Genomic DNA, 72,089 nt, shown 5'->3' with positions numbered 1-72,089 from the left:
AAACCATTACCGAAATCATGAATACACGTTTTTATCATTGCGAACCTGCTGCATCCCATATTTTGCATTAATAAAAACATTGCAATAATTTCTGAATTAACTCTTGACTACTATTATTATTTGCAGTCAACATTTATATAGCCCAGTTTGTTTTATGTCAGGTTGCTATGTCATCGGTGTATTACAGTTATCATCTTCTTTATTCATATTACTATTACATATTCTCTACACATAAGTTTATCTACACTTTAGTTTGCCCTATTAGTTTGACCATAATAGTTTGCATGGCTGTGTTGACATGTGGTCCTTTTTAAAAAAAAATATTCGAGCATCACTGGTGAGTATTTTGTAAACAAAACGCGCGTCTGGTTACAATCCTGACATCTATGATGAACTTATTTACATATTTCATATTATTTGAAAAAAAAAAATAGCCATAGTTTATTTAGAGTGCTGCTTCTACTTTTTTTACCGTTATCACTTGACCATATGTTTAGAAATACGATTACTAATGGTATATACGTTTATATGATATATTATGAATTATACAGTAAAGATAAAAGAAATTAGGAAATAGTTATGGTGTCAAATAAATTACTAACATGTGGACGGTAAAAGATTTTATAAATATTACAGGTTGTTGGATTGTGACGACAGATGGTGCATCGTCCTGTACTTGTGGATGTTTTAACTTAAATTATAATTTCGATGACCTTGACCCGGAAACACAAGAAAAAATCCTGGAAATGAAGAAAAATTTGACTGTATCTACAAAAGATACATCAAGTTATAAAAGATCGTTAGTTTCTTCTAGTGATTCAAGGTCTTCAGCTAAAGCTGTCGGTTCGGTTGGGCTGGTTATACTAATAGTTATTGGAGTTTTTATGTTACTTGCTGACTTTACTAGACTTTTCATTAAACCAAATGACTATCAAAACATGGAATAAATTGTTAGTTAAAACCCTTGTAAGATAGTTTTTTTATTGTATCACACATCTTTGTGATTGATTGAATTGTATGTGCATCGTTATTTTTAAATACAGGACCTTTTCATTGAACTACTTCAATAATATTTTTTATATTTGTAACTTTATATTGAAAATAAAATTCGTTCAATACTCTTGAGTATACTAAACTCAAATTTAAAATAAAAAAACGCAAAAGTATACATCTAAGTTTAACCAGAATTTGCTGGTAACCTCTTTGTAAGTCATTTAACGAACAATAGACATACAAGCCCTGGAATATACTATAAAAATGGAGATACATACTCCATGTATACAGACGCTGTCGGAATATTAGTGCATAATAATTGAAATTTCTCAATCTCAAAAATCCGCTCTGTTGTCGTAATGTTTTGTTTACCTAACCCTCATTGTCAATTTCTAAGTGAAAGTCTCAATGTATGAGACAGACATAATTGTTCCTGTGGTATCCTTCAACTCAAGTTTGATATTAGTTCAACATATCCACCTCATTTGAAATATTTAGTGAGAGGGTATAATTTCATTCTTCGCGAGCTGCTTCTGAATATGAATAAAGTTCATGCGAATTGTATGTTTAAAAATATGTTGCAAAACGCAACAAATATATTGTAAAATAAAAGTAGGACATCTTGCTGATGTTAGTTTCAAGGGGATTTTTGTACGAAACAAGATATTTGTATCTACATTGGTCATTTTTGTTCATGCAAAATTTTTATTAATTATTTCTAAATTTATTTTAATTTGTAAGGAACACAAATGTAAATGTTAGATAAGTCATACGTTTGGACTTTTAAAACAGGAAGCATACTTATATTGTGTGTTTGTAATATATCTTTTGAATTTGTTAGTTTTCACCTTTGATTTAAAATGCTCCTGTAGTAAGCAGATTTCTGAAGATCAGTAGGCAAACTTTGAACGCTGGTAATCAAATGTTGTTAACTTGAAAAGAGGTTTCTTGAAGCATTTGGCAATATCAGCAACATGATATTGATTATAATGACACTTATGTTATTGTGGTGGTATCTAGTACATTGAATGATCAAGTTATTCATCGTTGGGTGAAATTCAAAAGGCACAAGGGCAAACCTATGACATTGAAAATGGAGACGGGGAGTATGTTTTAGAGACAACCACCCGAACAGAGCGAAAAAGAGCATACGGCTATCAATGGACCTTCAACACAGCAAGAAAAGCCAGCACCCGGAGACTGGCTTCAGCTGCCCCCTAAACAAAAATGTGTACTAGGTCAGCGAAAATAGACTTCACAATAATAAACCCTGAAGCATATAAATAAACCAAAAATTTAAAAAGCATACAAGACTCACAAATCCCAGAGACTTCTGACTTTGGACAGGCATGATAAAAATGTAATTGATTGTTTTGGTTTTCCCCTTAATCGTAGTGTAGGTTGTGTTTTAACGCGAATTATCAATAAACGATTCCTTTATAAAGCAGATAATGTGATATGGTTCACAGATAAAAATAGATAGTGTTCTGGGCTTTGATTGCCTTAACAACAACACATTTGCCATGCAGGTAGGACTCGTCCTTAGCATTTGGGTGTACTAGTAAAGTATTTACATATAGGTGTAGCATAATTGTTTATAAACGTCAGGAGGCTATAGTTCAGTGGGTGGCGTTTGTTCATGTCTGTCAAATACGTTTTTCGTAAATTGTTTGTTATAAATTAAACCGTTAGTTTTTTCATCTGAATTGATTATGTTTTATGCCTTTTGTAGCCGTTCACATTGTATGCGTTTTTCTCATTGTTAAAAGCCGTACGGTTTCCTATAATTGCTTACATCCAACTCACTTGAACTTCGGCGAATAGTTGTCTCCTTGCCAATCTTACAACATCTCCTCAGTGTTTCTTTCATTTGAAGCGAACTTGTCCCTTTATTTGCTGACATTCTAGATCAAACTGTTTAGCTGTTAAAGTTAAAACGATTTCCAGTTTTATCGGGATCAATTCTACAGGTTTTACACAAATTGTTTGACAGTTGTGTGACCAAAGTAGTTTTATTTGTTCATGTTTTCCTTGGATAAACAAACAGTTTCGCATACGTGAATGTCAACATCAAACAGTCAACAATGGCTTTACAAACTAGAAAAATATATTTATGCATGAAAATGATTATGGGATTTAACAAACACTTTCATCTTTCGAAAATTCTCAGTTGATAAAATCAAGAATTATTATTATCAATTTCCAACTGCCTTCTCTTGGGTTAATGAAATTATAGTTATCGTGGTATATTGGGACTGGGGCCTAATACCGCAGTCCCACTAGGCCACGATCACACTACGATCTGTGAAAAAAATGCAAATTTTGATGATCGTAGTACGATCGTGTAGATCGCGGTAAGGTCGTATCACGGTCGTGGTGAGGTCTTCAAGATCGTGATGGGCGTGGCCAACGTTGAACATGTTCAAAATAATCGTGGTGCGGTCGCGGCGAAATCAAGTCGTAGTAGAAGCATAGTGAGAGTGCACTAAGGTCGTGGTATGATCGCAAAGGTCGCTGTGCAATCGTAGTATGATCGTAGCGAAAGCGTGATTCTTTTCGGAGAGACTGCGCTACGATCTCACAGTGATGTTAAAACTACCATCACGTTCTCAACCCGATACAACTACGCTTCCACTACGACTATACCACGTTTACACCACGCTGTTTAAGACCATTCTACGATTCTATCACGCCCTTGTCGTCCTCATCACGCCCTTCTTATGACCTGACTACGTTCATACTACGACCATCATTCTATGTCATTTTCACATAAAATATATTAAATCTCTCCAGGTTTTCTTTGTCTGTATGTAATTAGGATTTCTTGTCCATTTTCACTTAACGACTCAACCATGCTTCTCGTTTTGATATAAATTAGATAGTTGGTTTTACCGTTTGAATGGTTTAACACTAGTCATTGGCACTTTATAGCTTGCTGTTTGGTGTGAGCCAAGGCTCTGTGTTGAAGGCCGTACCTTGTCCTATAATGGTTTACTTTTATAAGTTGTTACATGGATGGAAAGTTGTCTCATTGGCACTCATACCACATATTCCTATATATATTGACACATCTGTGTCATCTCTGCTATCGTTCACTAAAATATCGTCATTTGAGCTAGATGAACCAGCAATAAGTTGTAGTTGGAGTGGTCGGTCCGACAACTCTGCTTGTTCAGGATTCGTTACTATGAGAGCTCCATCTGCCTCTACATCAACCCCTAATACCACGCCCACGTGTTCTAGTAGATTTTGGTGGCATGACTGGATTGTTTCCGCGAAATTTACGTTAATCAGAAGTACAAGGAATGGTATTGATATGGAACATGATGTTGGCGTTATTGCTGAGAACGTAGTAACATCGCGGTATTAGAGTAGTATAATCATGGTAAGAACGTGCTATAATCGCAGTAGAAGCGTGGTAAGATCGTGTCGCAGTCGGATAACCCGTGGTATGTTCGTAGTGAGAACGTGATGAGCGTAGAAAGATCTTGATAAGCGTAGTGAGGTCGCAGAATAAGCGCGGTGAGAACGTAGCGGGATCTTTGTAGAAGCACGACCTCACCACGATCTGAATTTATTTAAGATGGCGGTGAGCGTGGTGCGATCGTGGCCCAGTGGAACTGGGGCTTAACGTTTCTACTTATTTATACACCCAAACTTTCAAATATTTCTGTTTTAGCGTTTCTGACGATATAACTCCAGATATGTCATAACATAAAAAAAGGTTTGATTTTCATTAACTAGAATTATTTCTAGATGACTGTTAGTTCCAAGATATATCATCAGATAAGAAGTCAGTATTACGGTACTGACATGAGTTATCATACTAGTATATAATTTCTAATTTCCCGTTGATGTATTACAAAATTATAAAGAAACTAATGTAAAGTTGACCTGAGCTGAATTTGGCAAGGCTTTTAGATTTATTTTGTTGCTTACGCTTCAATTGTTTGTATGTATTATTCATTCTTGATTTCAGATTTCAGGTGTGAACGTTCCTGGTGAAGGAAAAACCGCAAAAGGACCTCGGACGCAAGACATTTATTTAGTATTATTTTCATTTCAGAGGTAGTTGTTCTCATATTTACTAAACATGTTAGGCCAAATTGTTTGTTATGTGTGGACGTCAGAAATAAGTATCCGGTGTTATTGGAACTATATTCACAGTTTTCACAGGAAATGTTTGACAGTTGTGTGACCAACAGGAAATGTTTGACAGTTGTGTGACCAATGTAGTTTTATTCTTGAATTAACAAATATTATTGCATACTTGACATATATATATATATAAATAAGTATGTAATAGTTGTTTCGCAAACTTGAAACATACTTATATATAAAAAAAAAACGATAATAGGTATTCTTAAAATTATTGGGCAGTACAACACCACTATCATCCAACTCTTCCGGATAATACGTGCAAACTCGTCTCTATATAGTTTCATTTTCTATAACAGAATATATTTAATTACGACTATAAAAGGCCGTTCTTGATTCTCCGTTTTACGTTTATAAATTAAAGTTAAGAAGCTTAGTCTTCAACTCCACCAGACAAAATTGACCTTGTATGGAGTTTTAATCCTTTTAGCTCTTCACGTATTGGTTCTCGGCAGTATGTTCAGAAAATTCTTGATTATTACGAAAAAATGTCATCAATGCATGTTATCCTCAATTATCAATTGCACGCGTACTTTATTTTGTATCAATTATTAGGCTGACCTCAATATTTAAAACTAGACTGATGAAATCCAATTGAATGAAATGTCATTAGAATTAGTACTTTGATTCTTAGTAGGTTAAACACCTTCAACCAAATAGAATTATTATACACGTTTTGTTTTAATATCAGCTCTTTTTTTCAAATTGTTACGGACAACTGTAATTTATATGATATTCTAATTTAAGTTTAATGAACATTATCATGTTAGTAGTCTATTGGCCTTGTATTGCAGTAAAAGTAGGTCACAGCTGGCTGTTATATGTAACTAGTCATTCAAATAGTAGCTAAATCCTAGGACTGATGAATAATAACAGATGCAAATGATGTATAAGTCCAATGGCCATAATCAAATCAAATATATCATACGAACTAACAAGTAATCTATACTTACTGATGGAAAAATAATCAGATTCATTTTTAGGGTGGTACTGATAACTTTTATCCATATTTGTTTGTTTGTTTGGTTGGTTTTTTGTTGTTGTTTTTTGTTGTTGTTTTTTTTTTTTTGCTTTGCCGTTCATGAACAAAAATTACTAACGTTCAAGTTCAACCTTTCGGGTCTATTTCGCGGCAATTTAGTTTCGCGATTTTCTAATTAACTTGATGTAGTTAAATAAGGAAAGATCCAAGTTTTACATATTCGCGTCGTTTTAAATTCGCGTTATTTTTCTACTCGCGAAAGTCGCGAAAATTAGTTAGTTTACAGCATTCGAGACAAGAGTCAACATTCTGACGAATGGAGAGAAGGAAATAACAGTCAACGGCTGATAATGAGACACTACAATGAGACCTAAAGCCTGTGCAATGTGAACACAATAATAAAATGGGTTAAACATAGGGGGAAAGTAAAATCACACCAATTCCGAACATCAGAGGAAAATTCAAAATGCAAAGTACCTAATCAAATGGTAAAATCAAAAGATCAAACGGATGGATAACAACTGTCATATTCTTGAATTGGTATAGGCAATTTCTGATGTAAAAAATGATGGATTAAACCTGTTTTGAAAGCTAGCTAAACCTCTCAGTAATACGGCAATCTCAAAAAAATTCTTTATATTTACTGTGTGTGAACAAATCAAACAGACATATTAGGTAAAAATATCAAAATAGGGGTACAACGGTCAACATTGTGTTATATGTGTATGATTTGCAGAAGTGAAAAAATTAAAACTATAAAAATGTGTTGTAAAAAATAATTAAAAAATCAGTATTTCACATGAAAGGAATGTATCTCCGTCATGCAAAGCTCTAATTTTTCGCAGCGTATGTCTATTCTTTTTATTCTATTTGATTTTTCAGCTTTTGAACGTTCATATTGGGTTTTTATATTCAAATATGTCGGTCGCGAGCGTCGCTGAAGAGACATGAATGTTTGAATGCCCATCTGTAGCAGTGAAGTTGTAACCATTAACATTACAGTGTCACCTGCCGAATCCGAAACCTGAGTATTCCAACATTCTGCTTCAACCGACACATTTTCATGATCCCATAAATATGCCTATCCTTGCAGACAAAAACCTGAGTGTTCTGACACCCTGCTTAATCCGACATTCTTTTTCTGCCCCCCCAGTGTGTCGGAAAACACAGGTTACACTGTATTACTAAATTTGGTGGCTATATGTGCTGGTTGTCTTTTAATCCCCGCGGATATTACCAGCCTTATAGCCAGATTCTGTACCGATTTGAAAATACTAATATTGGTTTTTTTTTAATTTAATTCGCTGTTATTAAAATTTTGGACATCATTTTAGATAAAGGAATAATTCCCCCTAATGCAAAGCTCTGGTTCCTTTCCGGATATGGGTATACTTAAGATCCGTTTTGGGATTGATCATATATTTTGACATTTGGCATCACGGGAGAAACATTTATTATCGGAATGCACATCTTGTGCAGTAAAAGTGGAACCCTTTAAATGTCATTCATTTGTCAAACCAGGTATGACGTAGTACAATTGAGACAAATGTCATTTAATTAGCACAATGATCGTAAGTAGGTTATCCGCCTTTAATCAAACTTATTAATTACACACGTTTTTCTTCAAATGTTAGCTCGTCATTAACAATTTGGATACAAAACTGTTTTAATTGTCATGAAGTTCATATTTAAGTTTAATGATCGTAATTAGGTTAGTAGTCCAACGGTTTTCTTTTGATTAAAAGTATCTCAAACTGTTATATAGGTCAAATGTAATATGTAACTACTCGTGATATCAAATACTGTGGGTTCATTTGTTTTCGTGGGTATCAATTTTGGTGAACAGTTATAAACTTGCATATTCGTGGATATTTTACTTAATTGTTTTGCCAATCACTGTGTACAAAGCCTATTTAAAATATGTTATTTGTCGAACATTTGACTTCGTGGTACACCTGTACCCATGAAACCCACAAAAATTGATATCCAACGAATAATCATGAATCCATAGCACCTGTCTTTTCGATCTCGGCATCACTTATTATATATTTTTTGTCGAAGTGCGTATCTGTTGCAGTAAAATTATAATCATTAATGTTCAACCTCGGTAGTCAGAACCTCGATATTGGTATATTGCTTTATTAATGTGTTGTTTTACAATTCTGGATGTCATTTTGTATAGAGGAATGCAGCTCATCTATGCACATGTCCAATTAGTTGTCTTGATTTGTCTATCTTCCATTTTGGTTTAATCAGCTATTCAACTTTGAAGATTTGATTTGGATTTTCAAATATTTCAGCATCGGATTCATTTAATAGACATTTTTTGTCGAAGTGCGCATCTGGTGCAGTAAATAACATACCATTTATTATAAAACTAGCACTATGTCGTTACCTCTGCGGGTAGACTAGTTAAACCCAGATAGCGCAATTCAAGGATGCGTCAATTGTGTGAGCAACCAGCCTTATTCGATATAAAAGTACCTTGCAACCATTCATATCATACATATATATTTTAAACACAGCGAGAAAAATCCTGCTTTCGGAGGTGGCCTCCAATTGGCCCTAAATAAAAATGTGTAGTAGTTCAGTGAAATTGAAGTCATACTAAACTCGTATACATATACATAAACTGGAATCAAAAATAATAAACAAAATTACCAAAGACCAAAAGCTTCTGACTTTGAACAAATGCAAAAGTCCGGCGGGGTTAAACATGTTTTGTAAGATCTCAACCCTTTCCCTATACATGCTATACATCTAGCCAATGTAGAACAATCAAATACACAGCAAATTTACTTACTATATGTTTGTCGAAGTACGAATATGGTACAGTAAAATTATTATCTTTAATGTTAATACAGTTAACTCTCGTTGTCTCGAACTCGGTTGACTCGAAATTTCGGATGAGTCAAAGTTTTCACGTGGTCTCGAACTTTGTTCCATATAAATGTATGTAATTCGACTCCTGTACTTGGTAAGAAACCTTTTTTGCTTGACTGCTAATCCCCGATAGACAGAAGCTTGATATTAGCTATAGTCTGCAAATACTGATTTTTTTTTATCGGAGTGTTTTTTAAATTCGTTCGTCACTGATGATTTTTTTGTAGACGAAACGCGCGTCTGGCGTATATACAAAATTTAGTCCTTGTATCTATGATGAGTTTATTTGTGGAGTCATTTTAGCTTTATGCATGTATCTCCACCATGCGTTTGCCCAATAAATTGTACAGTTTTGTCAATGCTTATTTTGATTTAATCCGCTGCTGTTTCGGGTTTTGATTTTCAAATATGTCGGTTTCGGAATCCCTTGATAGACATTGTTTGTCGTTGTTTGGATCTGGTCAGTAAATTACATACCATTAATGTTAAAACTAGCACTGGTTTGATACCTCTACTGGTAGACTGATAATCCCCGGTAGTCAAAACCTTGATATTAGTATGAAAATATTTATATTGTGTTATTGGAGTGTCTTGTTATGCCATTTTGGATGCCAATTTGAATCATATTCATGCATATATCTAATTAACTTTCTTGGGTTTGACTATTCGTATCTTCAATTTTGGTTTAATCAAATTAAAAAAAAACTGTTTGACACTTGTATATGGTTTTGGTCTTTCAAATGTTTGGCCTCTAGCATAACTAAATAGACATGCATCAGGTTCAATAAAATGCATACCGTTAATGATGTCATAATAAGGTTTAAGAGCAAATCTCTATAAGAACCAACCAAATTGTGGCACGCATAATTTCAGATCTTTAAATTTAGTATGTTGGAAAATTCTAAGTACGTATAAAGTAAAAACACAAAAAATACTGAACTTGGAGGAAAATTCAAAAATGAAAGTCCCAAATCAAATGGCAAAATCAAAAGTTCAAACACATCAAACGAATGGATAACAACTGTCATATTCCTGACTTGGTACAGGCATTTTCTTATGTAGAAAATGGTGGATTGAACCTGGTTTTATAGCTAGCTAAACCTCTCACTTGTATGACATTTGCGTCATCGTGAATACTGTAATTAACATGAGATTATAAGTTAAGTCTAATGAACGATAGTAGGTAAGTAGTCCATCGGTCTTGTGTTTTGGTCAAAGGAGGTCACACTTTACCTAGCTCATACGTTGTATGTAATTAGTTGTTATGGAATTTTCATCAAATATTAGCTCAATCCTAGGACTGAGGAATAATAAAAAATAAAAAATATATAATGTATAATTGCAATGCCAATAATCAAATCAATTATCTCAAATGAACTTTCAAGTCATCTGTGGAAAAAAAGAAAGTTTGCTGTTATACTATTTTGTAAATGTATCTCCCTAATACAAGGCTCTGATTCCTTCTCAAAGATTGGCTATACTTTTGATCCTATTTGTTTTTATCAGATTTTCAACGTTTTAATTTGGTTTTGTTTTTCAAATATGTCGGCTTCGACCATCACAGAAGAGACATTAATGTCGAACTGTCTATCTGGTCATTGAATTTATAACCTTTTTAAACTGGGTCGAAAAAAAAGTTAAATCACAAAAATACTGAACTTAGAGGAAAATCTAGTATGTGCTGGTGGAACGATAATCCCCGCGGATATCACCAGCCAGATAGCCAGAATCTCGGTACCAATATGTAAATACCAGTATTGCTTTTATTAAAATTCGCTGTTATTAAAATCTTGTACATCATTGTAGACAAAGGAATGTGTTCCCATCATACAAAGCTTTGATTATTTTTCCGGATTTGTCTATACTTTTAGATCCTTTTTAGGTTATGATCAGCTCTTCAATTGTAAAAAAGAATTTGTGAGGGTTTTCAAATATTTTGAAATCGGGCATCACTGAACAGACATTTATTGTCGATTTGCACATCTGGAGCAGTAGAATTGGTACCGATTATTTTATTAATATGTCAAACTAGGAATGACGTCATACAGGCGAATGCCAAATAAGAGCAATGATCGTTAGTAGGTTATCCACCTTCAACCAAACTAATTTATTACACAAGGTCTTCTTTCAAATGTCAACTCACCATTTAAAAAACTGTTGAAATTGTAATTATCATGAAATTCATATTTAAGTCTAATGATCGTTATTAGATTAATAGTCCATTGGTCTTCTTTTTGTCAAAAGTAGGTCAAGTATTATCTAGGTCACATTTAATATTTAACTACTCGTCATATCAAATACCTTTTAGGGTTTATTAGCTTTTTAGTGTGTGTATAGGGTTTTGATTTTCAAATATGTCGGTCATGGATAGACATTTTTTGTCGAAGTTCGCATCTGGTCGGTAAAATACATACCATTAATGTTAAAACTAGCACTGGTTTGATACCTCTACTGGTATGCTGTTGATCTTGTTGACTATGTTGAACGAATATGTCCCATCGAACTTGGGATAAAGGATACAACATATACAGTTAAGTCTGCCTCGCATCTTGACTTTCTTCAAGAAATTGACAATGTGGGTCAGTTGAAAACAAAACTTAACGACAAAAGAGAAAACTTCAGCTTCCAAATGGTGAACTTCACATTTTTATGTAGCAACATTCCAGCAGCGCCTGAAAATTATCTTTTTTTATCACGTGGAGTAGATTTGGCAGTTTTAAATTTTGTATTTCAGACTATAGGGCCCTTATGATATTTGGACGGCAAAGAGAAATAAGGTTTTCAGATCTAGTATATTCAAAAGTGGTTTTAAGGGAATATCTTCTTAACTTCGAACAGCGGTATTCTACTGTTGCCTTTATTTATGGAAGGTTTGTGAACGCTTAAGGCAAAAAATATTATCTCTAGACTTCTAACATTGACACCCCTTTTCTCATAAAAAAATATGAAAAAAAGGATTTTATAGCATTTTCAAATATTTCTTTTTAAACTATATGTAATAGAATTATGAAGAGAAAAGTAGAAGTTAGCGGAGGAAAATGTTTAGTGACACTACATGGATAAAACCAGACGATTCCGAATATCGAGCAAAAAAAAGTAAGAGAAGCGAACATCCTTAATTGGATGAACTGTTCTGAAGTTAGTTGCATTCGTGGAATAAAATGTATGATGGCCTGTTAAAAATTGTACGATGTGAATGATGGACTATGATGGATATATTTATTACTCAGTTGATGAATTTAAAGTTAAAATTCGATTATTATTTTTTCACACAAACAAAAATCAAAGTCCTGATGTACGACAATGACTGACTGTGTTGTCATATAAATCTGATTTGGACACCAAATTCTGAAAGATGGATGCAATATAGTGTCTTCGCCTTATTGTTGAATATTGCTTTTCTATGTTGGTAAAAATGTATTAAGTACAGATAATAATGTGGGGTAAATGTTTGAGATAATATGATATGCAAATGAGTATATCTCATAAACATGTTTAACCCCGCCGCTTTTTTTTGCGTCTGTCCCAAGTTAGGAGCCTTTGACCTTTGTTAGTCTTGTATTATTTTTAATTTTAGTTTCTTGTGTACAATTTCGAGTGTAGTATGGCGTTCATTATCACAAAACTAGTATATATTTGTTTACGGGTCAGCTGAAGGACGCCTCCGGCTGCGGGAATTTCTCGCTACATTGAAGACCTGTTGGTGACCTTCAGCTGTTGTCTTTTATATGGTCGGGTTGTTGTCTCTTTGACACATTTCCCATTTCCATTCTCAATTTTATATTCGATATGATGATATTTAATGTAAGTAAAAAAGATAGTTTTTTTTGGTATAAAATGAGTGTTGGTTAGACGAAGTCTGTAAACTGAGGTTATCAATAAATTTGGAATAAGTTCTGATTTATATTTGTTATTCTCGTGGGATTTTGTTTGATGATTGGTCCGTTTCTGTGTGTGTTACATTTTAGTGTTGTTTCGTTGTTCTCCTCTTATATTTAATGCGTTTCCCTCGGTTTTAGTTTGTTACCCCGATTTTGATTTTTGTCCATGGATTTATGAGTTTTGAACAGCGGTATACTACTGTTGCCTCTATTTGATATAGAATAATAGTTCGTCACTGAACTTAACTTTGTGAGTGTTCTCTTTGAGTTGTATTTTCAGGAAATTATTGAGGGTGGGGCACATTTTGTTGTAAATATCTAGTGACAAGGAAGTTGAAATGTCATTGTGATGAATCTTGGTGAAATCTTGTGTGACAAATCGGGGTTAATATACGGGATGACAACATAGGGTGTGAATTGTGCCAATAGTGTGAGTGTAACAGTTATAAAAGAGGGACTATAAAAAATAAACTGACAACGCCATGGCTAAAAATGAAAACGACAAACAGACAAACAATAGTACACATGACACAACATAGAAAACTAAAGGATAAACAACACAAACCCAACCATAAATTGTTAAGTGACAGTTGGGGGTGTAAATTATTGGGGGTACATTTTGTTGTACTTTCTCTACGTAACCTTGATCTTTCAGATGGCCAAATATAACACAAAGGAGGCAACGCTATAATAGTTTGCTATGCAGGGACAATTTTCACCTATTATTATAGATAATATTTATATAAAATACACTATATTTATTCTGTATTACGGCCTCAAGTTGGTAAATATTTAAAAAAAAAAAAAAAAAATTAGCGGGTGCCAAATATAAGTGTACATTGTTAAGTGATAGTTGGAGGTGTAAATTATTGGGGGCACATTTTGTTCTAAATATCTGGTGAAAAGTAATTTGAACTTTCGTTGTGATGAATCTTGGTGAAATCTTGTGTGACAAATCGGGGTATACATACGGGATGACAACATAGGGTGTGAATTTTGCCAATAGTGTAAGTGTAACAGTTATAAAAGAGGGACGAAAGATACCAGAGGGACATGCAGTTAAACTCATAAATATAAAAATAAACTGACAACGCCATGGCTAAACATGAAAAAGAGAAACAGACAAACAATAGTACACATGACACAACATAGAAAACTAAAGAATAAGCAACACAAACCCAACCAAAAACTAGGGGTGATCTCAGGTGCTCCGGAAAGGTAAGCAGATCCTGCTCCACATGTGGAACCCTTCGTGTTGCTTATGTGATAACAAATTCGGTAAATAGTCTAATTCGGTAGGTCACATTCATGAAAGGGAAGGGGATTGTAGTTACGACGTAAGGGACATATCAGATATCAATTGTGAAACGGTTATTCCATAACGGTCAACCAACTCGTGATGGCGTCCGTTAGATTTACGAAGGGATGATTTCGACTTCACCATTTGGAACTCTTGGTTGTCTTTTATGGACAATATTAGCAAATAACTGAATGTTGATATAGTTATTGGTAATAAATACTGATAGTCATTAAAAATAAATGTCGATAGTTGTTCGAAATTAGTTTGATGAAAGTCTGTGTATGACTTTTAGAGGTAGTATTTTAAAGCACGGTTATAAGTTTGTTCTAGGTCTTTGCTACCTGTAGTTTTGAAAATAGTCAATGAAGACAGAGTGGTGAGTTACTATGGACCAGGCCGATCAATAACAAAGCATGTGCTCTCTGTGTATATAATTGTACAAAATCTTATAAAACTATGCCTTTATTTCTTATGCACATGTAAGATATAGAAAACTTTATAAAAATATAATAAACGAATCTGTATAGTTTACTGATTCGATGGTATACTAACTAGACGTCGAGCCGAGGCCCGTAGCCAAACATTTCAATGGGGAGTTGCATGGAGTCGCGATACAATCATACTCAACTTTTACATTCACAATTCTAACTGAATGCCGACTTTAATAATGCTTATTTATTTTTAAGGGGGGTACGTACGAACACCTTGAACCCAAACCCAAAGCCCTGGCTACGGGTGTGGAGCTTTAAAAATATTGACAGTCATACATAATACTAGTTAATGATCTTCTTTCTCTGTGTAACCTTGATCTTTCAGGTGGCCGACTATAACACAAAGGAGGCAACGCTTTAATAGTTTGCTATGCAGGGACAATTTTCACCTATTATAATAATAAATATGTTATATAAAATACAGTATATTTATTCTGTATTACGGCCTCAAGTTGGTCAATATTTAAAAAACAAATTAGGGGTGCCAAATATAGGTGTAAATTGTTAAGTGACAGTTGGAGGTGTAAATTATTGGGGGCACATTTTGTTGTATTTTCTCTATGTAACCTTGATCTTTCAGGTGGCCGACTATAACACAAAGGAGGCAACGCTATAATAGTTTGCTATGCAGGGACAATTTTCACCTATTATAATAATAAATATGTTATATAAAATACAGTATATTTATTCTGTATTACGGCCTCAAGTTGGTCAATTTTTAAAAAACAAATTAGGGGTGCCAAATATAGGTGTAAATTGTTAAGTGACAGTTGGAGGTGTAAATTATTGGGGGCACATTTTGTTGTATTTTCTCTATGTAACCTTGATCTTTCAGGTGGCCAAATATAACACAAAGGAGGCAACGCTATAATAGTTTGCTATGCAGGGACAATTTTCACCTATTATTATAGATAATATTTATATAAAATACACTATATTTATTCTGTATTACGGCCTCAAGTTGGTCAATACATAATACTAGTTAATGATCTTCTTTCTCTGTGTAACCTTGATCTTTCAGGTGGCCAAATATAACACAAAGGTGGCAACTCTATAATAGTTTGCTATGCAAGGACAATTTTCACCTATCATAATAGTAAATATGGTATATTAAATACAGTATATTTATTCTGTATTACGGCCTCAAGTTGGTCAATATTTAAAAAAAACAAATTAGGGGGTGCCAATTATAAGTGTACATTGTTAAGTGATAGTTGGAGGTGTAAATTATTGGGGGCACATATTGTTGTATTTTCTCTATGTAACTTTGATCTTTCATGTGGCTAAATATAACACAAAGGAGGCAACGCTATAATAGTTTGCTATGCAGGTACAATTTTCACCTATTATTATAGATAATATTTATATAAAATACACTATATTTATTCTGTATTACGGCCTCAAGATGGTCAATACATAATACTAGTTAAAGATCTTCTTTCTCTGTGTAACCTTGATCTTTCAGGTGGCCAAATATAACACAAAGGAGGCAACTCTATAATAGTTTGCTATGCAGGGACAATTTTCACCTATTATAATAGTACATATGGTATATTAAATACAGTATATTTATTCTGTATTACGGCCTCAAGTTGATCAATATTTAAAAACAAAAAAATGAGGGGGTGCCAAATATAAGTGTACATTGTTAAGTGATAGTTGGAGGTGTAAATTATTGGGGGCACATTTTGTTGTATTTTCTCTATGTAACTTTGATCTTTCATGTGGCCAAATATAACACAAAGGAGGCAACGCTATAATAGTTTGCTATGCAGGGACAATTTTCACCTATTATTATAGATAATATTTATATAAAATACACTATATTTATTCTGTATTACGGCCTCAAGTTGTTAAATATTTAAAAAAACAAATTAGGGGGTGCCAAATATAAGTGTACATTGTTAAGTGATAGTTGGAGGTGTAAATTATTGGGGGCACATTTTGTTCTAAATATCTGGTGACAAGTAAGTTGAACTTTCATTGTGGTGAATCTTGGGGAAATCTTGTGTGACAAATCGGGGTAAATATACGGGATGACAACATAGGGTGTGAATTTTGCCAATAGTGTAAGTGTAACAGTTATAAAAGAGGGACGAAAGATACCAGAGGGACAGTAAAACTCATAAATATAAAAATAAACTGACAACGCCATGGCTTAAAATGAAAAAGAGAAACAAACAAACAATAGTACACATGACACAACATAGAAAACTAAAGAATAAGCAAAACAAACCCAACCAAAAACTAGGGGTGATCTCAGGTGCTCCGGAGAGGTAAGCAGATCCTGCTCCACATGTGGAACCCTTCGTGTTGCTTATGGGATAACAAATTCGGTAAATAGTCTTATTCGGTAGGTCACATTCATGAAAGGGAAGGGGATTGTAGTTACGACGTAAGGGACATATCAGATATCAGTTGTGAAACGGTTATTCCATAACGGTCAACCAACCCGTGATGGCGTCCGTAAGATTTACGAAGGGATGATTTCAACTTCACCATTTGGAACTCTTGGTTGTCTTTTATGGACAATATTAGCAAATAACTGAATGCTGATATAGTTATTGGTAATAAATACTGATAGTCATTAAAAATAAATGTCGATAGGTATTCGAAATTAGTTTGATGAAAGTCTGTGTATGACTTTTAGAGGTAGTATTTTAAAGCACGGTTATAAGTTTGTGTTCTAGGTCTTTGCTACCTGTAGTTTTGAAAATAGTCAATGAAGACAGAGTGGTGAGTTACTGTGGAGCAGACCGATCAATAACAAAGCATGTGCTCTCTGTGTATATAATTGTACAAAATATTATAAAACTATGTCTTTATTTCTTATGCACATGTACGATATAGAAAACTTTATAAAAATATAATAAACGAATCTGTATAGTTTACTGATTCGATGGTATACTAACTAGACGTCGAGCCGAGGCCCGTAGCCAAAAATTTTAATGGAGAGTTGCTTGGAGTCGCGATACAATCATACTCAACTTTTACATTGACAATTCTAACTGAATGCCGACTTTAGTAATGCTTATTTATTTTTAAGGGGTACGTACGAACACCTTGAACCCAAACCCAAAGCCCTGGCTACGGGTGTGGAGCTTTATAAATATTGACATTCATATATAATACTAGTTAATGATCTTCTTTCTCTGTGTAACCTTGATCTTTCAGGTGGCAGACTATAACACAAAGGAGGCAACGCTTTAATAGTTTGCTATGCAGGGAAAATTTTCACCTATTATAATAGTAAATATGTTATATAAAATACAGTATATTTATTCTGTATTACGGCCTTAAGTTGGTCAATATTTAAAAAACAAATTAGGGGTGCCAAATATAGGTGTAAATTGTTAAGTGACAGATGGAGGTGTAAATTATTGGGGGCACATTCTGTTGTATTTTCTCTATGTAACCTTGATCTTTCAGGTGGCCAAATATAACACAAAGGAGGCAACGCTATAGTAGTTTGCTATGCAGGGAAAATTTTCACCTATTATAATAGTAAATATGTTATATAAAATACAGTATATTTATTCTGTATTACGGCCTTAAGTTGGTCAATATTTAAAAAACAAATTAGGGGTGCCAAATATAGGTGTAAATTGTTAAGTGACAGATGGAGGTGTAAATTATTGGGGGCACATTCTGTTGTATTTTCTCTATGTAACCTTGATCTTTCAGGTGGCCAAATATAACACAAAGGAGGCAACGCTATAATAGTTTGCTATGCAGGGACAATTTTCACCTATTATTATAGATAATATATCTATAAAATACACTATATTTATTCTGTATTACGGCCTCAAGTTGGTCAATATTTAAAAAAACAAATTAAGGGGTGCCAAATATAGGTGTACATTGTTAAGTGATAGTTGTAGGTGTAAATTATTGGGGGCACATTTTGTTCTAAATATCTGGTGACAAGTAAGTTGAACTTTCATTGTGATGAATCTTGGTGAAATCTTGTGTGACAAATCGGGGTTTATATACCGGATGACAACATAGGGTGTGAATTTTGCCAATAGTGTAAGTGTAACAGTTATAAAATGGGGACGAAAAATACCAGAGGGACAGTCAAACTCATAAATATAAAAATAAACTGACAACGCCATGGCTAAAAATGAAAAAGAGAAACAGACAAACAATAGTACACATGACACAACATAGAAAACTAAAGAATAAGCTACACAAACCCAACCAAAAACTAGGGGTGATCTCATGTGCTCTGGAAAGGTAAGCAGATCCTGCTCCACATGTGGCACCCTTCGTGTTGCTTATGTGATAACAAATTCGGTAGGTCACATTCATGAAAGGGAAGGGGATTGTAGTTACGACGTAAGGGACATATCAGATATCAATTGTGAAACGGTTATACCATATCGGTCAACCAACTCGTGATGGCGTCCGTAAGATTTACGAAGGGATGATTTCAACTTCACCATTTGGAACTCTTGGTTGTCTTTTATGGACAATATTAGCAAATAACTGAATGCTGATATAGTTATTGGTAATAAATACTGATAGTTATTAAAAATAAATGTCGATAGTTATTCGAAATTAGTTTGATGAAAGTCTGTGTATGACTTTTAGAGGTAGTATTTTAAAGCACGGTTATAAGTTTGTTCTAGGTCTTTGCTACCTGTAGTTTTAAAAATAGTCAATGAAGACAGAGTGGTGAGTTACTGTGGACCAGCATGTGCTCTCTGTGTATATAATTGTACAAAATATTATAAAACTATGTCTTTATTTCTTATGCACATGTAAGATATAGAAAACTTTATAAAAATATAATAAACGAATCTGTATAGTTTACTGATTCGATGGTATTCTAACTAGACGTCGAGCCGAGGCCCGTAGCCAAAAATTTCAATGGGGAGCTGCATGGAGTCGCGATACAATCATACTCAACTTTCACATTTACAATTGAAACTGAACGTCGACTTTAACAATGCTTATTCATTTTCAAGGGGGAATGGTACGTACGAACACCTTGAACCCCAACCTCAAGTCCTGGCTTCGGGTGTGGAGCTTTATAAATATTTATAGTCATACATAATACTAGTTAATGATCTTCTTTCTCTGTGTAACCTTGATCTTTCAGGTGGCCAAATTTAACACAAAGGAGGCAACGCTATAATAGTTTGCTATGCAGGGACAATTTTCACCTATTATAGTGGTAAATATGTTATATAAAATACAGTATATTTATTCTGTATTACTGCCTCAAGTTGGTCAATATTTAAAAAACAAATTAGGGGGTGCCAAATATAGGTGTAAATTGTTAAGTGACAGTTGGAAGTGTAAATTATTGAGGGCACATTTTGTTGTAAATATCTGGTGATAAGTAATTTGAACTTTCATTGTGATGATTGTTTGTGAAATCTTGTGTGACAAATCGGGGTTTATATACCGGATGACAACATAGGGTGTGAATTTTGCCAATAGTGTAAGTGTAACAGTTATAAAAGAGGGACGAAAGATACCAGAGGGACAGTCAAACTCATAAATATAAAAATAAACTGACAACGCCATGGCTAAAAATGAAAAAGAGAAACAGACAAACAATAGTACACATGACACAACATAGAAAACTAAAGAATAAGCTACACAAACCCAACCAAAAACTAGGGGTGATCTCATGTGCTCCGGAAAGGTAAGCAGATCCTGCTCCACATGTGGCACCCTTCGTGTTGCTTATGTAATAACAAATTCGGTAAATAATCTAATTTGGTAGGTCACATTCATGAAAGGAAAGGGGATTGTAGTTACGACGTAAGGGACATATTCGATATCATTTGTGAAACGGTAATTCCATAACGGTCAACCAACTCGTGATGGCGTCCGTAAGATTTACGAAGGGATGATTTCAACTTCACCATTTTGAACTCTTGGTTGTCTTTTATGGACAATATTAGCAAATAACTGAATGCTGATATAGTTATTGGTAATAAATGATAATAGTTATTAAAAAAATGACGATAGTTATTAAAAAAATGACGATAGTTATTAAAAGTTAAGGTCGATAGTTATCAAAAATAAATGTCGATAGTTATTAAAAATAAATGTCGATAGTTATTAAAAATAAATGTCGATAGTTATTCGAAATTAGTTTGATGAAAGACTGTATATGACTTTTATAAGTATATAGTATTTAAAACCATGGTTATAAGTTTGTTCTAGCTCTATGCTACCTTTAGTTTTGAAAATAGTCAATGTAGACAGAGTGGTGAGTTACTGTGGACCAAACCGATCAATAACAAAGCATGCGCTCTCTGTGTATATAATTGTACAAAATATTATAAAACCATAATAAAATTGAGAATGGAAATGGGGAATGTGCCAAAGAGATAACAACCCGACCATAGAAAAAAACAACAGCAGAAGGTCACCAACAGGTCTTCAATATAGCGAGAAATTCCCGCACCCGGAGGCGTCCTTCAGCTGGCCCCTAAACAAATATATACTAGTTTTTATTTCTTATGCACATGTAAGATATATATAGAAAACTATAATAAAAAAAATATAATAAACGAATCTGTATAGTTTAATGACTCGAAGGTATTCTGACTAGACGTCGAGCCGAGGCCCGTAGCCAAGAATTTCCATGGGGAGTTGCATGGAGTCGCGATACAATCATACTCAACTTTCACATTTACAATTGAAACTGAACGTCAACTTTAACAATGCTTATTCATTTTCAAGGGGGAGGGGTACGTACGAACACCTTGAACCCCAACCTCAAGTCCTGGCTTCGGGTGTGGAGCTTTATAAATATTTACAGTCATATATAATACTAGTTAATGATCTTCTTTCTCTATGTAACCTGTGATCTTTCAGGTGGCCGACTATAACACAAAGGAGGCAACGCTATAATAGTTTGCCATGCAGGGACAGTTTTCACCTATTAAATGTGTCTTGTCTCCACTATAACAAGACATTAAGTTACACAACAGATCGACAAGTACGTCACCATATTAAACCGAAATCGAGTCGACTCGCTTTAGCATGTTTAGAAGCTTTAATTAATCCTTAATTAAAATGAATAGATTTTCCATGTTTTGTGTATTTGGCTATTTTCTAGAAAACTATATTATCTTTAACGAATTCATTAAAGTCGGTAAAAAGTAAAAAAAGATAAATTATAATGGAGCTATTGTCCTGAAAGGATCAAATTTACTGTTATTTTGTTATGACTATTATTTTAAGGGGAATTACCTTGGTTCAGGGAGATAACTCTTCAAACCATTTATAAGTTTGTAAAAGTCAAGTTTCATCGATGTATTTTAAGCTTTTATCTGAAACAGTTTTGAAATAATCTATGTATTAACCTAGAAGCTTAGAATATATCTATGGTTGACACAAAAGTACACTGATGATTTTATAGTTATTTCCTTTAACTTAGGTCTACCTCCTTAAGACCTATACAAGATAGTGAATCTGTTGCTGAAAAACGGGATCAACATTTTAAAGATTTAAAAATTAATTGACATAACTTAAATTGTCAATCAACTGCTTTAATTTTACAGATCTATACAGATCATTTACCCTTTCTGTACTATATAAGCATACAATCAAGAACTTAGATTTTGACGATCCAGTAAATGCAAATTGCCAATGTATGTTCATTATCATTATTATTACAAGGCAATTTTATAGGGCATTATACAACACTACAATTACTCTAAGCGGTTTACATGTTAAAACATATATACACAAGTTCGTACATACACAAAACTAAAAAGTTAGAAAAGTAAAATCCTAATTGAAAGAAAGAAGTGCACGTTTGGTGTCATATTTAAAAGGTTTTTTTTTTAATCTTTCTGAAACTTTCTCCACTTTTTGTGGCTTCTAGATCTATTACCATTTTTGACCAGGGTGAAAGGTTTAATACCTTTGACCTTGTGTCAAATTAATCAACATTAACTGTCGAATAACAAGGTCACATTTTTCGAGAAAAAAAAAGATAAAATTTATGGTTCCCTGAATCAAAAATATTGTGTTGTCAGTTATTACAAGTGTGGACACAGATCAGTGTGGATAGTATGTTTAAATGAATGACAGTATTTTCTGACAAAAAGAGTACTCTGGTTTTTCCCAAAGGGTCCTTTTTTTATTATCGTAACCAAAATTTAAATGGGTACGGATGCAAAAGCGTATATTCTTGGTCCATGTAAAATATGTATTTTATAATAAATATTTTTTACAAAAATATTACCCTCCCTTTCAAAGTGTAAATAATACGATAAATGTGTTTTGGGTACGGTATTGTTGTATTGATGATGAAATGTTTTTATGATATGGAATTGTTTTTTTGAAGATGAAATATGTTTTGATATGGCATTGTTGTTTTGAAGATAAAATGTTTTTATGAGATGGCATTTTTGTTTTGAAGTTGCAGTGTTGCAGTGTTGTTTTGTTCGTTATAGAGCTTCATATTCCTGGGGATAGAAAAAAAATACAAAAAATTAAACCTAAACTGTAGGCTAAGATAAGCTATTATAGGGAATATGTGATCATTTGTTTCTAAACCCTTACAACTCCACCCCCTATATAAACTGTTTGCTATCATAAACATAGAGCATAAATGCTCTTCTTACTGAAACGTATTTTAAATCAGAAAATATATAATCGTGTAAAAGAAAGCGATCCCCAAGGGACAATAAAAACTAGTATGTTGAAAAAACTAATACCGCCATGGCCCAAAAAAAAAAACGAACGACAAAAAGACAAAAACATTACCAAAAACACAACATATAAGACTAAAGATTGACAACTGCTGTTATTTTTATATTTTTCCAGTCAGATATATAACTTTTCGTACATTATATAAACCAACTTTAAAATCTTCAAGCATTTAAATTATTTAATCAAATATTCTAGTCAGGACATTCATTTTAATTTCGAAATGAAATGTATACGTACAACACTTAAAGTTGAATGGGGAAATTGTTAAAGTTCTCAACAAGCTAACAAATCAGTTTAAATCTCCTATGTCAATTTTGTTTGTGTAAAGATCTTTAAAAATTGCATATCTTTACAGATGATTTCCTTTCAATGATTACATGATTTTTAATAAAAGTGCGAGTGATAAATACAAGTGATTTTTTACTTACTTTAAAAATGGCGGAACAAGGTATGTTATTTTGGTAAATTTTAAGAAAATAATTATAGAAACACAATATTCCTATGAAAGTTCATCTATAAACTGTTGTAAACATGTTATTTATTATTTCAAATGTCAACAGTTTTGTGCGTGTATTCATTTTCATAAATTTGAAGAAAACAACCGTAAAACTAAAGAAAGCAGCTGTTGTCTTCACCTGCCTTAATAATGTATTTTCTACTTTTAGAGTTGACCTTTTCCTAGATTTTGACATCGCTCATTCCCGATTGTTTTCTTTGATGTACGTGTTAAATATGTTTTTCTGTCTTTAGTTTTCTATGTAGTGGTCTGTGGACTTGTTTTTCTATACCTATTCGTCTTTCTTTTTTTTTTTGTATTATTCTTGGGGTTTTTAAGGTGGTGCCTTGGCTATAACGCTTTATTTTGACTATGAAGTTTAGACTATCTACTTGGTACCTCCCCTGTCTTTTTATAATCATTAGGAAAGTTTCAAAATATAAAATTGTTATAAATATTTTATGTAATTCTGACAAAAAAATGTGGATGACAAACATCAAATATGTTGTATTATTCATGGCACGAAATTGCAATACGTCATAAAAACTACAAAATAAGAAACAGTGTTTTATTGCAGTTCTCCATCTCAAAGTTACTGTTAGCCTTTTAACTGATATATGAATTATGTTAATATTTCTTCTACTACATGATTCTATCAGATTTGACATTCAGTAAATATTATTGTTCAGTATATATCTTGCCCGATGTTAAAGTAAAAATAGTCGTTATTTTATCCATCAATAAACTAGTAAGTTAATTCAACATTACAATTTAATAAAAATTGTTGTGTAGGCTTGTTAACACTTGTTAATTCTATCATAATACATACACAATTTTATTTATCAACTAGAGTCAAATGAATATTTAGATCTCGGTGCCCGTTTGCAGGTCTTAGTATGTTGACACATAGATTAAGTTCAATGCACGACTTTAAATTCTTAAGTTAGCAAATAAATTTATCTCACATTATGTTTAATTTGTAATTCTTTTGTGAGTTTTCATTGATTCTTCTCAGTTAATTTCGCCAATTATTGAAATGTTAGAAGAATAAAATATGATAATCAATAATAGACTACTGGAACATCGATTTTTAACTGTAGCATTTAATACACTTTATTGGATCTGATAAATAAATATATGTATTCCAGTTTTAATGGCACATTTTCTGTGAATTTACATATTCAAAGGTAAGTGTGTGTTGACAAGGATGCAACACATAAACATTGGCAATATATTTCTCTTTCTTTCTTTTTTGGGTGGATTTGGGGGGGGGGGGGTCAACACAATAGCATTGCCAGTTTAATTTTACCCTTTTACTAGTTAGTAACATTTCTTTATTTCCTATGTGTGATGGGTATTGGATAACAAATATCGTCGAATACCTACCAGTTGCTATAAAGATGAACACTCTTTGTGTGTATTTTTTCTTAAAATCAATCTGTATTTAATGTTCTATACGGAACCTTTGTATTTGTGTTTCAATGTGCAGTATCGCCCATGCTACATAAATATGTCTCTGATTTTATAACTACACTAGTGGCAGTCCGAATGTCCGCCGTCATTTCATTACACCCTATATAACAGTCAATTAATTTGTCATTTGAAGGGGTTAACTCATCGTCCGAACTTTAGTCCGTCACATTTCAAAAACATCCATGATATTTCTCCAAAGTCATTTAGCTATTGGGGATTGCTACGAATAAAAGACGACGTATGGTATATATCAATGAGACATCAACCCAAACGTCACAAACAACCAAAAGATATCTACAGGTGAAATTATATAGGTGCTTTATTGCGTTACAATCTTTTTCTAAAATCCATTATGCTACATAATTTGTTGAAAGTTTAATTAGCAATATCAAAGTCAATTAGTAAATATCGTTTTGATATTAGGGTTGAAGCCGAGTACTTCTGAATAGTCCAAATTAAGACTTAATTAAGATTAAATGTTGTTTTGAAACTAATTAGTGCCATTTTTAATTAGAGCCATTCGAAATTTTGATAAAAAAACGGGCTTTTATGAAGTATAGACATTCAGTTTTCCGAACAACAGAATACAGACTCTATGTGGACCTTTCCATCAGACTGTGCCCGTTTATGTAACTTTAAATAACTTAATTAAGTTTTTTTAAAACAATTTATAGAAGTTTTTTTAAAACAATTTATAGAAGTTTTTTTAAAACAATTTATAGAACATTTGAAGTACTTTCATTTATATGAACATTTGTAAATACATGAGCCAAGGAAAAATATCAATGTGATCATCTCTTTTAAAGTCAGCTTACACGTCAATTTTGTGCTCTAAGAAACTACAATATATTTTAGCATCAATGGAAGGACAAGTAACTTCTAGTAGTGAACAGCCAGAAACAGAAACAGGAAGTGATAATATTGCTATAGGAATACCAACTGGTGGAACTCAAAATGAACAAATAGTAGCTATTCCATCAAGTGATCCTCCAATGGCTACCAAAAAACCAGCAACACCAGAATTATCTTCAAAAGAAAAGATGGTCAGAGAATTAGAAAAAATGAAACGAGCAGACTCACTTAAGGAGGAATGGCGCACTTATGAATATAAGAAGTTATGTAGAAAGAATAAAGATGATTTAGAGAGACAAAGACTTTCAAAGGGAGTAGAATTAAATGCTGGTGTAAATGAAGCTAAACAGGCCATTAAAAAAATAACAGACGATGAAGAATTTTTCGCACTGAAGAAACAGCGAAGACATTTTAGGGAAGAATCAGCATTAATCAGAAGAAAACTTGAAGAGAAAATGGGAATTTTGATTCGGAGAGATAACCCAGAACTTAAGCAAATGGTGGAAACATTCATATTCAAACCAGAAGATAATTCAACAATTCCTGAACATATATTGAAGGTTTTGTCGTGGTCAGAAATTGAAGATCTCAAAAAAGCTTTTGATTTATTTGACATGAAGAGCAAAGGGTATGTCATAATATTTACTTCCATTTTTTAGTACTTGATGACGAATTATAATTTTTAAAATGAGACATACGTATACATTTACATAGATAGGAAATATAAATACGTGTATTATTATCGTAAATACCAGTAATAACCAAATGGTATTAGCATGATATGGCAGAGTCTGAAACTTTAATGACTGCCTTCGATGTAAATTTTTGAACCGTGTGTCTGATTTCGTGTCCCCGGACCCTTTGAGACCCTTTTTAAATCACTGTGGGTTTTGCTCACTGTTGAAGGCTGTACGATGACTTATAGTTGTTTACATACTAGTTTTTCAAGCGACTCTTTTGATCGTTTAACTTATTGGTAGTCATACCATAATTACTTATTTACTTTCATACAGCTAAAGGCTTCAAATGATTCACAAATTTATGTTTTATACCTATCTTTGTCTCCATTTCAAGATAAAAATGAGAAGTACTCACATGTAACTAGTTCAACTCAATTACATGACATATCGATGTGCCTATCATAATACCAAGTCTCATCAAAGTTATATATTTAAGTGTTTGTACTTTAAAAGAGTGTGCTGTCAATGTCAAACACTGTTTCATTCATAAGCACCTTATCTACTAAACATTTGAAGATACAGAGCTTGACAGGGGTACAGAGTCAAATAAGAGATCTACCAAAGGGAGGTTAGGAATGCCCTTTACCGTCAGGCGTCACACGGTCAATTTCTGATACCGTTAGCGTCAAATTGGTTAATATTTTTTCTTGATTCGTCATGATCAGAAGTCTCAAATAATTATCGTTACCGTTATTTTTTGAAAAATTAATATGATTCGTCAAAATCAGTCGATTTTTTTATCTTCTATTTTAGAAAGTGTACATTTGATCGTTATGTTCCAAACATTACCGTTTACGTCATTTGGCAAGACATTTTATCGTTATTCGTCATGAAGGTGTCCCCATTACTATCCCCAAAGCAAAGGGATGTCCAAACTCACAAGTCAAAGAAAAACCCACAACGTCTTGGCAAACAACCAAAAACGATCAAAAACGTACAACAGTCTACAAAACACAACCTGAGACTGTTATGTGTAATTATAGTAATCTCAGACACAACTGAGAAAACTTCGTCTAGATTGGGAACTCGAACCCTCTAAATACAGATATATCCATACATACTAAAAATACAGACCTTTTAAAAATAAACTCATAAGCGTATTATATATTAAAAAAAAATCCATGCGTTATAAACATTTCTGGTAAATAAGATTAACTAAATAACAGGATCAGTACAAAGAGTGTAATAAAAGACAAATAACTTGAATCAAGATGACCAAAATAAATCGAGTTTGATGTAATGCCGGCGTCACACATTGGCGTATAGACCGGCGTGCACCAAACGTACAGAGAAAATTGGCAAAGTCGGTATACGCTAGTTGCACGCCAGAGGAACGCTAGGTAATCGTTAAACGCGCGTTGTATAAGTTTGAAGTACGTCGAAATACAAAGGTAAACGCTTGGTGAACGCTACAACTAGAGGAAATTTTTATGCTGATAAAAATGTTCATCCAGCTCAAGTGTGTGTCTAGCGTATACCTGTACGCTAAACACACGTTATACATACGCTACAAGCGCGTTAAACGCGCTACAGATAAGTTTGAGACACGTTTAGGGCACGTTGTATACGCTTCGAGATCGTTCGACTTTAACTAAAACGTATGCGGGTGTGTTTGTAACAAACACCCCATAATAGAACTTCCAAGATACGACCAGGGCGCGTCTCAAACACGTTCAAGAAACTTTTTCACCTCGTAGCGTACATTTAATCTAAGTTAGACAAACGCCAGGCATACGCAACCATACGTTTTTTGAACGCCCGATAAACGCTTAGGTACGCTTCTCGTACGCCCAATACACACTTAAAGCCCGTTTTGGACACGTTACAGATATGATTGACAGGTTGAATGTATCCAAAATTACTAGCGTATTGGCAGCGTACATCATAGTTTAAAACGCCCGGCATACGTCGGAGCTATACGCTGATGTGTGACGCCGGTATAAGATTACTATTTATTAGTATACAAGAGGCCTAAGTTGTGAGAATAGATTGAAAAGTATGATGCAGAATAGTATAAATTATTATATACATTAATGTAATATTTTAACAGATATATAAATGCAAGAGATGTCAAAAGAATAGCAAAGATGCTTGGATTTAGAGCAACCAAAGTAGTGTTTGATGAAATGATAAGTATGTATTTAATACAGTTACTAAATAGGTCTATAGGAAACAAGGAATATATAATAGATATAGAACATGTGGTTAGAGATTGATGTACAATCTAGCGGACAACTGTCTCTATATATAAATTGTCTTATTAGAATAAACATTTATGCTGCCATCAGAACACTTCCAATCAAACAGTGAAAATTCTTGGCCAGTACAGATCGTCACATGAATCTGTTCACCTACACATTTGGACAAAGGAAGATAACTCTAATTCAATATTGCAAAATACTTGTTTTCTTTCCATATTTTTTTTTTTAATTTAAGCATTTTTTCAGCTTTTAGTGTCCTACTCAGACAATACAGTAATTTCAAAAGAACAAACAACCCCATAATTGTCTGTTCTCTGTAGCATGGTTAATTACAGAAAATTTCAATAAGCATTTTAAAGTTTGATAAATGTTCATTATTGTGTCCAAGAACAGACTTTATGACACATTTTAAAAAAAAACCACTATTTTATTGATGGGATATTAAAAAAATTTATATATATAAATGAATATATTTCATAGGTGAATTAGCAGGTCCACCTAAAGATAGAGTGACATTTATAAACTTCCTAGATTTCATTGTAAAGAGTCAAGGAGAAGGTCCTGATCCGTATGATGAAATACTTCAGGTAAGATTAGGTTTATAGCAATATTGTCCTGAATATGCCGGAAAAATGTGCCTCTAGACGTAAAGCATACAACAATCAATCAGTACCAATACTAACCTATCCATTTAACATATCAAATTACAAAAGACAAAATCCTATTGGAAACAAAATATTACCATAATAATCAGAAATTAATGCGAAGTTTTTATCATTGCGAAAAATGCGACAGAGTTGTAAACGCATTAATTCCAACTCGCATTTTGAAATATTTTATATGAATTAAACATGATTTTTCACAAAATCGTCAAAATTAAAATGGCATTTAAGTTTAAAATGACAAAATCGCAATAATAAATGCACGCATAGTAGCAAGAGATCAATTAAAATAGAAGATCTTTTAGTCCTAGCCATACGTAACACATGCTCATTGACAAAACAACAAGGGAAAATACGATGCAGTATACTAGTACCTGCACATTACACATTTTTTAAATTATATTTAAAGTGCAAATGTATTTTTCTTGCAGGCTTTCAAAATAATGGACACAGAGGAAAATGGTTTTCTGACATTAGCTGATCTTAAACAAATATGTGAGAGTGTAAACTTAAACTTTTCCAATAAAATCATACAAGAAATGATTGAAGAGGCTGACAATACTGGAGATGGAAAGATCTCATTAACAGAATTTACCAGTATCATGTGCCAAACAGGGCGCTTCAAATATTGTGCTCCAAAATAAATATTTAAATTGTTATTTTGTTGAACTTATAACAAATTTGATCATGTCTGTTAACAAAGATGTTTGCCCATTAAAAGATGTCATAATGAAGAACCTAAATGCACAATTAAGTCGTTATTGTAACTTAAGGAAGTTCACTACTCAGTTTCAAAATAAAGAGCTTTTCATAAAACTAGTATATATTGATAGCGGATTTATAATTAAGGAATCAAAAAAGCAAAAAATATATAGAGGTCAATGTGCTTGTTTTCGAGATATTAGCCATTGAAATTTTGGCTGGGAAAATGTTCTCTCTTGATTTTTCATAGCTTTATCATTGACAAGTTTGAGTTCTCAAAAACTATTAAAAAATAAATAAGATTTTTAAAGACTTTTACAAATGGCTTATAATTATACATGCAAAAAATTTATTAAAAGAAAAATGGGGGTCAATGGGCAAAACATTTTAAAGCATTCAAATGGATAAAACCAGAGGATTCCGAAAATCTGACAAAAATTCCGAAACATAACAAGCAAACATCCTTAAAAGCAATGATGAATTCTATTAGACTTTGTGCAAGCATCAATTAGTAATGAACCAAATTATTTTTGACATATATATGATATTCGAGTGCAAAACACAGTTTGTCTAGATTTACCTTGGCTTCATCGGGTATACTTCTGACCAATAGTTCCAAAAGTCAATTATACAAAACAAGTATAAACAAGTTTTTAAAGGGTCTAAACAGGAAGTGCTTAGGTCGACCAGGCGACTTTAGTACACCTTATTGAGTAACTTTTGTAGATATGTTCATTTCTGTTTTGTTGACCTTTATTTGTCAAAAACAACAACATCTATATCATAGAAAAGGATATCCATGATTAATTTTGCCTTATTAATATATTCTAGTCACAAATCAGTTTCAAAATAATTAATACATGTACTTACTTTGAATTACACATCTTTCACTAATCCAGCTATGTATAGATTATTGGGTTTTCTACACATTGATATCGTAAAATATCAGCCACAAGCCACAATGAAAACCTTTTTGGTAAGTGAGTGAAAACTGATTATTTAAGTGAATTTTCTTAAGTCAAAGGACCATAACTCTGCACAAATTCATCAGCCTGGAACAAAATTCAAACTTGATCTGAACTTGTCATGACATAAATATATACCAATTTTCAAAAAAAATGTCTTCAAGCATGACGAAAGAAAATGCAGAAAACTGATCATTTGAGAGATTTTTTAAAGTCTAAGGACCATAACTCTGCACAAAATCATTAGACCAGAACAAAATTTGACGTTGATCTGTAACTTGTCATGATAAAACAATACACTAAATATCAAATCAATATCTACAAGCATAAAGAAATGTGTGGAAAACTGATTTGCTGAAATGACAGATGGACAGACAGACAGACAGACAGACAGACAGACAGACAGACAGACAGAGTGCAAACCTAAAGTCCTGTTTGATCTCCTCAGAAGGGGACTAAAAACTAGTGGCCTCATTTCATTTGATGTAATACACTATATGTAAAACAGATCCAGTTGCTCATGGTCAAGTACATTACATAACATGCAAGGCAAAAGGTCCAAATCTAGAATAAAAGCTTCTAACAGAAATATTATTACATTCATAGCAGGAAAATGTATTGATACTTTTTTTTTATTTATTTCTCATAAATACAGAATGCTGGAATAAATAAAACTATGATGTCTTTATCATCAGCTGTTGGGAGAGTGTTGTGCAGCCTTTTTATAGTCCTCTGCTAGCTTTGGATTTTCTTGGACCCATCTCTCAGCAGTATTCTCTTTCAACCAATCACCAGATTTAATGTTTTTATTTAAAGTCTTTAACATATCTTCAATGGTATCTGCAATAAGATTTAACAAAATAAACTCTTTTTCATTTAAAAACTTCAGTTTATTCAAGTTTCACAAAAGTAGTAGATGGGGAGATAACTCCAATGTCTCACTATAAAGAAATCATTCATAAACTCCAAGGTAAAAAGTTGGTAGATAATAATATAAGGAAAACATGAATTGTGTTATATATTTTAACAGCAAAAAATACAAAAGAATGTTTTCTTTGCCCAATAGTGAATGATAGTTTATCCACTTGGACATCACTTTGTTTTAAATGATCATCAAAGAGATTTTATCTTAGTTATCTCAAATTTGAATCCATTTAGTATCTTTTCTATCATTTTACAGGTAGAAGGCACCCAGCTATTTTCAATCAATCTTAGACTCTTAATAACAAGACCTGTTTATTTTTGCTTAATCAACTTCTAATTTATGTGGTCTGGTAGAAAGTCATAAACAATCATATCACATCTTCTTATCTTTTTTATATTTCTTTTAGAAATACATTTTTAAATGGTTTTTTTCTACAATTTAAATTGCTTAAGACTTGATATAAGGCACCTATTCATCTTTGAACATTTTACCCTGACCTTTGGACATTAATTTGTACTAACCATGACGAGCTATCAGATTTCTGTCTCATTAAAGTTATGTTTCAATATATGAATGATTACAAACCTATTCCTTTTCTCCCTCCTTCAGCAGCTTCTCCTTTACTATCTGTTGTCTGATCCCCAGAACATATAGATGTTCCTTCTAAGTTTTCTGCCACTCTGTTCAGTAAGTTCTCAAGTCCTGGAAGTTCTGTAACAAATAGTTAGTCATATATTATCTAACATTATCTTAAATTTATGAATATCTATAGAATGATCTTGCAGTAGTTTTTTTTTATTGATATTAACTATTAAATTTAAAACTGATCCATACTTAATCTGTATGTAATTGTGGTGACAATCTATCCCATAAGTGTGTAGTAATTGAAAATTGAATATTTTGATATGGGAATTCCATATTAATTGATACAAAAATAATATAATAGTTACAGAACTACATGATTTTTTGTCAACAACAAAAAATATAATTCAACAAAAGAATGGAGACTACATATAAATGAATATATTATGTTGAAAGTCTTACACTGATATGCGGCCAAGCTTAGCGAAAGGTAGTGCGACGTAATCAGTCAAACAAACTTTATTAGATTAACTCGTAAAGGAACGATCGTTTTCATTGGCCAATTCAAACCTTCACCCTCACACCTGCAAAAATAGAACACGCGTACTTTAAGTTGAATGGACTGATCAGTATTCACGTAGCTGGTCAAGGTTGTTATAACCTCCATCGTAGTATTCACGTACATTATTGTGTTCTTGATTATCCCATAGCAATTCTAACTTTTCAATGATACATGTATGTGCATGTAAAATTCATTGAATTTATAATTTTGTGCACTAGTAAAATTTTAAACTTTAAAATTTTAAGGTTTCACATCTAAATATTTAATTCAACTGTCTCCTCTCAGTTGTTTCTGGATTAAGAGATCTACCATTTTATTTTGATGGGAGGGTGGACTTTAATGAAACAGTTAGTTCTTTTTTCTAAGTTGTATTCTCTGTCCTGTCTTTTTATTTTTAGTCTATTTAGTCCTGCAATTTTAGTTTTTATTAGTTTGTCCGTTTTTTTTTTGTTTACATGAATTGTAAGTCAGACAAGTTTTTTTCTACATTGGCTAGAGGTATAGGGGGAGGGTTGAGATCTCATAAACATGTTTAACCCCGCCGCAATTTTGCGCCTGTCCCAAGTCAGGAGCCTCTGGCCTTTGTTAGTCTTGTATGATTTTAAATTTTGGTTTCTTGTGTATAATTCGGAGTTTAGTATGACGTCCATTATCACTGTACTATTATGCATATTTTAGGGGCCAGCTGAAGGACACCTACGGGTGCGGGAATTCTCGCTACATTGAAGACCCATTGGTTGCCTTCGGCTGTTGTTTGCTCTATGGTCGGGTGGTTGTCGCTTTGACATATTCACCATTTCCTTTCTCAATTTTAAGTTGCTCATCCTGCCTTTTTATATATTTCGCAAGTTTTAAGTATTCGACTTAGAATAATGTGATTTTTTTTGTAATTCAGTTTACTTAATTTTGAGAAAAAAATCCTGAAATTCTAAGTAAATTCAGAACATGAAACCGACCATACTTTGTTTAGAGAAAATTATACTTTATAAACTCCAGCGATACTATACTTAATGTTTTTAAAAGCGTGTTTATTCTTTAAATGTATTGATAAAAAGGTTGACCCCCTTCTAGTACATGCATTCAGTCATACTTATTAATAATTTCTTAATATTTCGTTAATCAGTTTATCTTACATGTATGATTTTGTATTTCATTTTAAATACACATGCATACTTCACGTCACTTTGGCGGATAGTTCAACAATGTTATGCATATCACCTTCTTACAGTATTAAATTAAAGGAGAGGTTTTTAGCCAATTTAAATCGAAAACAGTACATTTATATTGTTCCTTATAAACTAAGATAAGTTTGTTTTTTTTAGTTCCACACATACAAAAGAAAAAATCTTCGCCGATGTAACATTTCAATCCTTTTTACACCAGAATGCCTTCACTGAATTCATTTGAATTTCGTGGTGATCATGATAGTATATTGCATACTACTTCTTCATTCACGTGCAGACGTGCACAAATGATACGATTATTGTTTGTTTTGTTTCTATATTTCGAGGACAGTTTGCCCCGTTTATGATACGTAAATTCTTAAACCAAACGCTTAGCTCCTGTGTAAATTTCTGTATCTTCGTTTTATAGCATGAAAACACTAAAAGCGGCACATGTATTTTATTTTATCCTTATATGTTTCATAATGCGGTACATCATAGTTATTTACACGATAATAATGTTGCTGCAGTATAATATTTCGACACAACAATTTGAAATACACAAAACATTTATTTGATTCTTTTGACCAAAGATTTGTAAACTATACATTGTCAAATTCTTGTTTTTACATTCGTAGTAACATAGTACATTCCATAGTCAGTCACCTGTGTCAATTCACGTGCAAACTACAAATGTTGTTGTATTTGAATCTTTCGGCCAATGAAATGAGACGTTACAAGTTGTTAGTTTGTGATACGCCAGAATGTTATCAATGAACTATCAAACGCTAAAGTTGACTGCATTTCAGTGTAAAGGTCAAGATTTCACTACAAGTATCAAATAAACCAAACATTTATAAATATCCATGATAATGTGGTCACAGTCACAAAAATTCTGTCTAAGGGAGCTACCATATGATTTTTATGGGGGGGCTAGGATGAAAAATTTTGTCCTGCATTTTTTTTTAGTTGTAATCTCTGTCCTGCCTTTTTATTTTTCACTCTATTTGGTCCTGCCTTTTTTTTTTAGTTTATCCTGACTTTTTTTGCCTAAATTGTCATCCTGACTTTTTTTTTTTGCAAGTGTCTCATCCTGCCTTTTTTTTTACTCAAAATTCCTGTCCTGCCTATTTTTTTCAAATTTCATCCTAGCCCCCTCCCCCCCATAAAAATCAAATGGTAGCTCCCTAACAGACATATATATGTGAGAAATTCACATGACAAAAAAAAATTTGTTTTATTCAGTCACCAAACCATGAAAGTGAGGTCAAGGACAAGTAACAAATGACTGATGTAAATTTCATATCATAAGATATCTGCATACAAGGTATGAAGACTCCAGGTCTTCTATCTTCTGAAATAAAAAGTTTGATTCAAATATTTTATGCTGCTGCCAGATAGTAATCCCTATCTCTTGCATAGTGTGACTTTCGTCACAGGCTAGACAAAAATGATGTTATATCTACATTTTGTAGTTCTACCTTTAATTTGAAGATCTCCCTCAACAGGTTTAGATGCTGGTTTTGGTGGTGGTAGACTATCAAGCTGACCAGTGAAATCTTTCATCAGCTCCTCTAGGGATTTATCTGCAGCAGATAGTAAAAAAATGTAAAAAAAATCTAAAACTATTTAATTCATTTATTGAATTTGTCATACATTACAATCTTTTGTCTCAGAATTATTTCATTATCTCAAAACAGAAATTTGTAAATGCTATGTTACTTAATACTTTTATTCATGCAAAAATGTGTCAGACAATCTACATTTCTATTTTTCAAATAATTTGACAAATAATATAATATTATATTATACCATGTACATGAACCACATTTAGCATTCTGAATTCATTATTTGTTGAAGACTTGCAAATGTTTGCACTGGTCCCAAGTCAGGAATCTGATGTACAGTAGTTGTTGTTTGTTAATGTAATTTATATGTGTTTCTCGTTTTTTTTATATAGATTAGACCATTGGTTTTCCCGTTTGAATGGTTTTTACACTAGTAATTTTGGGGCCCTTTATAGCTTGTTGCTCAGTGTGAGCCAAGGCTCCTTGTTGAAAGCCATACATTGACCTATAATGGTTTACTTTTATAAATTGTTATTTGGATGGAGAGTTGTCTCATTGGCACTCATACCACATCTTCCTATATCTATATGAATCCTTCTGAAATTATGCAATGTTCTGCAGTATGCAGAGAGCTAGAAATTTTCCCAGCAAGAGGCAACTAAATGTAGTTTAGTACTTTTATAATGACAGCCATAAAGACACAGCATCATCAAAGTGTTACTGCCAGACAGAAAAAATCCAGATCACACAATTTCTGTACTTTTATGGTCAACCGTTGAAGATATACCTGTAGCATATATTTGAGAAAATACATATCATGCATATTAACCTATTTTTCCTGTAGATCTATCTACTTCCTGCTCATTGGAATGTTTGAGTTTTGGAGGTGATAAGTTGTCCAGTTGTTCCAACAAATATTCAACACCTAAAATATTATATATAAATATATATTAAACATAAATAATAGACCACCTCTTTTTCTAAATAAATTTGATAATTTTAACTAAAAATTTTGAATCGTTCAGTTTTGAATAAATCAATTGTGGCCTGAGTTTCTTTTTAATATACATATTTCTGGGACTATTATACTAACTACATGATACAAAAAGCTGTCAATCAAAACAAAAAATCAATAATCATCAATCGGGACAATGAAATCTCAACAGACGAATCAGTTTCCAGTCCAATTAGTATAATATTAACAGTCCCAGCATATATAGGGCAATTTAAAGGTTGAAATGTACAATGTATATATAAAAAAGAAGATGTGGTATGATTGCCAATGAGACAACTGTCCATAAAACACCAAAATGATACAGACATTAACAAATATAGGTCACTGTACGGCCTTCAAAAATGAGCAAAGTCCATACCACATAGTCAGCTATAAAAGGCCCCAATATGACAATGTAAAACAAATCAAACGACAAAACTAACAGCCTTATTTATATAAAATAATGAACGAAAAACAAATATGTAACACCTAAACAAACGACAACTACTGAATTACAGGCTCCTGACTTGGGACCGGCACATAAATAAATAATGTGGCGGGGTTAAACATGTTAGTGGGATCCCAACCCTCCCCCTAACCTGGGACAGTGGTATAACAGTACAACATATTTAGAAAGAACTATAAAAATCAGTTGAAAAAGGCTTAACTCATCAGATGGACAAAAATACAAGTGGATGTGGCCGGGTACTTGTACATCCCAACAACAAAAAGACACTAGGAACAGATCTGAGAGTACTCGCAGTTATCTGACATCTAGTTTAAAGCCACTAACAACTAATAAAAAAAAATCATGCATCTAAGACTAAACAATCAATCCGTACACATCCAACATCCAATGGATTTAGTGTAAAGATACCTGTAGTAAAGATACCTCTTTTATGATTGTTTGATATCTATTAGCTTGTACAAGTTAGCAATAATATTAATGCATTCATTTCAATTTCATACCTTTTCCTTCAGCCATACTGATTATAAGTTTATGCCATTATCTGCTGAACAAATATTCTAGCATGGACCTACAAAAAATAAATATCTTTATCCAATTCTTCTATAAATTAATTATGTTACTCGATAATTTACAAGAGTAAATGAGAAACAAAAGATGGAAAAGTCAGCAAAATATCAAACTTGAAAGCATAAACATATTTACACTTTTGGTATTTAGCCGAATTTTGTCTCTGAATCACCATAGATCTACTCTGAATAACCTTATGAGTCATGACGACAAACAATAATCGTATTTTTTTTTAATTGTGCTGTCAAAGTTTATGGGAACCTGCGTTATTGTACGTAATGGCGGACAAATTTCCATACAAGAGTGAACAGTTCTTATGTTATTACTCAGTTACTCCTGGAGCAGATCCATAATTAATCACCCACAAATATAGATGTTTACACAAAATTGTAAATACTTCATTCACGTGCATGGGTCTCATTGGGATCTAAGCTTGACGCTGGATTGTCAGATTTTTTTTATGCGTGACACATGAAAGTCAAATAATTAAGCGTGAAAACAGGAAACAAAGTCTGATGGGACACAGGAAATGACGTGCTATTATGGCAATGAGAAGCTGGAGGTAGGGGTATGAGATTCTCACTTAACAATAAGCAGGATCCAGATCAGACCTTCCTCAATGAGACCCCCATTCATACGGAAATTTGCAAATATCGAGTCAGACAATATCTTATATCAATAAACACTAAATTAATATCTAATTATGTTGATTTTAGCCATCTTATTCATTTAGATAAATTCTCCTTAGTGCTTTAAAAAAATAGTCTAAAAATCTTATTATTATTCCCCATCCCCTAAATAATAAAAGAGTAAATTCATTTTGTTGACCACGTATATATCATCAAGGACGTATAACTAATATACGTCTTTGATATCATGTATATAATATTTTTAAAAACCTGTAAATCTATGACTAAGTTCTGCTGGTCTTTTCGGTATTAGCCTAAACCAAAATAAACCAAATTAAGATTATCTTCGTAATTATTTTTATGATTTATAATGTAATCTAATAGATATTCATTTAAAAATAAAACTTAAAATTTATATTTATATATATTTATGCATCTACAATTGATTGCATTTTACGTAAATGATATGATATATTTCTATTTTTATTTTCGTACGATAAACAGGGAAGTGACGTCAAACACAAACAAATCCTGTCAGGGTCGTGTGACTGTGAATTTCTATATGTTGAAATAAAACTGTGACACAGTGGTTAGAAATCACTTTTCAGGCATTCGACAAAATGTTCAGCAGTAGCGCAAATTACAACAAACTGAAAACCAATCTGCGATTGGTGATAAATCGGTTAAAACTACTTGAAAAGAAAAAGACAGAACTTGCTGCCAAAGCTAGAAAAGAAATAGCTGATTACATTTCAGGAGCAAAAGATGATAGAGCAAGGATAAGGGTAGAACATATTGTTCGAGAAGATTACCTGGTTGAAGCTATGGAACTTCTAGAAATGTACTGTGACCTTCTGTTGGCACGATTTGGTCTAATCCAAACACAAAAGTAAGCATTTCACATACTTGTCCAAGCACTTGTTTCTATCCATGGGAAGGTGGCTATCCATATATGTAGAACTCTAGAATACAATGGTACTCTGAACTGCCATGGTCAGGCTGAGGTGCATCTGATGGTTTGACCTCCGCAAATAGTAAAAAAATAACATAAGGACCTAAGAGCTACAATGTATGTACAGTTCCGCAGCTAGCTATTGGTATGCTTTTCGTGTTTATATAGCGATCAATGTGAAAAAGCAGTTTTTAAGTTAATAAGGGTCTTACAATATGTAAACTGTTGATACAACAAGAAACGAGGGGATAGTCATGATAGTAAATGTAGATAGCATGGATAGTGTAAATTAACTGTCTGCAGCAAATGTCTACACTCTATAAAAGGTTCTACACTGTGTACAATGGAGCGTGACATTCTGTAAATATACATGGGCCACAGTCTCTTTATTGTAAGACTACGGTAAACGAGGAACTCATGAGAGAAACAACGTACTGTCGTATTGATAGAATGCTAATGCAGAACTATTTAGAAAATGAAGATGTCTACATGAAGATAATCTCTCATTTAGTAGACAATAATGAATGTTAATTTATATAGTTTTTTACATATAAAAAAAACTCATAATAATTACATGTCTTGATTTTAAAATAGAAATCAAGCATTAAATACACCATTGCACTTCAGCATAGACCATAGTACTTCAGTGTGACCATCACATTTCAGCGACCCCATCACACATCTGAGTCCTACATATAAAAAGAAGTTGACCTTGCCATGGATAGAAACAAGTGCCGGTGGTCTTTTCATAATTATATGACCATCAATATGCTGTTACTGTACATGTACATGTGATGTGATTTAACTCAACAAAAAGTGAAACCCATATAAAATAAGCTGCTTATAAAAGGCTTTGTATATGCTGTAGTCCATTCTATTGATTGTTTTTAGTTGGTTCAATATACATGTAAGCAAGAATTATTTCTCTTTTCTTGGGATGTTTGATGTCTAAAATATATGTTCTTTCAGGAAACAATTTTAATTTCCATGTATGCCTTGATTTATATGTTGATTAATTAATCATTAGTCTACCATGATTACAATCATGATAATCTAGTTAGGATTAATTTATTAAACCTGTTTGTAGATCTGTTCTTTTTCATTTGCATGATTTGCTTAGTTTTCTTATGAAAACGTATATTAAAATGAGTCTGTTTTTTTAACATTACAGAGAACTAGATCCTGGTTTGGAAGAGCCAATAGCAACACTGATCTGGGCAACCCCAAGATTACAAGCAGATGTTCCAGAATTAAAAATTGTCGCTGACCAGCTATCAGCTAAATATGGCAAAGAATTTGCTCAGAGTTGTAGAACAAATGAACTGAACAATGTTAATGAAAAAGTTATGCATAAATTAGGAGTTCAAGCACCACCCAAGATTTTAATAGAAAGATACATGATTGAAATAGCCAAGACATATAATGTACCGTTTGAACCTGACCCCTCAGTAATGGCTCAAGATGAAATATTTGCTGCAGAGAACTTGTTAATTGATTTGGATGAGAAGAAAGGAGGTGGTGGTAGTGGGGGAGGAGGGGGAGGTGGCATGAGTGTGCCACAGATACAACCATCAGCATCAGCACCTTATCCACCAAGAGCCCCACAAGATCCTGCCTATCCTCCTCCACCAGGTGGAGGATATCCACCTCAACAGGTTAGAAATTTGTTAAAAATGAAATAGATGGAAATATTGTTATTAAAAGTTTCAACTTTTCCTATCCACATGTACATGTACATCCATCTACATTTAACAATCTCAGCTGGAAAAAAATCAGGGCAAATTTTGTTTGAAAGAGTCATGGATTGATGTACATGTCTCATTGGCAATCATACTAACTACATTGTACATTTCATGTCTGTGGACGGTCCACATATATATTATACTAATTTTTATTTTTGTGACCCCCACATGCACCCACAGTAAATTAAAAAAAAACGGGTGGACATTTTAAAAAAAACCACCCGGTTGCAAGTGATTTTTTTAAAACACCCACCTTCCCTTAGTGAAAAAAGGAAAACACTGGGACCTCAGCAGGAACATGTACATTTGATCAAACTCAGTATATATATCTGTATGACTTTTTATTTTGAAAATTATACAACATTATCATGATTATTTAACATGTTTAATGAATGATGTATCTGAAATTTGGAAAATCACAAAATTTTCACAACTTATTACTCAGGATGCATAGAAGTGACATCAATGAAAATATACTTCAACATGTATTTCACATCTTTATCAGTCTATGGTTATGAAAATAAGAAGATGGAACTATATGATTGCCAATGTGAACTCTCAATTGTCTATATTCATATTACATAACGAGCAATTTAAATTTCAATCCATTTGGCTGATGAATTTTTCCTTCCTTTAGTTCTTTGTCTTCAACATTGCATATATATATATATTTATAATGTTTATTCAACTGAGATGTATGGATGCATAATTGAGGACAAAACAAATTTTAACAACACAGCAACCTTAGGATTTAAAAAAGAACGTCACAAGCAGTCATTCGTCCTGAACATGTATGAAATATTTGCCACTGGACATTAAGCAACCAACAATCAATCAATCATGATCATACCAGAATGCTATGAATTTACACAGCTTACAAAAAATATGAACTATGGTACTATGTACATTGAACATTCTGCAGATTTAAACTTAATATTCCTAATTATTTGTCTTTGAAAGTACAAACATTGTAATTTAAATACAATTTACTTTATTTCAGCAGAATCAACCAGGTGGATTTCCACCACCAGTTCCCCAGTCAGGACCAATTGGACCAGGGGGCTTTGTGGACCCAGGAGCAGTTCCACCAAAACCATCCTATGATGATTGGTTAGGCGAAGACCCAAAGAAGCAGGTCCATAGTGCACCCAGTGGACCCCCACCTAATGTAGGCTTTAATTTACCAGATCTACCAACAGTACCTAATAATACATTACCTGACCCTGGTAATTCTGTGGGGACATCGTCAGCAGGGGGAGAGGACATTGACTTTGATGATCTAACAAAAAGATTTGAAAAACTGAAGAAAAAGAAGTGAAAATACTTGGATGCTTTTATTTCTTATGTAGGAACCTTGTAATAAAATTCCTTTCTTAAAATCATAGCAACTATTTATTTGTTTTGTGACACATTGAATCATTTACATGCATGCACTCTTAGTATTTTCCTAATTAATCAGTGAAATACTTCAAACATATAACTACTAACAAATAATCTGGTATGAAGGACTCTAAAGAAAGTCGATTGTATCCATGTTTACACTTAAATAACTGGATTTTGATGCATATATCAGAACACATATTAAATTTATTTTTTTGTTTGAACATCTTGGTAAATAAAGTAAAACTGAAAGTATTAAATGTGAAAGACAAAGTCAAATTTTTCATTTTTTATATGTGCCATCCCCATATTATGACCTCATAATTATGAACTTATTGGATTGATTCATATGTTGTTTTTTTATACAGCATAAATTATATGCATGGTGTTAGTTTTTTTATATCTCACTCTAGAAGTGGGGGGCTCTATTGCAATAAGCTTGTCGATATCTATTCAACAAGACTACATGTAGCATACAGCTACTAATGTTGACCAGAAATGTGCAAGCACTTTTCAGATTTGTCAGTTACCTTCCTTTCTTCGTTTACTATGATTGCTTGGTGGGTTATGCTTAGAACAACAACATGTACAACCTCTTGTTTGTAATTCTTTTTATAAATGATGTACATGTGTATTTAAAATGTAAATGTCATGTGAACTTCTTTGAATGCAAATCTAGTTTAAATAAATTATTTAACCAGCGTTTTAAAACATATTAATGAATTGTATGATAATTTATATTATTGAAACACGTTTAACATTCATATCAGCAAAATAAACTGTACAAACCAATATTGTTAAATTTGGCATTAAGAAATATTGAAAAAAGAATTTGACTGAATAATTGTTAGATATCTGATAATGATTAAATTTGTCTTTATATACCTTTTTGTTTAATTATATTCAATTTAATGGCATTTCTAGCAATACATATATTACGATGTATGTTGTAGTCTAGATGTCATACCCGAAATTCATACCAATGGATATAGGAAGATGTGGTGTGAGTGCCAATGAGACAATTCTCCATCCAAATAACAATTTATAAAAGTAAACCATATTATAGGTCAATGCACAGCCTTCAACACATCGAACAATAAGCTATAAAGTGCCCCAAAATTACTAGTGTAAAACAATGCCATTTAAGTAGATAGTAAGGTGTAATATTTTTTTAGCTCATCTACTTGGATTGTGTAGTCAGATAAAAAAAACTAGAGGCTCTAAAGAGCCTGTGTTGCTCACCTTGGTATATGTGAATATTAAACAAAAGAAGCAGATAGATTTATGACAAAATTGGGGTTTATCAGTCAATTTTTAACCATTTTTCGTAAATTTTAGTAATCTTTTACAAAAATCTTCTCCTCTGAAACTACTGGGCCAAATTAATCCAAACTTTGCCACAATCATCTTTGGGGTATTTAATTTTAAAAATGTGTCCGTTGACCCGGTCAACCAACCAAGATGGTCGCCATGGCTAAAAATAGAACATAGGGGTAAAATGCAGTTTTTGGCTTATAACTCCAAAACCAAAGCATTTAGAGCAAATTTGACAATAAGGTCAAGATCTATCTACCCTGAAAATTTCAGATCAATCGGATAATCCGTTGTTGGGTTGCTGCCTCTGAATTGGTAATTTTAAGGAAATTTTGCCGTTTTTGGTTATCTTGAATATTATTATAGATAGAGATAAACTGTAAACGGCAATAGTGTTCAGCAAAGTAAGATTTACAAATAAGTCAACATGACTGAAATGGTCAGTTGACCCCTTTAGAAGTTACTGCCCTTTATAGTCAATTTTTAACCATTTTTTGTAAATCTTAGTAATCTTTTACAAAAATCTTCTCCTCTGAAACTACTGGGCCAAATTAATCCAAACTTGGCCACAATCATCTTTGGGGTATCTAGTTTAAAATGTGTGTCCAGTGACCCGGCCATCCAACCAAGATGGCCACCATGGCTAAAAATAGAACATAGGGGTAAAATGCAGTTTTTGGCTTATAACTCAAAAACCAAGTCTGACATGGGTAAAATTGTTTATCAGGTCAAAATCTATCTGCCCTGAAATTTTCAGATGAATCGGACAATCCGTTGTTGGGTTGCTGCCCCTAAATTGGTAATTTTAAGGAAATTTTACTGTTTTGGGTTATTATCTTGAATATTATTATAGATCCTTTATAGTCAATTTTTAACAATTTTTATAAACTTTGTAAATTTTTACTAACATTTTCCACTAAAACTACTGGGCCAAGTTCATTATAGATAGAGATAACTGTAAGCAGCAAGAATGTTCAGTAAAGTAAGACGTACAAACACATCACCATCACCAAAACACAATTTTGTCATGAATCCATCTGCTTCCTTTGTTTAATATTCACATAGACCAAGGTGAGCGACAAAGGCTCTTTAGAGCCTCTAGTTATGTTTTATCGGTAAATGTTAAGTTAATACAAGTTTGATTATACAACCGCAATATTTTGAAGCCGTATACATCATTGACAGCATCTGGAAACATTTGGTTTCCAGACAATAACAGTATAAGAATATGGTTCTATATGAAAATGTACCTTAAGATTTCATAATATCTTTGCTGCATACACTGCTACTTTTGCAAAGGTACTATTTCTGTACTGAAAGTCTGTAGTACTGGTAATCTACTTTTAATATTCAGTACTTTCTTGTTATTTTTAAATTATTGTAATATTAAGGTACCTGTATTTTACAGTAATTGATTTGTACTTGATATTAAAGTACTGCAGATTTTTGGTTACGTTGTTAAATTTTCAGCAATTTTGAAAGATCGTCTATTTCAAATGTCTTAAAGTTATCATGATTTTCAAACATGGACTATTGTGCACTGTTGGAATTATTTCTGTACCAAAATATTTTGTATACAAATCAAGTACTATAAAATACAGGTACCTAACTATTACAATAAATCTCCAGTAAAGAAATACATTTAGTACTAAATATTAAAAGTAAATTTCCAGTTCTACAGATTTTAAGTACAGAAATATTACCTATGCAAAAGTAGCTGTGTATACTGTCTATAGAATTATCTCCCAACACCAAAATGCCCATAGACCCTGAATCTGCCATAGAGTAAACCCTTTAATTATAAAATATCTAACTATTAAAGATTAACAAAATTTCATTTTTTCTATGAAAAAGAATATTTACAATACCGTAAATAATTATAAATATGACAGGTTTGAGTAAATTTAATTAGTCCACTACAATCCGTATAGTGTAAATGTGAAGTTAAACCTACTAGTCTTCTCCTATTATATACTCAAAATCTGTCCATAAATCAACTTCAATGCTTTAATTGAAAATAAATTTCAGAGCTATGCTGATATATTGTCACTAAAAGTTTTCAATTATCGATTGTTCATGTCTCGCTGCAACATACATCCAGATTTCTCATCAAAATTCTATCTTCTCTTTTTTCAGAGTATTACTTGACTCCCAATCATAAATTTTGTAGACTCGTCCTCTCCATTCTTCTTTCTTTTTTCAGTTGATTGACTCTTTTTTTCCTTTGAATTTGTTTCAATATTGTCACCACTTGTCTCCAATAATCTATTTCTGTTTCACCTGAAGTAAAAAAAAAAGGTCCTTCATCAACACAATAAATGCACCAATTCATTGTTCCCTTATTGTAAGCAGTAACTGCTCTAAGATGTTTGCTATTTGAATAAAATAATTTCTCTTGCATGTTGCATTGCTGTGTCATTGATCCCTACCACACATGTCACCTGTATCATAAATGCCAACCTCGCATGCCTGTTGTGTCATTTGTGCCTATCTCACATGCCTGTTGTGTCATTGGTGTCTACCTCACATACCTGTTGTGTCATTGGTGCCTACCTCACATACCTGTTGTGTCATTGGTGCATACCTCACATGCATTATGTGTCATTGGTGCCTACCTCACATGCTTGATGTGTCATTGGTGCCTATCTCACATGTCTGTTGTGTCATAGGTGCCTACCTCACATGCCTGATGTGTCATTGGTGCCTACCTCTCATGCATGTCTGTTGTGTCATAGGTGCCTATCTCACACGCCTGTTGTGTCATTGGTGCCTACCTCACATGCCTGATGTGTCATTGGTGCCTATCTCGCATGCCTGATGTGTCATTGGTGCCTATCTCACATGCCTGTTGTGTCATTGGTGCCTACCTTGCATGCCTGTTGTGTCATTGGTGCCTACCTCGCATGCCTGTTGTGTCAATGGTGCCAACCTCGCATGCCTGTTGTGTTACTGATGCCTACCTCACATGCCTGTTGTGTCATTGGTGCCTACCTCATATGCCTAATGTGTCATTGGTGCCTATCTCACATGCCTGTTGTGTCATTGGTGCCTATCTCACATGCCTGTTGTGTCACTGGTGCCTATCTCACATGCCTGTTGTGTCGTTGGTGCCTATCTCACATGTCTGTTGTGTCATTGGTGCCTATCTCACATGCCTGTTGTGTCATTGGTGCCTACCTCACATGCCTAATGTGTCATCGGTGCCTATCTCGCATGCCTGTTGTGTCATTGGTGCCTATCTTACATGCCTGTTGTGTCATTGGTGCATATCTCACATGCCTGTTGTTTCAATGGTGCCAACCTCACATGCCTGTTGTGTCATTGGTGCCTACCTCATATGCCTGTTGTGTCATTGGTGCCTACCTCATATACCTAATGTGTCATTGGTGCCTATCTCACATGCCTGTTGTGTCATTGGTGCCTATCTCACATGCCTGTTGTGTCATTGGTGCCTATCTCAAATGCCTGTTGTGTCATTGGTGCCTATCTCACATGCCTGTTGTGTCATTGGTGCCTACCTCACATGCATGTTGTGTCATTGGTGCCTACCTCACATGACTTGTGTCATTGGTGCCTACCTCACATGTCTGTTGCGTCATTGGTGCCTATTTCACATGCATATTGTGTCATTGGTGCCTATCTCACATGCCTGATGTGTCATTGGTGCCTACCTCACATGCATGTTGTGTCATTGCGGCCTACCTCACATGTCTGATGTGTCATTGGTGCCTACCTCACATGCCTGATGTGTCATTGGTGCCTATCTCACATGTCTGTTGTGTCATAGGTGCCTACCTCACATGCCTGATGTGTCATTGGTGCCTACCTCTCATGCCTGTTGTGTCATAGGTGCCTATCTCACATGCCTGTTGTGTCATTGGTGCCTACCTCACATGCCTGATGTGTCATTGGTGCCTATCTCGCATGCATAATGTGTCATCGGTGCCTATCTCGCATGCCTGTTGTGTCATTGGTGCCTATCTCACATGCCTGTTGTGTCATTGGTGCATATCTCACATGCCTGTTGTGTCAATGGTGCCAACCTCACATGCCTGTTGTGTCATTGGTGCCTACCTCATATGCCTGTTGTGTCATTGGTGCCTACCTCATATACCTAATGTGTCATTGGTGCCTATCTCACATGCCTGTTGTGTCATTGGTGCCTATTTCACATGCATATTCTGTCATTGGTGCCTATCTCACATGCCTGATGTGTCATTTGTGCCTACCTCACATGAATGTTGTGTCATTGCGGCCTACCTCACATGCCTGATGTGTCATTGGTGCCTATCTCACATGCCTGATGTGTCATCGGTGCCTATCTCGCATGCCTGTTGTGTCATTGGTGCCTATCTCACATGCCTGTTGTGTCATTGGTGCATATCTCACATGCCTGTTGTGTCAATGGTGCCAACCTCACATGCCTGTTGTGTCATTGGTGCCTACCTCATATGCCTGTTGTGTCATTGGTGCCTACCTCATATACCTAATGTGTCATTGGTGCCTACCTCATATGCCTAATGTGTCATTGGTGCCTATCTCACATGCCTGTTGTGTCATTGGTGCCTATCTCACATGCCTGTTGTGTCAATGGTGCCTATCTCAAATGCCTGTTGTGTCATTGGTGCCTATCTCACATGCCTGTTGTGTCATTGGTGCCTACCTCACATGCATGTTGTGTCATTGGTGCCTACCTCACATGACTGTTGTGTCATTGGTGCCTACCTCACATGTCTGTTGCGTCATTGGTGCCTATCTCACATGCATATTGTGTCATTGGTGCCTATCTCACATGCCTGATGTGTCATTGGTGCCTACCTCACATGCATGTTGTGTCATTGTGGCCTACCTCACATGCCTGATGTGTCATTGGTGCCTATCTCACATGCCTGATGTGTCATTGGTTCCTACCTGACATGCATGTTGTGTCATTGGTGCCTATTTCACTTGCATGATGTGTCATTGGTGCCTACCTCACATGTCTGATGTGTCATTTGTGCCTATCTCACATGCCAGTTGTGTCATTGATACCTACCTCACATGCCTGATGTGTCATTGGTGCCTACCTCACATGCATGATGTGTCATTGGTGCCTACCTCACAGGACTGTTAAGTCATTGCTGCATACCTGATCACATGCCTGTTGTGTCATTGGTGCCTATCTCACATGCATGATGTGTCATTGGTGCCTATCTCACATGCCTGTTGTGTCATTGATACCTACCTCACATACCTGTTTTGATTTATTGACGCCTACCTCTCATATCTGCTGAGTCATGATTGATCAATGCTTACCTCACATTTCTGCTATATCAAAGATGCCTAACTCACATATACTAGTATATCTGGTGTTTCAATGCTAAATTTCTCTTATATCTTTGCTGCTATATCTCTCTCATGATGTTTAGCAAAGTCAAGGCAAATTTCCCCCGTTATTCCATCATAGAATTTCAAAAGGTTAATGGTGGATGTTTTCTGATTATATTTACTTGTTTGTTGACCCACTGAAACTGGTGTGCTAAATTGGGCAAAATATGCTAAACATGTGGTTACTAATTTATAGTTCTAAGGTGTTACCTAATCATTAAGTCCCATGACTATGGCGGTAACTTTATTGAAGACTTAACACAAAAGCCATTCAAACCATAACTACAGGTAGTATAGTCCATATAATCTTGCGCAAAAAATATAGTTTAAGCATGAAAAGAAAGTGATTTAAAAACAAAAAAAGTTTGAAATACTAGTTACTTAAAGTAGTTTTGTATTTACTACAACCTTGTAATACATCCATGTCAACCAAACAATTGTTGAAAAGAACATTTCCTTTGTCAGCCCCAATTTGTTTGAAAACCTCCAATGCTGTGCCTTCTTCCTCGAATCTTACATATGCCTGTGAAAAAGTGATATCTTTTAAGTATATAATCACAATGTAAACTGCAGATTTAAGCCTAGCTCACTTATTTCTAGACAAATTGTCCAACTGTCTGTGTTTTCATATTAAGGAGACAAAAATAGGAAGTAAGTGAAATCAATAGTATTGATTATTTGTATAATACATTTGTATTGCATGTACTTAGTGGGTGGGTTGATACTGCTGTTTAAAACACTCAGGAAAAGTTGTTTTAAGACAGTTTTGGCTACTTCGCTTTTGTTCATTGGTTCAACGCTAATAAACAAAATCTCTGCCTTTTCAAAATTTTGGTCAGTGGTGAATAACTGCATGATGATACTTATGAATTTCATTCCACACATTTGAGTCTGGAACACACATGACAAAACAGAAGAAAGTTACGGTATAAAAGAAATAAGGTAATAACATTTAAGCTGACCTAACTTTACCATTATACACCCCTTTTCTGCCTCTGGAAACACTTGGCTATACATTAAATTGCAGTTCCCGAACTTCCGTCTTTAATACATTTTCTAAAAACAATACCTGGGTATCACCCGGATTATAATCCACATGGGCCACTCTTCCAAAGTCTGAGAAATATTCTTTAATGTGTTTATATCCTAGTTCAGTTTCATCTATATCGTCTGAGTAATTATTTCTATTTCCATGTATACAAGTTCTAATATTTGTAAGATGCAATACAGCTCCGTGGGTCATCTGTCTAATGATGTCCTGTTATGAAATATACAATTATTATGATTGACTGATTGACTGACTGACTGTCTGTTAGTTTTAGGAATAATGTTTAAATCCAGAATTTAGCTTTTGATAAGAATTATAATTGGGTTTAATTTATGATATATTACCCGTATCAGATTTTGCCTACTGGACAGTAAAACCTCAAAATGAGGTCACAAGTTTTCACAAGTTTTAAGTATGCTGGTGTACACAAGTCTCATAATTACATAAATATTCATGATCCAGTCAAAAGAAACCAGTGTGATTAAAAACAAAGAATACGTAACTTGATGACCAGATCTAGATCAACGATAAAAGGACAATTATATGCAAGATTTCAATTTTACAGTGGAAGTTTCATTGTCTAGTCGTATGTAGTTGTTCAGCATAACTCTTATAAAATGAAACCATGATTACTTATATGTCTACTATTTGGTCCTTTTAGGCAATATGACTGCAAGGAAATAATTTTCATTTGGTATTTACCTTGTCTGTTACAATGGGAACTGGAAATACCCAATATACAAGATGTTATATTATAACAGAACAAATACTAACCTGTCTTTTTTCCTCCTTTTTCCTTGCATTATCTCTTTAAAATAGAATAGGAAACATGTATGTTTTAAAAAAAGGTAATGGTTGAATACTGCTATAGCTAATGCAACTTGAGGCTTCGCATGCTATTGCTCAAGTGGTTATACTTAAAGGACTTAGGATATCTGGTTTGTTCAATAATAGCAGTTGTAAAACAAATATTGTGCATGGCTTGATTAATTTACATGTAATTTGAATCAATCTGATGCATGAGCTCTCAGGTTCTTTTTTTAAATTCAATGGGATGATGCTGAAGAAATCCTCATGGTTTTGTGGAACAAGACAGAAACAAACTTTTATAACTTACTAAAAAACAAAAAGCTATCATGTCTCTTCTATTTTTAAGCTATTTTATGACATTAATATTAAGGAGGTGTAGCCAAATTGCGCAGTTGTAGGGAGATATTCTATATAAAACATGTTTAAATAGGCAGTTGGATTGCATAAGTGTGTCATCATTAAAATACACCTACAGTAGCTCGCATCTCAAAATTTCTGAATTAAATTGTTAATCGTCTTTGCTGACTCAAAATAAAACATTTCTTGTCGGTGATAATTAATGGACTCTTTATCTTTCTTATGGACTTTGAAATCTCAGTTGATTGTGATATATATATTAAGCACATTATCCCCAAACACAAGTTAACCAACACATTTTTATGTCTTAATCACCATATGCAAGTTTTTTAGACATTTTGTGAAATAGTTTGATATTTTAATTAGATATTATCCTGACTGACAAAATGCTTTCATTTACAGAAATAGGGAGACTTCAACTATTTCAAAATGGAAAACAGTCTTGTGCTGACTATTCCAGTAAAAATACTTACTCCTCTCTTTTCCTTATTCTTCTTTCCTTGTTCCCTTTTGTTCGTTCTTTATTTTTTTCATAATAATCCAATCTGTTATAATTATAATATAGTAAATACAATGCATGTTAGGAAGATTCAAACTGTTACTGTTTATCTGCATTTATATCTAACGTCTTGCTTGATCTGGCTATTAAAAATTATCTCCCTTGGCAACTTTTCAATGAATATCAGATTTTTGTTTTATTATTATTGAATATTGCAATATGATTATTAGCAGAAAAATATTAGATTAATAAAATTACCCCCCCCCCCCCCCCCCCCTCAAGAAAAAATCATGATAAAAGTAAGTAAATTATGTAATTTTTGAGGTACTGTATAGCTTGCTGTTCGGTGTGAGCCAAGGCCTTTATATAGTGTTGAAGACCAAACTTCCTGTTAGCTATGATGGTTGACTTTTATAAATTGTGACTTGGATGGAGAGTTGTCTCATTGGCACAAATACCACAAATTCTTATATCTATAAATCACTTATGCAGTCTTTCTACCTAAATGTTGTATAATACTATCCAATTCTAAACCATTAACTCACTTTGTCATCTTGTCAAGCATGTAGTCACCAATTATAAGTATATCACTAGAATTAACAAATTTTTCCATGCTGTCTTTAGAACGAAACTCCACATACACTGCTCCCTAAAAGGAAATAAAAATCTAATGTAAGAAATTTTGAGCAATACATTCAGCATTTATTTCAAATGATTTATTAGAATTCAGTTTCTCAAATACTAAGTTGTACTTATAATTTATTTCCCATAATCTTGAAAAAGGCACTCAGCATGATTTCGTAATTTTTAGATAAACATGATCAAACATGGCGTGATGTAAATTTCATTTAAGATTTAATTCGTAGCAGTCAGTTTACCATCTTCTAAGGTCTTGTTAAATGCAAATGCATAATATTTGGCCAAAATTGTAAAAATCAAAGACAAAAAAACTAAAGATCAAAGGAAAAGGTCATCAAATAAGCATGATAATGTGCAAGTCTCACTTGGCTGTCTTATCGTACAGTATGAGGAGACAAATTCTTCAACATATTACAATTCAAACATATGCATATTCACACAAATTGATTTAAGCATGGTACATATTAACATACGTATTCAATAGAAATAAGAAGATGTTTTATAAGTGCCAATGAGACATTTACTCTCCATCAAAGTCACAATGTGTAAACAATACATTTAAAGTATACAGGCTCTTTAATCACCGACTTTCAGTCTATTATATCAGATTATAACTTACTTTAACTTGCATGTTACATATATTAGCTAATTTGCTATAGCAAAATATGAATACAAATACCTGAAATTGATGGACAAAATCTGTTTTTAAATAAACACTGATTACTTCATCACCAAAAAATCTGTAAAAATATTCCTCAACTTGACTCTGGCAAAATTCTAATGGAAAGTTACTCTAAAAATTTAAAAGAAATTTATGACACACTGATTCTACAAATTAACAGCTCATCACAGCTGAAAGTGATAGGAGTTTCTATATGATAATATTGTTTAAAAGTGTCACCAGTACAGTGTGACAAACTTCAAATGCAACTTTAAAAAGTACTAAATTACCAGTCTTATGTGCCAAATTGCAAAATATTTAAAAATCAAATAAGATATTATACAATGTATTATTATCACATATAAATAGTTAAGGGAAGTTTCTATGTTATACTCAAAAACATTTATTGGCTTCTGATGATCTCAAATAGATGCGTTTAATACCATAGTTTACAAATGGTATGTACTATATATACCATGGTTTTTACGAGTTAACACATTTAAACAAACGAATCCGAAGGATGAGTTTGTTTAAATATGTTAATGAGTAAGACACATGGTATATGAAATTTGTAATATAAATAAAATGATTGACAGCTTCAAGACCTTCAACTAATATTGGAAACTGATCACGTTACAGTTTTATCCAATGAAATGGAAGCTCGCGCAAGTCACTTTTGCGCTTGCTTCGTGTATGATCGTCTGTGAGTAGTCATCCCTATGAGACTAGACCACTTTTCCCCCATAGACCCAATGTTAAAGCCGCCATTTTGTTTGGAGGAGGGAATTTTCGACAAGGGTCAAGTGGTCATTTTTTTTTTATTAGTAATATAATTAAGGAAATGTTGTGTTTTCTTAATTGATAATTAATTATGTCTTAATTAATAATTAATTATGACAAATAATAATGTAATTAAGTATAATGATTAATTTTTAATCAAATATTCCATGATGACAAAGTCTAATTCATATTAAATTGATTAATTTCTACTCGGGTAAATAGGGTTTGACCCAATTAATTAATCCAGACAAAACCTTTTTTTGTTGTTGTTGATGACCAGTTAAAGAATAAACAGTATGCCATCCTTTGTATTTCAAAACATGTACAGCGTATTCCAAAATATTTTCTTCAACTTTGCCGTATTTTATATGACCTACTAAGTGAACCGTACATTCAATGTTTACATGAGTATAAATAGATGTTTGTGTAAATGTTATTTTCATTGACAGTGAACGTTTATTTATTTTTTGTTTTTTTTTTGTTTTGTTTGTGAAAGTCGGGTGATATCGATTATTGTAAATTAGAGACATTTGTTTCAAATGAATATAATCAAAAAGTGATAACTTGGGTCATGTTTACATTTTGACCATGTTAAACTGACGCTATCAATAACTGGATTATACCGGTTTTATATACCAATACATAGATAAACAAATTTCAGACCGATTCTCGCAATGTATCTTTTTTTTTTTTAATTAAGACTTAATAAACAAAGAAAATACACACAATAGACCCTCACACACACACACAATAGACCCTCACACACACACACACACACACACACACACACACACACACACACACACACACACACACACACACACACACACACACACAAAACACCGTATAATGTAATTTATAAAGAAGTATAAAAGAAATCGGTAGACCTGACCAAAACCGACACGATTTGTTGTTGTTTTTACAGAGAGATCCCCCGTTACGATAATAACTGTTCACTAAAATTAATCCATGTGAAATAAATGATAATTATTAACGCTAATCAATTCCATGAATAAATATTTAACGTTATCCGATAATTTGGGCACATCCATCAATTTTAATCATGTTAAAATGTGATTTTCTGGTAGCAGCAATAAAAACACGACTTATCAACATGGCGGACATATTTAACTGAACAGGTAAAATTTAGGGGAAAATGGATCAGTCCAATTTAAGGGGGATTAAGGAGGATATGAATGTTGATTTCTTATTAAGATCTGTGTTAAAACGATTTTTTCGTGATTGTTTTCTACATAAGTGTAATAAAATGTCATTATTTATATTGTTTGTTATGTAATTCCGTATTTAAATGGATTTTTAATTTGTGAACATCAGAGTTGTTTTCCCTATTGGTGAACCGGTCCACGAACCACTATAAATACGACAAAACTCAGGTGAGTTCATGTCTCTTGAGTTAAAGTTCCAAGGAACCACCACGTCATTTCGAACTGAAAATAGTTGTAAGTATTTAAACACCGTAAAATATTCTGATATATGGAGATAAACTAATTTTCTTTAACTAGAAAGAGTAACTCCGTTCCAATGGCAGAGAGTGTGGTCCTTTATGCTCGCAATTGCCTTGGAATAGATATCAACACGCCACCTCTGTTGATATAAGGGTGCTTCTTAAAGGTTATTAAATTCTTAACTTAATTAATGAACATACGTATTTTAATAAGTAATAATTATATTTCAAGGTTAATATACATGAACATCTAGAGTAGATTTCCACGTGCATGTATGTGAATGAGGCTCTAGTTGAGGTCATTTAGCCAATAGCGGATGTTTGGTGCTTGACATGACCTGTCCACTGTTATGAGTCTGACTATTCATCCGATCCTACACATGCATGGTCTCGTTTATCGAGGGGAGACTCCGCCCTTTTAGGAGTCAGCGTGAAATCTTCTGAACGTTTCTCGTAAAGGGCATCAGAAATGTTTAGATTTTCATGTATATTTATCTTTTTTATGATTATTAGTTAATATTTTCGAGAAAATACATATACTATCAATAAACAAAAAAGTTTGGTACAAAAAAAAAATAATATACACTGTGAATTTGATATTTTTTATTTGTAATACAATTATAAAAGAAAACAATTAGATTAAAAGTCTTTAACATCACTGGCTTTCACCCATGAATTAAACTTGGTTGGCCAATTTAACCATTTGATATAATATTGTTTATAGGGTCCTCTTCCTTTTGTTTTTAACACTTTCTCAATTTTCCACAAGGAATTGTTTTTGACGTTTATTTGTTGGAGTTCAGATTGGTAGTAGGATCCAGAAATTTCATCTCCATGGTAATCTTTGATGCGATATAACGGTGTCATGCTTCTCCAGAATCGTCCGGATATCGTGAATACCTCACCCGTCCATTTTTCGTCATATTCCCGAGAAAAAATATTTCTCAAATATGTAAGTCTAACCCGATCGCCAAGTTTAAACCTGAAGTGGTAAATTTTCTTTAACTTTCCAGAATGTGGTCTTGAAAAATATTTCGATAAGCGGACCGTTTCAGCATTTTCTTTTTTTACTTCTATGGGTGCCATGTCGATAGTGCTATGAATAGTGTGGTTGTATCCATCTGCAAAGCTTTGAAGCTTATCTATGTAGCTGTAAGACTGATTGTACGAAAAGTAGCGATATATTTTCGCTTTTATTGTTTTTATAACACGCTCGGACACTGATGCTTTGACCTCATTCAACGCATAAAAATGATTAATCTCTTCCTTTTTAAAAACTGTCTGAACTCTCTTTGCCTTGAACTCCTGTCCCATATCCGTTCTTATTCTATTTGGAACTCTTCCTGTTTTAAATATGTCTTGAAATGCAGTTGCCACGGACTCGCCTTTTTTATCTTTAAGTTTTCGTAACCATAAATACTTTGAAAACACATCGATGACTACCAATACGTATTTATATTCTTTGTTGTATTTTGAAAACTTCACCATATCCATAAGGTCAGCAGACCATTGGTCATCTATGCCAGCAACAACAATTTCCGTTCTATTCTGTGGTCTCCTTAATGGTCGTTGTAAACTGTATGGTTCTTGGCTTTGTAACCATTTTCGTATCTTATATTTACTAATTTTGTACTTCCCTTCTTTTTGTACATAATTATAAAGTTTGTCTGGTCCAGAAAAACTGGCAGGATTTGACGGAATGAAGTAAATTTCCTTTAGATATTTCTCCCATGCAGACATGTTGTCAACACAAATATCAAAATGGATATAATGAAACGCGTGTTATACAGTACGTTATAAAGGACTAGTCTTCCTCTTGTATATCTTCGTCAGTGTCCTCTTCATCATCCTCATCGTCATTATCCTCAGTGTCAGTATTTATTTCAAAGTAATCATCATCAAATAATTCATCAAATTGATGTCGCTTTTTCATGAGAATACGCCGAATTTGAGTTTCGTAATCTGTATCGTTTTCAGCAATATCCTGAATTTGTTGTACAATGTCAGAGTGCACTTTGCTTTCATCTAGGGGAACTATCAGTTTCAACAATTCAGTATAGCGTTTAAAAAATTGACGTTGAACAATATGGCTTATTTTTTCATTGCTTCGTTGAATTGCATCTTCCTCATTCATACCTTCTTTCACGTACTTGTCATATTTTGTATCCCAAGTATCTTTCGCTGTATCAATGGCTTCATGTAATAGGCTTTTATATCCTTCATTATCGTCCATATTAACATCTTCACTACCATCGTCTGAAACACTATCATATTTAATCCATTCTGAGGTTGATTTTTTTGAAGGACTTTCATTTCCTAGGTCTTCGTTGTCTCTTTTCCTTTTCAAATATTCGTTTTCTGGACACCAATGTTTGATATGTCTTTGTAAATCGTGCATGCTGTCAAGCACTACTCCACAATCGTCACAGGAGGGCATTTTTTCATACGTCTGTTCACCAGGACCGTCTTCGTAAGAATAAGGAACGGGTGAATGTTGGACTGTTCTTATATCATTTGAAGTAGGAATGACTTTTTTGGTCTTTGCTGATTGTTGCTGTAAAACGTTTCCAAGCAGTCGGTTCGTTTCGGGTGTCGTTGGTTTTAAATCCAGAAGAAGATAGCCAAATGGTTGACTAGTTGATTCTTCAAATTTTTCTAAAAAGTATGGTCCTTTTCCAGGATACATTTGTCTGCCTAAAGTCATTATCTGTTGTTTATCGACAGGGTTGTTAAATAATACCAAGTAGTGACAATTTCTTCTCTGTGTAGGATCTTTACTGAAGTAAAGATTTTGATTTAATACTATTTCTAGATTTCTATGATGGCTACCTTCCGTAAACAAGTCTGTGATTCTAGGATCTTTTGCTGATGTTGACATTAAATCGTCCAAAATTATCATATTTCTTACACTTGGGTCTATATAACTATCCTTCTCTAAATCAACTGGTATTCCTTGTATAAATTCAACATATGGTCTAACCGTCTTTTGTATTTCGTCGTAGAGTGGTTGCCAACGTCTGTATAGCCATAGTATTCTGTGAATAGTGGGCTGAATCAATCTTAAATTTTGAAGAAGTTGTTTCACAAAAAATGTTTTGCCACATGATGTTGGTCCGCTCACCGTCATCGTGAATGGATGTTTAAAAACAAAGTGTTCTGTTTCCTCCTTCCGAGGCGGCGGAGGCATATCCTCATTACGCGGTACCTGCTGATCCCCCCTTTGCGGCGGCGGCGGCGGAAGTGATGTTCCTTCCCTCTGCGGCGGCGGCGGCGGCGGTGATGTTCCTTCCCTCTGCGGCGGCGGCGGCGGCGGTGATGTTCCTTCCCTCTGCGGCGGCGGCGGGTCTTCATGACTGCTCTGCGGATATGGTTCAGTGATTCCATGTTTGTTTCTATGATGTCGAATCATAACGTCTTTTCTAGAAAATTGAAGTTTACATACGGGACACGTTTTATCGTCCATCTGTTCTCACACGAAGGCAGCTGTATACTGATATATCTATCCAGTGTTTCAATTTATATATTTATATTTGATAATACGGCATTATGGGTAAATATACTACTATTTAAGATAATTTGTTTTTTCGGAATCCATTCATTTACATTTAAACAACAAGGAAAGAATGATGCCTAATAGATTTGAATGTCAACAATGTGGTGCATCATTTTCCAAAGTTGGGATGTTAATCAATCATCGTCGACAATTTGGACATAAGGATACTTTTCCATGTACAATTTGTCAGAAAACGTTTGGCCGAAGGGATAATCTGGATCGTCACATGCTGCGACATCGGGATGGGTCTTTATTCCAATGTAAAACATGCGGTCTATTGTTTTCAAGAATTGATAATCTACAGCGTCACACAGAAGAAAAACATACCCAGACAGGAGGAGGATTAAAAAGAAAAGCCACGAATGATGAAAACCCAGTCTTAAAGCGACACATCACAAGGAAAGACAACCCGGAACAGTTTTATGACCTACGTGTATTGTCAACTCAGCCTATACCTAAATTCAACACCACAACGACTCGTTACAAAGTATCATTCAAAGAATTAGAAGTGCAGGATTTACCACAGATTTTGAAAACTTTACGACTTTTGTTTGGATCCATTATCAATAACATAACAGAGTTTATGCAATCAACAGATCTTATTCGATTGTCAGTTCAATGTCCTGAGCTGGACTTTCCTATAACAATACCGTTTATGAAAGTATCTCAATTGTCCGTTGAAACATTACTACGTGAAATAGAGAGGGTATTGCAGTCGTATGAACAATTTGTTTTGGATGATTCACTTGAAATAGAGATGACACACGTTGAACTCCCTGTTGGTGGAACAAGAAATCAAGGAAAATACGTTGATCTTGAGCGATTTATGAAAACTAAGCAATGTATTCTTACCATAAGAAATAAAGATGATCTATGTTGTGCCAGGGCATTAGTTACCGCAAAAGCAAATCTGGACAAACATGAGAAATGGAACAGTATTCGTCAAGGTAGAAAAATTCAAGAACATCTAGCAACTGATTTACATACTCTTGCACATGTTCCTCTGCATAAATGTGGAATTGAAGAAATCAAAAAGTTTCAAGCAGTGATGCCAGAATATCAAATACACGTTGTTTCAAAGGAACACTTCAATGGAATCATATTCCAAGGACCAGAGGCAGAAAAAAAGATTTATTTGTATTTTCACGACGAACACTTTGATGTGATTACTAGTATGCCTGCTTTCTTATCCCGTAATTATTATTGCCACACATGCAAAAAGGGATACCAGCATAAAGAGGAACACCGTTGCAATAACATCTGTACATCATGCCATAAAATTCACGAAAACAAAGATGACGACTGGATATACTGTAACGACTGTAACCGTCATTTCAATGGTGAAGAATGCTATAGACTACATGCACAGACTACCAGGAAAGGAAACTCTACATGCAAATCATACATTAGATGCAAGATTTGCAGTCAAACTATTAATAAGAAAATGCACAAAAAAGAACATATATGTGGTGAGATATATTGCAAGACTTGTAAAGATTTCTACGAAGTTGGACATCTCTGTTTCATGTTGCCGGTTGAAGGTGACAAATTTACAGAAAACACTCTAAATGACGATATGGACACTGTAGATGAGGATGACACCAAAAACCAAGTTTATATTTTCTTTGATTTCGAATGCACTCAAGACGATTTAGTTGAATGTGAGGACGGGTTTAAACCAGAACGAGGCACCTCGAAATGCAAGAATTGTAAAAAATCTAAATGTGGAACTTATGAACACAAACCAAACTTATGCGTTGTACAACAAGTATGCTTAGAGTGTTTAAAAGAGGATCTGACACCACTTAGTGTATGTGAAAATTGTGGAAAGAATGAACTTATTTTCAGCGGAATGAATACGACATATGATTTTTGTCAATGGCTTTTTTCTGGAGAAAATAATGGCGCCACAGTGATCTGTCACAATTTCAAAGGATATGATTCTTTTCCCATTCTACAATACCTGTACCAGAACGGTGTTCTCCCAAAGATTGTTCCGAGTGGGGCAAAAAACATGTCTATCGAAGTCCCGTCATGCAACATACGTATGATTGACTCACTTAATTTTCTACCCATGGCGCTTTCAAAACTGCCTAAAATGTTTGGTATCAAAGAACTACAGAAAGGATACTTTCCACATCTGTATAACAGAAAAGAAAACCAGACAAGCGTTCTTAATCAGCTGCCAGATGTCAAGTTCTATAACCCAGACGCAATGAAATCAGAGGACAGAGAAAACTTTCTTGAATGGTATCAAACTAACGTGAAAGTCATGTTTGATTTCCAAAAGGAACTTTTGAAATACTGCCGATCTGATGTAGATATATTAAGACGATGTTGTTTAAGGTTTCGAGAATTGTTTATGTCTATGACTAAATCAGCTACTGGAGATGGAGGTATTGATCCGTTTGAAACTTGTATTACTATAGCTTCTGCATGTAATTTGGTGTTTCGCACTAAATTCTTACGTGCTGATACTATCGGCATCATACCAGCACAAGGATATCGTCCTGAAGAGAAACACTCTGTAAAAGCCATACAATGGATTAAATATATATCACAAACAAAGGGGGTGGATATTCAACACGCTCGAAACGGTAGAGAGAAGATAATTGACCAATACAGAGTAGATGGGTTTTATGAGAACAGCGAGGGTGAAAAGATAGTATTGGAATATCATGGGTGTTTTTGGCATGGATGTCCAACCTGTTACACACAGCATACCATCAACACTGTCAATAAGTTATCAATGGAGGATTTGTATCATCAAACTATGGAAAAGAAAACCTACATTGAAAAACAGGGTTACATATATACATGCATTTGGGAATGTGAGTTTGACAAACATATCAGAGAAAACGAAAACATTAAAAAGTTCATCGACTCCTTGGATATTGTTACTCCATTAGAGCCAAGAGATGCCTTTGCAGGAGGGAGGACAGAAGCCTTTAATTTATATCACGAATCGTCCTTTGATGAGTCTATCAAATACTACGATGTAACCTCGCTTTACCCGTACATAAACAAAACGGGCAAAGCTGTAATAGGGCATCCTAGAATAGTAACAGAAAACTTTGATGATCTAACGATGTATGAAGGACTAATCAAATGTAAAGTTTATCCACCTAGAGGCCTACATATCCCAGTGTTACCCGCTAAAATTAACAACAAACTGATGTTCTCCTTGTGCAGAACATGTACTGAGATAAAACAGCAAACAACGTGCCGTCATGGCAATGAAGAAAGGTCTTTTACCGGAACATGGGTGACAGATGAGCTAAAGATGGCAGTAAATAAGGGATACATACTAAGTACAATATATGAAGTCTGGCATTTCGATGAAGTTGCGCAATATGACCCCGTTTCAAAAACAGGAGGCATTTTCACAGAGTACATAAACACTTTTCTGAAGATGAAGCAAGAGGCAAGTGGCTGGCCTAGTTGGTGTATAACCAAGGAACATAGGCAACATTACATTCAGGATTACTATGAGAAAGAAGGCATTCTACTCGATTACAATAAGATAGAAAAAAATCCTGGGTTACGCGCACTGGCAAAACTAATGCTAAATAGTTTTTGGGGTAAGTTTGGACAGCGGACAAATTTACCACAGGTCGATTATGTATCGGATCCTTCTATATTTTTCGATATGCTGACCAGTGATCAACAAGAAGTTACAGGTGTGAACTTTGTAACGGATGAAATGGTGGAAATGCGTTGGAGGAATAAAGCGGAATTTGTTGAGTCATCAGGAAGAACTAACGTCGTGTTAGCGGCTTATACAACTTCTCAAGCTAGACTCAAATTATACAGTTATTTGGAACAATTAGGACAGCGGGTGCTTTACGCTGATACTGATTCTATTGTTTTCACTGTAAAGGAAGGGGAATGGGAGCCGTCTTTAGGGGACTACCTCGGAGATCTTACGGATGAGGTTCCCGAGAACAAGATTACACATTTTGTAACAGGTGGTCCAAAAAACTACGCATACAAATTGCATAAACCTGATGATAGAGGAAATCAAACAATTTGTAAAGTTCGGGGTGTAACGCTAAACTATAAAAATGCTTTAAGTATCAACTTTGAAACAGTGCGTGAAATGGTTACTAATGGCAGCCAAGATGACAAAATAACTGTTTGGGACGAGAACAAGATTACAAGAGACAAACAGAACACTAGAATCATAACAAGTAGAGAGAGTAAAGATTATAAAATTGTATTTGACAAAAGAGTTATCACTGAAAAGTTCATTACAAAACCTTATGGATACTAGAATGTGTAGCTTCTTAATCTTTTATAGATGAATGTAATTGCTTTTCAATTAAAATATGATTTAAACAAACTGTTTGCTATTTTGTTTATTTATTTACTGCGTATATATAACATATACCGAAAAAAATATTCAAACAACAATGAAAGCACAAAATGAAACACATTTATCTTCAAATCTTTAAGATTATACATACAAGAAGCGAGGATCTCATTTTTACTATTTAGATTCGACTTAATTAACAGATGCAATCATCTTTAATCATCTATAACTGACCACCAAAAAAAAATAAAATCACAAAAATATTGAACTTCAAGAAATTCAAAAAGAAAAGTCTCTAATCAATTGGGAAAATAAAGAAAAATCAAACACACAAACGAATGGATATCTATCTATTTAATTAATTTGATGATCAAATAACTTAATTAAATTATTTTGTTTCATTGTAATGACAATGTCATATATTTGTATGTTTGGTCGATTAAACCATCACTTAAAATTCTGATACGCCATTTAACTGACCAAACAACCATGGTCTAAAACTATAATCAATCAATATGACCATTTGACCAATGTCGACGCTACATAGTAATTAGCAATTTAATTAATAGACTTAGTAATATTATTACTTGTCATAACTAATTATTAATTAAGGAAACACAACATTTCCTTAATTATATTACTAATAAAAAAAAAATGACCACTTGACCCTTGTCGAAAATTCCCTCCTCCAAACAAAATGGCGGCTTTAACATTGGGTCTATGGGGGAAAAGTGGTCTAGTCTCATAGGGATGACTACTTCTGTGTTTAATTTCATAATGTCATCAGACTGAGGTAAACAAAAATGTCGGATTCCATAGTTAAATAGTTATTCTAATGACGGTAAGAATTGGTTTTTTTTCACAATGTATCATGCAAATTAATCATATTTTACAGAATTTTCATCTAATTGAAAAATGCTTTTCTTCCGGTATTTTATTAGATTATTTATTAAAACACAATTTTAATGATAAAACAATATTTTAACAGTGGCGGATCCAGGGGCGTACATAGTATACGTCCCCTAATCATGTTTTTTTCACAGATATTTGTAGCCGATATTTATTCCTTTTTGTATATGTACCCCCCCCCCTTTTAAATCGAAATTTAATTGAATTTTTGCAAAGGAAATGACAGTTTTAAATTTTATTTTTTTCAAAACTGAAAGAAGAAACATTTAGTAATTGTTTCAAAAATTAAGGGAATTCGTAACAATCCTATATAGTTTGAAAAGGGTTTCTTGAAATGTGGTATACATAATTTATTGCTTTTTCTTATAAAATGAAAACAAATGAAGATCTTGATCTTTTAGTACGTTTTACAGTTTCCTAAATATTTTAGAGGCGGATACATTTAAAAAAAAAAAAGGTGGCGCTTCAGCCATGGAATAACATGAAAATGAATATGTTATACAATGGTTGAAGCTCCGCCTTTTTCCTTTGGATTCTAGTCGAGTTGCATATTTAATAAGCAAAGTATGGTACAACATAAATTTGCATATACTATACCATGGTTTTCCCTCACCACACTTTTTAAGCAAATTATTTCATAAAAACATCAAAGGAAAAAATCCAATTTATGTTACAACTTTAAATATAAGGAGTTTCGCTTAAAGGCAATTAAGGTACATCAATTTAAATTCCATTTTTAGAAATTGCAGTTATCTGTACTGCCAAATTATTATGAAGCAAATGAATGAGATTTGACCAAAATTATAAAGATCTAAATGGAAAAACAATAGATCAAAGGAAAATAGTTAGGAAAATGCGTGAGTCTGGCACAAAATTGTGTGAGATTTACAGCACTGATCAATAGAGACGAGAATACCAAGTTTCTGAGAAATTTAAAAATGTTGTATGATTATACTTACACAAATGAATACTCAAAATTTAATAAATAAACTTTTTTTACCAATTAATAGCTTTAAAAAAAAGACATAAAAGTCATCTAATAATATATTTTGTCGTAAGATAACAACTTAAAAAATGCTTAAATCACACAATACAAATATTTTTAACATAAAATATAAAATATGTAAGCAGTTAACTTTCATTGCATTAAACTTACAACGTAAGCTTTCCTTTCATTCAAGGCCGAAATAGTTAGGATATCTGTCATGACTTTCACTATTCAATTAAATTGCTCTAAAATAATAATATAGAATATATAGATACAACTTGTACAAAATTCATAATATACTATTCACATATGTGTAACAAAGAGATTGCTAAATTTCTTGTTATGGTGGTCATTACATAAATTGACTGCGTTAAACCATTAGAAAACGTTTAGATCATCTAGAGACATAAAGACAAAAGCTTAGCACTGAACTAATTCCAAACTCATAGTAAGATTTTCTAATTTATTTTCAAGCCGAAATTTTATACAATGGTTAATGTTGATATAATATAAATTCCTACTGTCATACAATGTTGTACACTTCTGTTGATGTGTCTTTCCTAGCTACTCTGTATCTTTATTTTATTTTAATTACAACTATTATACCAAATTATTACAAACAGTTATTATTACTTGAAATGAGTAAATTGTTTCACTCTAATTAGCACAATAGTAATTATTACAATAATTAACTAATAGTACTCATGTTAACCAGATTGTTCAAATAAATTAGATCGCATATATTGTCATAATATTATTGTATACTCTGTAACTACTGTTCTCTGCTGTCTTTTGTTTGTCATATATTGTATATATTTTCGTTTGCCATAGCATGTATATGCTACTTGCAAATAAAGTATTCATTCATTCATTCAAATATTTAGATTAAATGTTGATAACTCAACTTGAACTTTTCACTTGATTTCTATACCAATTTATCTAATTCATCAACACCAAAATAAGTTACAATAATAACATACTCACCCGTTCTTGTCTAAGGTATATATATACCAGTAGTTTTACTTCTACTTTCAAGAGTACATGGGTCCCTATGTACATTAAACTGCTATACCTGAATGACTTTTCATTGTTGATTAATTATGAAAGTGAACTCTTAAAAACTGAACAAAGGAAATGTACAATATCCAAGGCAATTCCCATAGGAGCAAAAGAAAAACAAATCATGAGTACTTTCGTTTGTCTAATTATTATAAACTAAATGAAAACTGAGAAGAAACAACATTGTAAACTATATATAATGGTACAATAGATATAGGAAGATGTGGTATGAGTGCCAATATCTCTCCATCCAAGTCACAATTTATAAAAGTTAACCATAATAGGTCAAAGTACAGTCTTTAACACGGAGCATTGGTTCTTAAAGAACAGCAAGCTGAACAAAAAGTGTCGAAAAGGCGGCAAAGTGTAAAATAACATTTAAACTAATTTTATAAAAGACCATAAAATCTATGTTTTTTTTTAAAGAAACAATTCAACTGTTGTTAAAAAAAATAACTAGAAGCTCGGAAGAGCCTGTGCCGCTCACCTTGGTCTATGTGCATAATAGATAAAAGACACTCTGAAGAGCCCTTCTCGCTCACCTTGGTCTATGTGCATATTAAACAAAGGACACTCTGAAGAGCCCTTCTCCCTCACCTTGGTCTATGTGCATATTAGATAAAAGACACTCTGAAGAGCCCTTCTCGCTCACCTTGGTCTATGTGCATATTAAACAAAGGACACAGATGGATTTATGACAAACTTGTGTTTTGGTGATGGCGATATGTTTGTAAATCTTACTTTACTGAACATTCTTTCTGCTTACAATTGTCTTATCTATAATGAATTTGGCCCAGTAGTTACAGTGGAAAATATTTTGTAAGAATTTACAAAATTTATGAAAATAGTAAAAAATTGACTATAAAGGGCTATACTCCTTAAGGAAGTCAATTGACCATTTTGGTCATGTTGACTTATTTTCAGGTCTTACTTTGCTGTACTTGCTGTTTACAGTTTATCTCTATCTATAAGAGTATTCAAGATAAAAACCAAAAGCTGCAAAATATTCTAAAAACTGCCAATTCTGGGGCAGCAACCCAACAACGGGTTGCCTTGCATGGTCTGAAAATTTCGAAGCAGATACATCTTGACCCAATGAACACTTTTATCCCGTCAGATTTGCTACAAATGCTTTAGGTTCAGAGATATGTGCCAAAAAACAGCATTTTACCATATGTACTATTTTTGGCCATGTCGGCCATCTTGGTTCGCGGGCGGGATCATCGGACACAATTTAAAACTAGATACCCTAATGATGATCGTGGGCAAGTTTGGTTAAATTTGACTTAGTAGCTTTAGAGGAGAAGATTTTTGTTAACGATAACAAAAATTTACAAAAATTTATTTGTAGAGCTTACTTTACTTAACATTATTGCTGTTTACAGTTTATCTCTATCTATGATAATATTCAAGATAATAACCAAAAACGGCAAAATTTCCTTAATATTACCAATTCAGGGGCAGAAACCTAACAACGGATTGTCCAGTTCATCTGAAAATTTTCGGGCAGATAGATCTTGATCTGATAAACATTTTTACCCCATGTCAAATTTGCTCTAAATGCTTTGGTTTCAGATATATAAGCCAAAATCTACATTTAACCCCATTGTTCTTTTTTTAGCCATGGCGGCCATCTTGGTTGGTTGATCGGGTCGACGGACACATTTTTTAAACTAGATACCCCAATGATGATTGTGACCAAGTTTGGTTAAATTTGGCCCAGTTGTTTCATAGAAGATTTTTGTAAAAGTAAACGACGACGAATGACGACGGACGACAAGTTCTGAGAAAAGCTCACATGGCTCTTTGGACCAGGTGAGCTAATAATAAAAGCCATAAGATTCATCAATAAAAAAAAATGAAAGCCTAAGGCTTTATATATTCATACAACATGACCAATTCTATAAGTCCTATACAAAATATATTGAAAAGCAATATAAATAAAACTTCCTCTATGAAATCTGCTTAATATGTATTTTTCTCTTATGAAGAGTTGTCCCATTGGCAGTCATACAACATTTCCTGATTCTTATATTTGTATTTTTGGTCTTGTTAAAATATGAAAAGAGAGCTGATGCCATTAGATTTAATCCATCACCTAGCAAGCCTACCCTTAACAAGTGTAGAATACACGTCAAACATCATTCCTGTCAAGTTTGAGTAAACCCTTAAGAATGAAATTATACATTCAACTACATTCAAGGCTGTACAGATATATATAGTAAATAATCATGTCACTACCACAGCTCAGCTTAAGTCCTCCTCATATAATTTAATATTTGTATATTGTTTTTCTTATCAGTAAATTAGAACCATTCTGAATATTACACATACTAACTGTGACCGCTCTACAATCTGTCCATACCTATATTTTTGCACTGCACTAGATCATGTTTTTCCCTTATTGTTGATGACGTTTTTACACTACATTGTTTGGATGTTGTATGTGTACTGATTGTTCTGCCACTTTCTGTTTGTGTTTTCGTTTGATGTTTTTCTTTGTATCCATTCTATGAGTTAAGCATTTTTCAACTGATTTTTATAGTTTGTTCTTAAATTGTGCTGTTGGCACCAATGTCCCAGGTTAGGGGAGAGATGAAAGCTCACAATGTCTAACCTTGCCACATGTTTAAAGTGAATGTCTATGGTTCAGTGGTTGTCAATGGTTAATGTCTGTCATATTTGTTTTTTTATTCTTTTGTGTTGTTATAAATTAGGCCGTTACTTTTCTCAATTGGAATTTTTATTGCCAACTATACAGTATGTTTTTTTTCTCACTGTTGACGGCCCTACCGTTTCCTATAATTAATTCATTTGAACTTTTGTAGATTGTTGTTTCAATGGCAATAATACCACTTCTCCTTATTCTTATAAAGTTCTTTCAAACCATGTTTTGGGTAAATGGTTTAAATTTCTTTGTTTTTTGTAGATGTGTGTGAATTTATTCAAAATTTAGAATACCTTCAGGACAAAATATACTCTGTTCTATGGTCGGGTTGTTGTCTCTTTGGCACATTCTCAATTTTATCTTCTTATGCAGATGTAGTTTACCGAGTTTGACCAAATATTGAGAATGTAATAAAATGATCGTATTGTATGTAAAATTTGACAAGCTTTGAATCCGACTTAAAAAAACAAACTCTGTTCTTTCACATTAAGTCTAACTGGGAATCTTTAGGCAAATTTTAAGATTTTTTGCTCAATCAGTTCATCTGTTAGATATAAAGTGGCGTGCTCTCATGGAAAGGTGAGGTAGACAAATGTAAAGGAAAACAACAGTACTTTAACAGTTACTTTCTGTATCTCAAATAGGTTGTGCAGGAGTGAATAAAAGAAAACCTGAAAGTTTAGCCATAACAAGAATTCAATTGTTGACATGCAAATCTGAGAATCCCTCACACCTTCGAGCTCATAAAGCAATTATAAACAAAATATGAGCTAGTTAGAAAAGCTTGTATGGCATATACAATTTTAATCCTGGTATATATGAGTTTATTTAGTAGTAATAGAGACATATAAAATGCGGATATTTTAAGCTCATTCAATATAACGAAAATTTAGAGTTTCGCATATGGACTGTAGAAGAGAAGCGAAATATACCAGAGGGACAGTCAACGAATAGATCGAAAATAAACTGACATCGCCATGGCTAACAATGAAAAAGACAAACACACAAATAATAGTACACAAGACACAACATAGAAAACAAATGACCAAGCAACATGAACCCCACCAAAAACTTGGGGTGATATCAGGTGCTCTGGCAGGGTAAGCAGATCCTGCTCCACATGTGGCACCCTTCATGGTACTCATGTTATTAAATGGGATGTAGGTGTTTCACACTTTTGACAGTGCTGACATGTAACAACTAATTTCTGTCAAGTTATTAAGTTACCTTAATCAGTAGTATTCAAGTGTGATAAACCAACAAACAGATGGACAAATATCCACAATTATGAGGATGGAAAGCAGAATTACATAATAAAATTAAAAGATCAATTGTTCTTGAACAATTGAGAGGTCTTTCCTTTTGTAATGTAAAATACATGTTCCAATAGTACATATAGACGTAGAATATATTGAAAAGTTCTTAAACACACAAACAACTGTTAAAATATGATAAAAATCAACAAATTCGCTTTTTAGGAGATGACCTTGACTTTTGACCTTGTAACCTTTGTGCACAAAAGTCCACAATGTCATTGCAAAAGACCCCATGGGTCTATGACCTTTGGTTCAAGAGTTAAAGCTTATTTTACCTTTTCGGAACCATTAACGGGGGTTATGCCCCTTCAGAATATGTCAAATCTCTGCGGTCAACATGTAAAAAAAGTTGTGCCTCTGTCTCCCTAACATTTTTCACTGTTTACTATTTCTGTAAGATTAACCGTTTTTGAGATAACGGCCAAAAAGTTGAAAGATCAAAGGTCAAAGTCAATCTTAAAAAGCTTTAAAACTCTAAAAAAAAAAAAAAACACCTTTAAATAAGATCAAAAACACACAATTCCTATCTGGGACCTGACCTTGACCTTGTGACCTTTGTCAAGTTCATTAGTCCTCAATGTCAATGCTGAAGACCCCATGGGTCTAGGACCTTTGGTTATAAAATTAAAGCTGATTTTGTCTTCAGAAACCTAAAACAAGGGTTATGCCCTTTAGAGAAAGGTCAAATCTCTTCGGTCAAAATGTAACAAAGTTTCGCATTAAGGACCCAAACATTTTACACTATTCCACACTTCTGTAAGTATTAAGGTTGCTAAAATTGTCCCATAACAAGGTGTTAGGTCAAAGGTCAAGGTCAATATACCAATTTGACCTTGAGGAATTTTTCAAAGTCACATGAATTGATGATGAATAGTGAAAAGATCCTAGGTGTCTACGACTTACGGTTTCTGAGATTTGGTGGCCAACCGACACCAGTTCATTTTCATAGGGGCATAACCCTACCAATGAGTCGTTAAATCTTTTCGATCTAAATGTAACGAAGAACCAGGGTCTGGTCCTGAACAAATTTCACCCTTCGGTTTTTCTCTACCTATTACGGTTACGGTGTTGGACCGATAACAAGGTTTATTGGTTTCAGAGGGATTACTCCGAACCGACAAAATTTTTCGACTCACAGGGTGAGTTCCAAGTAGGTATTCATGACACCGATACAAAGTGTGAAGAAATACAGTAAGGGGTTTCCCTTTTGAAAAAGGAAGACCTTAATTATAAAACGTAGCTCCTTATAATCCAGGCAAGCATTTAATCAGTCATTAAAAGTTAAAATTAATCTTTGACTGATGACATAATTTATATATATTGAAGGGTAAAAAGTGATGACAA

General features: G+C 33.5%; 5 protein-coding genes across 8 annotated transcripts in view; 2 read left to right on the top strand and 3 right to left on the bottom strand.

Annotated features, from left to right (window-relative positions):
• The first annotated feature begins 23,692 nt into the window (after window positions 1–23,692).
• LOC139490533 (uncharacterized) lies at window positions 23,693–30,457 on the top strand. 2 transcript variants are annotated; one of them, XM_071277334.1, is made up of 5 exons: window positions 23,693–23,824; window positions 26,201–26,825; window positions 28,988–29,070; window positions 29,619–29,725; window positions 30,232–30,457. In XM_071277334.1, exons 1-5 carry the CDS (start codon window positions 23,812–23,814, stop codon window positions 30,442–30,444), a joined length of 1,041 nt encoding a protein of 346 aa, XP_071133435.1. In that variant the 5' UTR covers window positions 23,693–23,811; the 3' UTR covers window positions 30,445–30,457. The 2 variants fall into 2 exon arrangements, with proteins under 2 accessions (XP_071133435.1, XP_071133436.1); XM_071277335.1 differs by lacking the exon at window positions 23,693–23,824 and adding an exon at window positions 25,035–25,059.
• Window positions 30,458–32,056: 1,599 nt separating this feature from the next.
• On the bottom strand, window positions 32,057–39,305 carry LOC139490532 (uncharacterized). Its single transcript, XM_071277332.1, has 6 exons — window positions 39,197–39,305; window positions 38,231–38,298; window positions 37,097–37,192; window positions 36,181–36,285; window positions 32,978–33,103; window positions 32,057–32,307 (listed from the first exon to the last, which is right to left on the bottom strand). The coding sequence occupies exons 2-6, from the start codon at window positions 38,244–38,246 to the stop codon at window positions 32,159–32,161; spliced, it is 492 nt and encodes a 163-aa protein (XP_071133433.1). The 5' UTR covers window positions 38,247–38,298; window positions 39,197–39,305; the 3' UTR covers window positions 32,057–32,158.
• A 100-nt stretch (window positions 39,306–39,405) lies between these two features.
• Window positions 39,406–43,882, top strand: LOC139490531 (IST1 homolog). Of its 2 annotated transcripts, none has more exons than XM_071277330.1 (3): window positions 39,406–39,815; window positions 41,050–41,533; window positions 42,621–43,882. In XM_071277330.1, exons 1-3 carry the CDS (start codon window positions 39,547–39,549, stop codon window positions 42,936–42,938), a joined length of 1,071 nt encoding a protein of 356 aa, XP_071133431.1. In that variant the 5' UTR covers window positions 39,406–39,546; the 3' UTR covers window positions 42,939–43,882. The 2 variants fall into 2 exon arrangements, with proteins under 2 accessions (XP_071133431.1, XP_071133432.1); XM_071277331.1 differs by having other exon boundaries at window positions 39,418–39,815; window positions 42,624–43,882.
• Window positions 43,883–46,188: 2,306 nt separating this feature from the next.
• On the bottom strand, window positions 46,189–66,812 carry LOC139492370 (lupus La protein-like). Of its 2 annotated transcripts, XM_071280575.1 has the most exons (9): window positions 66,687–66,812; window positions 65,871–65,947; window positions 53,714–53,827; window positions 52,941–53,044; window positions 52,370–52,441; window positions 51,504–51,537; window positions 50,751–50,939; window positions 50,090–50,204; window positions 46,189–46,594 (listed from the first exon to the last, which is right to left on the bottom strand). In XM_071280575.1, the coding sequence occupies exons 2-9, from the start codon at window positions 65,919–65,921 to the stop codon at window positions 46,470–46,472; spliced, it is 804 nt and encodes a 267-aa protein (XP_071136676.1). In that variant the 5' UTR covers window positions 65,922–65,947; window positions 66,687–66,812; the 3' UTR covers window positions 46,189–46,469. The 2 variants fall into 2 exon arrangements, with proteins under 2 accessions (XP_071136676.1, XP_071136677.1); XM_071280576.1 differs by lacking the exon at window positions 53,714–53,827.
• A 5,226-nt stretch (window positions 66,813–72,038) lies between these two features.
• Window positions 72,039–72,089, bottom strand: part of LOC139490530 (protein mono-ADP-ribosyltransferase PARP14-like) — a 23,193-nt gene continuing 23,142 nt past the window's right edge. The window contains exon 22 of the mRNA XM_071277329.1: window positions 72,039–72,089. This exon is cut by the window's right edge and continues 457 nt beyond it. The gene's annotated coding sequence lies outside the window, so the exon portion shown is untranslated.

The sequence above is a fragment of the Mytilus edulis genome, chromosome 10, assembly GCF_963676685.1.
Source record: "Mytilus edulis chromosome 10, xbMytEdul2.2, whole genome shotgun sequence".
NCBI classification, from domain to species: Eukaryota; Metazoa; Mollusca; class Bivalvia; order Mytilida; family Mytilidae; genus Mytilus; species Mytilus edulis.
Note: the sequence above shows the minus strand (reverse complement) of the source record. Positions and strands in the feature narration are given on the sequence as shown.

Bases quoted from the DNA above. Each gene is read 5' to 3' on its own strand.
- LOC139490533 (XM_071277334.1), top strand. The intron at 29,071-29,618 runs GTATGTATTTAA...TATATTTCATAG, and splicing joins AGTGTTTGATGAAATGATAA to GTGAATTAGCAGGTCCACCT. The intron at 29,726-30,231 runs GTAAGATTAGGT...TTTTTCTTGCAG, and splicing joins CGTATGATGAAATACTTCAG to GCTTTCAAAATAATGGACAC.
- LOC139490532 (XM_071277332.1), bottom strand. The intron at 36,286-37,096 runs GTTAATATGCAT...TATCTGCTGCAG, and splicing joins TAGATCTACAGGAAAAATAG to ATAAATCCCTAGAGGAGCTG. The intron at 32,308-32,977 runs GTTTGTAATCAT...ATCTTATTGCAG, and splicing joins AGGAGGGAGAAAAGGAATAG to ATACCATTGAAGATATGTTA.
- LOC139490531 (XM_071277330.1), top strand. From the start codon at position 39,547: ATGTTCAGCAGTAGCGCAAATTACAACAAACTGAAAACCAATCTGCGA. The intron at 39,816-41,049 runs GTAAGCATTTCA...TTAACATTACAG, and splicing joins GGTCTAATCCAAACACAAAA to AGAACTAGATCCTGGTTTGG. The intron at 41,534-42,620 runs GTTAGAAATTTG...ACTTTATTTCAG, and splicing joins GAGGATATCCACCTCAACAG to CAGAATCAACCAGGTGGATT.
- LOC139492370 (XM_071280575.1), bottom strand. From the start codon at position 65,921: ATGACAGATATCCTAACTATTTCGGCCTTGAATGAAAGGAAAGCTTAC. The intron at 50,205-50,750 runs GTATTGTTTTTA...ACTTTTTCACAG, and splicing joins ATAATCCGGGTGATACCCAG to GCATATGTAAGATTCGAGGA. The intron at 46,595-50,089 runs GTTGTAGTAAAT...TTTTTACTTCAG, and splicing joins TGACATGGATGTATTACAAG to GTGAAACAGAAATAGATTAT.